Source organism: Hemiscyllium ocellatum, chromosome 39 (genome assembly GCF_020745735.1).
Source record: "Hemiscyllium ocellatum isolate sHemOce1 chromosome 39, sHemOce1.pat.X.cur, whole genome shotgun sequence".
NCBI lineage: Eukaryota > Metazoa > Chordata > Chondrichthyes > Orectolobiformes > Hemiscylliidae > Hemiscyllium > Hemiscyllium ocellatum.
In genome coordinates, this window is record NC_083439.1 from 12,305,226 (window position 1) to 12,377,314 (window position 72,089).

The following is a 72,089-nucleotide window of genomic DNA, read 5'->3' on the forward strand; positions in this document are numbered from 1 at the left end:
CCGGGTGCTCTGGTTTCCTCCCACTGTCCAAAAATGTGCAGGTTAGGTGAATTGGCTATGCTAAATTGCCCGTAGTGGTAGGTGAAGGGGTAAATGTAGGGGAATGGGTCTGGGTGGGTTACGCTTCGACGGGTCGGTGTGGACTTGTTGGGCCGAAGAGCCTGTTTCCACACTGTAAGTAATCTAAACTTAACCACTGTTAAAGAGACATCAAATCAAATGTTTTTGCCTCAAACACAGCCGAACGGAAACAAAAGAAAATTGAAAGCTAGTGATAATTTATATAATGTGCACTGATTAGTTGGATAGCCTTTGGGCAATAATGTTGAATTCATACAGTAACTTGGAAAACAACTTCCGATATAAGGAGAAAACTTAAACCATCAGTTCAATTAGATATGGAGGACATCTGCTGGCAAAATCAGGAACTACATATAGTTATTCCACTGCTGGTCTCATGCTTGAAAGCTACCCGGAAACTGGGTGCAACTGACTTGGTTGACTAGTACTAAACTACACAAATATGCTAATACACAGAATATGCAGTGGAGGGAGAATAAACCAACGTTTCAGGTTCAGACCGATGTCAGATGTTGAGCTTTTTTTCTCCTTAGACATCAATGGTTGACAAAACTTACTTCAGGCAGTTTAAACTGAATAGTTTTTCTACTCCTCCCTTCCCAGATGTTGTACATTATCAGTATGTGTTCCACATGATATGGAGTTCTCAAAAGAGTGAAACATTTGACTTGTTCTTTTTATACAACATGGTTTATTGCTGTTGCAATTAGCTTAGTTTGAATATTCTACCTTTCTGCGATCTTAATTTGATCTTCCAAGCGATGTTGTCTTACTTTGCTCTCAAATAATGATGATAACTTAGATTGAAGCAACCAAACTACATGTATCCACCTTGTAGAGCATGCCGTCTTGGGCATGTGTCTTCAATGGATATTAGTATAACACAAAAGTTTCAACAAAAGAGCAATCATAGTCAATTTTTTTAAAAAAGAGTCACTAGAACTGAAACATTAACCCTGATTTCTCTCCAAATACTGTCAGACTTGCTGTGATTTTCCAGCAATTTTTGTTTTTGTTGTATTCTTCTTGCTTGACGATTTGGATGAATCCAAGGAAGACAGAGGGCTGGAAAGCATAACCTGCCATTGTATTCTCTCATCAATTAGAGCAACCCAACTTTTCAATCAATTGAGAGTCATCCTCAAACATAACTTATCACAATGCCCTGAGATAGCATTCCCTAACATTGAGAAAACAAAGATTACCAGTTAGTTAACCAAATTCTCTTGGTGAACTGACACATCCTTGACCTCAGGCTTGAGGATGTTTAATGTAAAATGTGTACTTGCAACAAATCAATGCCAGGCAGAGAAATTGCTCATAATGTTCATAGAATGCTTACTTAAGGAACCAAGGATCTGGCAAAGCTTTAGAATATTACAGGGTAGCTAGGAAAGAACTCAAAAATGGACTGAGATCTAGGCACGGAGAGCCTTGGTGAGAAGGATTAAAGAATACCCAAAGACTTTCTACACGGAGATGAGGAATAACAGCATGATCAGAGAGGGGGTAGGGCCAATCAGGGATAGTTGATGGAACTTGTGCCTGGAGTCTGAAGAAGTAGGGGAGGCCCTAAGTGAGCTTTTTGCTTCTGTATTCACTTGAGAAGCACCTTGTTGCTAGTGAAAACACTATTGACCAGGATAATAGGCTTGAACAGATGGATATTATGAAAGTGGATGTGCTGGAAATTCTGAAAAGCATCAAGATAGCTCAGTCCCAAGGGCTGGACCAGATAAATCCAAAGTTACTACAGGAAGCGAGGAATGAGATTGCTGCACCTCTGGCAACAATCTTTGCATCCTCACTCTCCATGGGTGTAGTACTGGATGATATAGACAGGCAAATGTTGTTTCTCTGATCAATAAAAAGGAACAGGGAAATCCTTGGGAATTACAGAGCAGTCATCTTACATCTGTGGTAAGCAAGGTACTGGAAAGGATTCTGAGAGATAGGATTTAGGATTATTTGGAAAAAGTTTGTTTAAAGATAGTCACCATGGTTTTGTGAGGTGCAGGTCATGTCTTACAAACCTTGAGCTATTTGAGAATGTGACTAGACAAGTTGACAAAGGTCAAGCAGTGGTTTTGATGTATATGGATTTCAGTAAGACATTTCATAAGGCTCCTCACGGTAGGCTCATTCATAAAGTGAGGAGATATGGGATACAGGGAAATTTGGCTGGCCGAAAGAAGACAATGAGTGGTAGTGGAGGGAAAGTATTCCGCCTGGAGGTCAGTGACCAGTGTTAGATTAGATTACTTACAGTGTGGAAACAGGCCCTTCTGCCCAATAAGTCCACACTGACCCGCTGAAGCGCAACCCACCCAGACCCATTCCCCTACATTTACCCTTTCACCTAACACTATGGGCAATTTAGCATGGCCAATTCACCTAACCTGCACATTTTTGGACTGTGGGAGGAAACCGGAGCACCCGGAGGAAACCCACGCAGACACGGGGAGAACGTGCAAACTCCACAGTCACCTGAAGCAGGAATTGAACCCAGGTCTCTGGCACTGTGAGGCAACAGTGCTAACCACTGTGCCACCGTGCTGCCCATTATCCTGCAAAAATTTGTTCTTGGGACTCTGCTCTTTGCAGTTTTTATAAATGACTTGCATGAAGAAGTGAAAGTGTAGGTTAGTAAGTGTGCTGATGACACAAAGGTTGCTGGTGTTGTGGATAGTGTCAAAAGCCGTTGTAGGCTATAAGACATTGACAGGATGCAGAGCTGGGCTGAGAAGTGGCAGATGGAGTTCAACCTGGATAAATGCAAACTGATTCACTTTGGAAGGTCACATTTGAATGCTGAATACAGGGTTAAGGATAGGATTCTTTGCATTGTAAGAAACAGCAGAATCTTGGGGTCTAAATACACAAATCCCTCAAAGTTGCCACCCAAGTTGATAAGATTGTTAAGAGGGCATATGGTGTTCTGGCTTTCATTAACTGGGAGATTGAGTTTAAGAGCCATGAGGTTTTGCTGTACCTCTTATAAAATCCTGGTTAGACCACACTTGGAATATTGTGTCCAGTTCTGGTCGCTTCATTATAGGAAGGTTGTTGTACAGTAAATGCTTTGGTGAGTGTGCAGAGATTTACCAGAATGCTGCCTGGATTGGAGAGCATGTCTCATGGTGAGCTAGGGCTTTTCATACTGAAGAGGAGTTGGAAGAGAGGCGACTTAATAGAGGATTACAAGGTAATAAGAGGCATTGAGAGATAGCTAGAGATTTTTCCCCAGGGCAGAAATGGCTGTCACTAGAGGTCATAATTTTAAGGTGAATGAAGGAAGGTATAGGGGAGATGTCAGAGGTAGGTTGTTTATGCAGTTGTGGGTGCATGGAATTCACTGCCAGCAGTGGTAGTGGAGTCAGAAACATTTAAGCGACTGCTGGACAAGCACATGGATGACAATAAATTGAGGGGTGTGTAGGTTATGTTGATCTTAAATTAAGATAAATGCTCATCACAACATCGTAGGCTGAAGGACACTGTTTTATGTCCTAAATTACAGATCAGAAGTGGGACAATTGGCCCAATGACCCAATGTGTACCAAAATATCTAACTCACCCCTTACACATGTAGGTATTTCAAATAAGCTTCATATATTGAGGATATTTCCTTCTAAACTTAGAATACATGGATTTGTGAAAGACTGCATTCTTGACTTCAAATCATAAGCTGGTTAGTTCTTCAACTGACACCACAATAAAAGTGACTGATTGTTAAATTCTGGCAAAAAAACCCAGCTAGAATGTTTGCCTTCATATATCACATACATCAGTATCCCATTTTATGCCCTGGTTGAGAGTTTGAAAGAAACAACTCACTAAAATAGGGAAGGTTGAAGAATCTGATGGAGGTATCATAGTTTGGAAGGACTTTGATAAGGTAAACTAGTTTTTTATAATGGTTAGCAAGTTGGTAACTAGAGAACGCAATTGACAAAAATCAAAACAACAAATGGAGAAGGTGGGAGTTTACTTTTATTTTAGATGATAAGGTGGTTAGAATATGAAATACTCTACCAATATCTATGGAAGTTACAGAATTCATAAGCCCAAAATTGAAGCGAGTCAGTCCCAAAAAAGAAATAAGCGATTGGAACCATATGGATAGCTTTTTCAGAGATATGGTAGACTTTGAGGCATATTGCACTCTTGTGCATTGCTGCTTTTGTGATTAGGAATTATACAAATTAAAAAAGTTTCATAATTCTTTACAGAAGAAAATGCCCAAATTGGAGCTGAAACCAGAAAACTCTGAATTCATGTAACAGGTAGGTCACCACCAGAAAATCAGATCTGTTTGCTCCAACGCAAGTCAACACAATGTTATGAAGGTTTTTGATACAATGTGACTTGGGAATTTAGATTCTAAAGTAGAGGTTAGTGACCTTTCGGCTTATGGCGCTGCAACTCTGTTTTCTTTTGAAAAAGAGTCAGAAAGTCATTGAGAACAGTGAGTTAGACAGTTGTTCCAAGAAATCATGCAACCACAACTAAATGAATTAACAAGCAATTTGGTAAGCTCAATGCTGTTGCTGACTTGAAATTTTATGAACCACAGAAAAGGCAGTCAGGAGCTAGAAACAGATGAAGAAATGACCCACACCAGCACTTGTGATGGTGTGCAACTTGAAAGAAGTCACATCCTTGAGTTTTGTCCTTAGACTTCAAGGACAGAAGTCAGTGAGTTAGCCTATATGCTCATGGGCTGACCATGGTGACCACCAAACTGGAAAAATAAAACTGATGGTCTTTTTAATCCTGGTTTTCACTCTGAAATCTGAACTGTCTGGTAAGACAATCAGTTGGATTGGAAGAGTTTTATGTATTGTGTAACATGCACAAAGTGCACACTTTCTGAACATGGTGATAAATTCATCATTTATTTTAGTAAATAACTGTACAGAATGTTTCAATAGCCTTCAATTAAAAACACTTTACATCATTTTTACATCCACACCCCAAAATTTGTAAAACTTTATAAGTAATTTGCTATTTAATAAAAATTTGAAACATCACCCAGTGATCTGCATTCATCATCATGTGGCTAGTCCACATTCCTACCACATGGATCAAGATACCCTCTTTTTAGGTATTTAACACAAATCTAAAAGCCAGGAGCATCTCTGCAATTCCATTCTGTGAAATGCATTTAAAATTAAAAGTGACAACTGCCAAGAAGTGCAATACTTGAAAAGATCAAATTACTTTGAAGAGATTTAACAACACCTAACAGGTGTTCCTTCAACAAGAGTTAGCTTCAGAAAACATTCCATAACTCCAGTTTCTAAAAAAAAAATCAAGTAGTAACTGAACTTCTCAAACTATCTACCCGGTGAGGAACAGAAATAAATAGTTTAAAGATAAAGAACACCCACATTTCTCTGAAAGCATGTCTAGTACTGGATTAATAATCCTAAAAGTCTTAGCAAATGGATAGCCAAAGATAGCTGCTTTGAAACATTCTAATTCTATTTTTACACTGATGCTCTAAAATAAGCATTGGCAGTTTAAACACAAGGCAAGACAAACCTTGAAGGTGCTAAATTGACACCACTTAAATTATTGTAAATCGACCTAACTTCAATATTTAAAACTTGCAATGATACTGATCTCACAAGTTGGATCAAAATGGCCCTACAGCCCATTCAATTTTATCTTTCCAGAATATTAACCTTCTTATCAGCAACTGCACTGCTACTCTCTCCCTAATACTTAAAGGAACTTCACTGAACTGATTATTTCCAACACATAACATTAGCTCTATATCTAGAGTGAATCCCTCTTTTCACATGCTTGACACTCTTTGTGGAAAAGATCTAGTAACTGGCCCATAGCATGTAAGCATGGATGTACAGCCTTGTTTTCCATTATCTTGGTTGTCTCAGCCAGCTTGCACTGACACTTTGGGACATAAAACAAGGTTCAATCACAATGCACACCCATAATACAAATAAAAAAACAACAAAGTTTGACACATAAATACATGAAATTTTAACATTCAGTCAGCCTTAACATATGAACACAGAATGTAGTGTTGCATTCTCTCTCCACTTCAAGTGCCACTTCACATCCACGATAATCACATAAAGCAGTTTCCACTGTTTGAATATTTACTGCATTTCATATCATACATCTTCACAGAAAGGAACTATAACAAAGCAAGTTGAAGATAAAGCCAAGATTGAGATGCTCGCATTAACTGATTAGTTTTTTTCTGGAGTATGTTTTTGTGATGCAACGACGAACAGGCACTTTGGTGAAAGGAGAGTAATCCTGGTCAGTGTCACCAGTGATTGTCATTCTCTTGCTAGCCAGGTTATCAGTCTGCAAATCCTCAGGTGTAGCATCTGTCAAAAGATTCAGTACAATCTAAAACAGTACTTCAGTCACAAAACTCAAACTAAATGACTAAAAGGATTCTGGAAGCCTATTCAGGGAACCCAAATTCAGGTGGATCTGTGTCTTAAATTAAGCACAGAATCGACAAACAACCAGGCAGGCAAGATCATTCTAAATAAATCTCTAGTGGTAATGAAAAATCCACATGAGGCAGTCAGATAAGAACAGTAATGGTTGGGTCAGCAATGCTCTTCAGGGCAAAACATTTTGCAATATCAAGATCATCTAAGCTGCACAAAAAATGGCCACAATGCCAGTGACGAAGAAGGCCGAGAGCACAAAGAGAATTGTACTCCACAATGAGGCATCACCCAGAGTAGGAAATTTTAAACAGCTGAAAGACAGGGACAGAACTGGCTAATGAACTGAAGATAGGTAAATAGAAATGTAAAAACTGAAAGAACTGCAGATGCAGTAAATCAGAAACAAAAACAGAAGTTGCTGGAGGAAGGGTCACCGGACCCGAAACGTTAACTTTGATTTCTCTCCACAGATGCTACCAGACCTGCTGAGTTTTTCCAGCAACTTCTGTTTTTGTTGTTAATAGAATTGTAGTTGCTATAGGTGATTTATTTACCATACTTACTGTAAGAGTGTGGAGACAGGAATTATGGTAACCGTACACAATCATAACCTGACACAAGTTGATTTTTTCTGTTCATTCATGGAATATTGAGTGCCATTGGCAAAGCTTTCATTAACGAAGTTGAGTTTGAAAGCTGCTACCAAAGAAAACTTGGTGAGTTACAGCAAGTTATCATATTGATGGGATTGCATTCAGTCACAGCATGTTAGTGGTCGAAGGACTGAGCATTTAAGATGGTGGTTGAGGTGTTGGTCAAGTGGGCTGCTTTTTCAGTGATGATGTCAAAATCCTGATATGTCAACTGATTTGAGAACTAAATTAGTGCGATGAATACACTATCTTACTAGTGAATACAGTTCCCAATGCAAAACATGTCAGACTTTTATTTGAAGAGGGAATGCTCTATATTCCACAACTGCTATTAACCAATTGCCATCTGTTCAAATCAAACTGTCATTGTTTTAATATTTAAAAAGCCAAAATGACATTCCACCGAATACAGAAATGAATTATATTAGTGATAATGATGTGTTGTTCATATTGTGCATCTTTCCTTCATATTAAGGTCAGGAGTGGGGAAGTTTCCTGACAACTGCGCTAATATTCAGAAGCATTTGTGACTCAACAGAAAGTCCACATGAAGCATAGCCTGGACAACATGCAGGCTTAGGCTGATAAGTGACATGTAACAATCATGGGCAATGATCATCTCAACCAAGAGAGAATCTAGCTCTCACTTCTTATGCTCAATGATACACAATTGCTAAATTTCCCAATAACACATCCCCGAGGAGGTGACCAACATCCAGAAGCTAAACAGCACCTGTTAAAAACATTGATTTGCTCTTGTTGCCACCGTAAAGCTAGGACTTCTGCAAAAGTCAATTCTCCTTCCATCTCCCCAGTGCCAGACCACCATTTGCAAGGCACAAGTCAGGAATATGATGGAATACATTGAATTTGCCTGGATTGGTACATTGCCAACACTCAAAAAGTTGATACCATCCAGAACAAAAGCAGCCTGCTTGATTAGCACTCTGTCCATCACCATTGACATTCTCTCCGTTTATTAATAAAGCATAGCAAAGAGTAATATTTTTCCCTCTACAACATGCACTGCAGTAACTCACCAAGCCTCCATTAACACACTTTTTGAATCCACAATCTCTACCACATAGAAGGACAAAGGCAGCAGATGCATAAGGTCACCACCATATGTTTTTATCCCAAAGACTGCTGCAGTTTAAAGGCAGCTCATCACTATCTTCACCAGGGCAAAAACCAGTGATGCCAATGGAGAGCTAGAGATACACAGCATGGAAACAGACCTTTCAATCCAACTTGTCCATGCTGACCAGAAATCCAACATTTGGCCCATATCCCTCTAACCCTTCCTATTCATGTACCCTTCCAAATGCATGTTAAATGCTGCAATTGTACCAGCTTCCACCACTTCCTCTGGCAGCTCATTTCATATAAGCATCACCCTCTGCGTGAAGTAGCCCCTTAGGTCCCTTTTAAATCTGTTCCCTCCCACTTTAATCCTACGCCCTCCAGTTTTGGACTTCCCTAGCCTGGGGAAAAGACCTTGACTATTCACCCTTTCCATGCCCCTCATGATTTAACAGCACCTTCCCCTGCAACCGAAAGAAATACAAAACTTGCGCCCACACCTCCCCCCCCTTACTTCCCTCCAAGGCCCCAAGGGATCCTTCCATATCCGCCTCAAATTCACCTGCACCTCCACACACACCATTTACTGCATCCACTGCACCCAATGTGGCCTCCTCTATATGGGGGAGACAGGCCGCTTACTTGTGGAACGTTTCAGAGAACACTTCTGGGACACCCGGACCAACCAACCCAACCACCCCGTGGCTCAACACTTCAACTCCCCCTCCCACTCCACCAAGGACATGCAGGTCCTTGGACTACTCCATCGATAGACCATAGCAACACGACGGCTGGAGGAAGAGCGCCTCATCTTCCGTCTAGGAACCCTCCAACCACAAGGGATGAACTCAGACTTCTCCAGTTTCCTCATTTCCCCTTCCCCCACCTTGTCTCAGTCCCAACCCTCGAACTCAGCACCACCTTCCTAATCTGCAATCTTCTTCCTGACCTCTCCGCCCCCACCCCCACTCCAGCCTATCACCCTCACCTTAACCTCCTTCCACCTATCACATTTCCAACACCCCTCCCCCAAGTCCCTCCTCCCTACTTTTTATCTTAACCTGCTTAGCACATTTTCCTCATTCCTGAAGAAGGGCTCATGCCCGAAACATTGATTCTTCTGCTTCTTGGATGCTGCCTGACCTGCTGTGTTTTTCCAGCAACACATTTTCACCTCACAATTTTATAATCTTCTATAATGTCACACCTGGAAAATTAGTCCCAGTCTATAAAGCACCTCCCTATAGCCTCAAACCCTGGTAACATCCTTGTAAATCTTTCCTGAGCCCTTTCAAGTTTCACAACATTTTTGCACGGAGACCAGAATTGGACAGTGTTCAAAAAGTGGCCTAACCCAATGTCCTGTACAGCTGCAACACAAACCACTCAACCCCTACATTCAATGCACTGATCAATAAAGACGAGCATATCAAATGCCTTGACTACCCTGTCTACATGCAACTCCACCTTCAAGGAATTATGAAACTGCACTCTAATGTGTCTTTGTTTGGCAACACTCCCAGGAGCTTCACAACTAGCTCGAAAGTAGGAGACAGAGGGTGGTAGTGGAGGGTTGCTTTTTTGACTAGAGGCCTGTGACCGGGTGGTGTGCTGCAAGGATTGGTGATGGATCCACTGCTTTTTGACATTTATATAAATGATTTGTAAATGTAACAGGTATAGCGAGAGCGAGAGCGAGACAGACAGACAGACACCGCATTGGAACATTTAAGACATAACTTTTCATTGAAAAAGTATTACGATTTGTCATAACATTGAGCTGAGATTAAAGAAAGAACATGATAACAGTGTTGGACTACCAGCATAATTTGGCATACAGCCTATATCAAAAGGAACCCAAAACAAGAAAATAAGTTTAATTTATTCCAATAGTTTATATTTGCCATGTTGACAATGATAAATGGGAACTGAATTATACAATTTGGCTCCCATTTGATGTGCGAAAATTTGCACATACTCAAAACAAGGTAGATAAACTATCAGGAAGATCTAACCAATGAAATGTTGATGCACACAACTTAAATAAATGGCAAACAACTTAAAGCAAGTGACTTTCATCCCAGGCCTTTCCATTTGCTTATGCTAATGTAATTCATAAAACTATTAAAGAAATAACAATCGCATATTACACTTAAATATGATAGAAAGTCTGAACTTTACCTCTTGTACCAGATCTTTTCTTTGCAGGTGTTCTCCCAGGATACAACAAAGGTGACTGAGTGAGTGCCAGAAGGCTGCTAGCAGACAGGGTTGATTTAACTTTACAGCTTGGTGATGTTTCAGCTTTAGAACACAAATAAAAGCATTACAATCACAGGTAGAAAGCAGCTGCTGTACTAAGACAGCTCATGGGATACATTTTTACAATTCCATGCAAGCTTTTCTACCCCAAACCACAAAAAAAATCTAAATGTTATTTGGGCTTGTGACTGAACTAAAGTGGCATATCTCTGCCTATTGTTCAGAGGACATGCACTCGATCCACATGCTTCGAGTTAGTTAAGAAACACCTACAAGATGCATAGCAGCCACTCACCAACGTTGCTTCAACAGAACTTTCCAACCCATGATCATCATCATTTAGAATAACAAAGGCAGCGAATGCGTGGAAACATCACCCCTGCATGCCCCCTCAAATCATACACCACACTGACTTAAAACTATATTATCAATACTTCATTGTTGCTAGGTCAAATCCTGGAACTTCTTGTCTAACAGCACTCTGTGGTACCAAATAAACAGCAGCAATTCAAGAGACACCTCCTCACACTGTTACAGGCAATAAATACTAGCCTTGCCAATAAGTCACATCCATTAAATGAATAAAAAGACAGCTGCACCACTGTAATCTACATCACAGTGATCAGAACAGTTACCAAGGCACTGAGCTCTATTTGCTCATTTGCTGTTGGTCAAAGTTGATATGAACTACAATTAGATGAAGTTAAAAAAAATCACAAAACACCAGGTTACCGTACAGGAGCTGCACTCCGAAAGCTTGTACTTCCAAATATATCTGTTAGACTATAACCTGGTGCTGTGTAATTTTTAACTTTATCCAACCCAGTCTAACACCGGCACCTCCATATCATGATCACAATTAGTTAGACCTTATTCCACAAACTTAACTTGCAATTTGCCCGTTTCCTATTGCATGAAACCTCCACAGGAATTCATACCTCTGAATCATCTTGCACACAGTTTGCTTGGCAAACACACGCACATTTAGAGAAGATCACAAGTCAGGCAATCCCTGGGTCACAAGTCGATTTGTACACAAGTCAGAATACAATGCAGGACAACATTAACCAGCTGTTCTTAAGTATAGAAAATATTTGTGTATCAAGTCTTTAAAACTAAACCCCTGTATGGGATCATGTTCATAAATCACATTTGCAAATCAGAATCCTCCTCTCGTCAATGATTCCATGGAAAATCAGAAATAGAGAAATATTTAGAGACACAGTCCCAGATCTTCCTTATGACTTTAGTTTCTAATCAATTTCCAGCCACACCCTACCTCCAAGTTCTACAACAAAAGATCAATTTAAACAAATTCCAAAACAGCAAATGTTTTCTCTGCAGCTAGCTAGAATTGTCCTGAAGACTTTATTCAAGTGTAACCATACTCAGCTAAAAGAATTTAGTTACAAAATAAGCATCATGCGACTATATTATAACCAATTAAGTGTGACCATACTGATGTTTTAGGATAGGATTAGATATATTCTGTCAATATACTGATTTTCAGTAAAAGTGCAAACTTGCATGCAAATTCCTATCTTCCAGGAAAACAGACAAATCAACAGTTAGTTAAACAGAACAATCCAGCCACCATTTTTAATAGACACTATGTCAAAAGAATTGTTTTTCATGATTAAGCTGTGTCAGATTTCCATTAATTTCTCTCAAAAAAGAGCTAATAGCAATTGAAGTATGGTACAATGTTTATTAAACTGACAATTTTGGGAAAGTGAACTAAAGCAGGAGAATCACCTGGACTATCGAAAATCTTCTCATCTTCAACTGAACGCTGGCATGTGAAGGTGTTACAGAAACGAGAGAAAGAGTTAGGTGAAGACCTTTCCTTTTGCACTTCTTCCAACGCAAACTCTGTATATGAAGAGGTAGTTGTTCTGAAGTTTGCCTCCCGTGGTCTTTTTGCTTCCCTTCCCTCTTCTGATGTGGTAGAGATAAAATTATGCCCTCGTTTTCTAGACCGAAGGCCAAAATTTTCCTTTGGACTATTTGGAAACCTTTCGTCCCATTCAATGGTAGGGGAATTATCTTGTAACCTACATACTCCTTCCATATCAATCTCCTCCAAAGGCATGATTTTGTTACTGTCGTGCTCTGTGTAAAAGTTATCATCATTTTGTATAACTGTACTCTCTCCTTTCTGCTGCTTTGCACTAAGTGGGGTTGTGGCTGCCTTCTTCTTCCGTGGCCAGTTTTTGATAGCATCTGGTGTTTGAGAATGTCTCGTTTTGTGTTTGGGAGAAGGTGTCCAAGGGACCAATCCTAAATCCACTTGGGACGGAGAAGCAGCATTAGAGGAGCACTGGGTTGGTGTATATGACTGGCAAATAAAAGTCTGGACCCCACCTTTTCTGGGTGTAGCCTTTGCTGGAGTATTGTGGGAATAATGGAAACAAAATGATGGAGATATATGGCCTCCGTCCATTTTTCCTGAATGCTTAACACAGCGCTGTGCATTTCTCTCATCTAATGGGCTTTCACATCCATCCTTCTTTACACACATGGAGGAGGGACTGCCATTACTTTTGGTGACAGATTGCTCCAGCTGTGGACTAGTCACCGTACTAGAATTGGTCCGTTTGAATCGGAGTTTGGGAAGTCCAGAGTCTTGCATTTCCAGCTCAACCTCATAAGTTGGCATTGGTGGCCAATTCCGACCCTTTGGAGTTGAGATTTTTGTGGGAAAGTCAGGTATCTGTTGCCGTGCTGCTGCTAGTCTTTGTCTCCTGTCTGGAGTCCAGCGGAATTCATAAGATGTGGATTTTGTTTGAAGCAAGGGAATGTCAGTAGTAACGACAGAGTTAGAAACAATGGAATCAGACCCTTTTCTGAGCACAGCAAACTTCATTTTCAAGCCAGAGCTTTCACTTTGTAGGAGCCTAACCTGAGATATGTCTTTACTGTACTTCACTGGAGAGTTAGCTGCTCCAGCATCTGTTGCTCTATCCAAAGATGAATTCAGTCTCTCATTTATCAAATTGACACTGAAATCAGGTTCAGAACCTATGTTCTGAGAAGAGTGAAGGAAGGAATTTGAAGTATCTAATCCTACAACAGCATTAAGACAGTCCTTCCCAGAGTTATCACTCATTGCTGCAGACCAACTGTTAGATATGGTTTCATTGGATACAGAGCTTTCATTGGTGTCACAAATTTCAAATGTTATTTGTGGTATACTCTCACACAAGGTGGATTCTTGCAAGACATGACTCACCTCACCAAATGTCTTCACATTCTTTGTTGTATTCCTCTGTACATTGTAAGTTGTGTTTCTATCTTTCTCTGGGGTTTTTAATATTTGGTCTAATCTGGTCATAGAGGTGGCAAGCTTTCCTGGCATTTTCACTGATTCAACATCTGCTTCAATCATAGATTTTGGTTTGGGTGATGCACACAGGATTGACTTAGATTTGGAAAGTGTACTTGGATCTTGTTTGAAGATAAGGTCAGACTTTCTTCTTGAGGTTTTGAGATGTGTAGATGTCGAGCTAGATGCCTGTGGAGACAATGTTGCAGTTGGGCTTTTAGGTGGCGTTGAATTATATTTCGACATCTTTTGATCAACATGTGAGTGTGCAACATTAAGCCCAGTCTTTTTCCTTGGTGATTCGAGTTGTGGAGGCGTTCCAGGATATTTAGATAGATCAGTCGACTCAAACTTGATTGGTGTAACATTGAACATTGATCGTGTCCTCACTGGGCTTCTGGATGGTGATCCAGTATATTTTGATGGTGTCTTCAACTTCGATTTTAATGGTGTTTCATTGAACACTGATAGTGTCTGCACGGAGCTTGGAGGTTGTGTTACGGTACAATTTGGTGGTGTCTTCATCTTAGATTTTGATGGTGTGACATGAAATCCAACTCTTGTTCTTACTGGACTCTTAGACTGCATTGTTTTGAGTCTATCTGGTGTAAGTATGTTATGCATTGATCTCGTTATTACTGAGCTTTTCAGCGGTGTTTGAAAACTGGCTTCCCAGCTACTCCTCTGTGTAGATGTGCTCCCATTTGATTTCCAAGATCTGCCCTGATCTGGTGAGCATAAAGTATCAGCAATCCTCTTCAAAAGTTTTGACATGGATACTTTTGGTGGAGAAACCACAGAACATTTTACTGCAGTGTGAGGGATGAATGAATCTTCAGACTTTGATCTCCTCAACTTTCTTTTATGTGGTATACATGGAATTGATGATTCATCTTTTACCAAACTATTAACCGAATAAGATCGAGATCGCTTTCTTGATATCTTTTTTGGACTGTTTAATAGGGATAAATATTTCCTTGGTGTTTTTACTTGGGAAACCAATTCTAAAGTCTTTGAAGGTGCAAAATAAACATTTACAGTTGAACTATTTCTGCAAGGTGACATTAAACGTTCACTCCGTCTGGAAGACAATTTAACTGGTGAATGGTCCTTATAAGGTGATGAGTTCAAATGGCCACTCACCATGTCAGGGGATTTAAATGGGGACTGAACTTCCATTTTCCAAGTTGACTTATTTTTGTTAGGTGTTTCTTTGTTCAGACGCTCACTTCGCCTAGGTGACTGAAAGTGTGAATCGGTTATCAATTTCCATGGTGAAGGTTCCTTACTTGTGTAATTAGTGGTGCTAGATCTTGTTGTTGGGCTCTTGGAGATGCTTACACCCTTCTTGTGCGTCAAGTAGCGGGATATTAGCGGGGACTTTTGTATGACTCTGCTCTTGTCTGGGGAAATCAGATGTTTCTCGGGAGTAAGTTTTGGAGTCTGGCGGAAGTTAAAGCACAAAGTTAGTAAACTAGTATTTCAAAAGTCCAACAGTTCATTAATCCTAGATTTTCACAAAAACTCAATAAAAATAAAAATACTAGCTAACCAAATACTGATGAATTAAAATGTTTCTTAGTCAATATCCTTACTGCTCATAATGTGCAAACTAAGCTAGCAACTCAAAGGTTTATCGTCTAGTTTTTCTTTGCACTATCAACAGGTTAGGTATACTAATGGAATCTAACATTTACGACAATTTTCAATGCACTAGTTTTAGTAACATCTTGCGCTCAATGGGACACCTAATCCAAGCCCCTAGTATCTACATCAATTTTACATTAAAGGCACTAAGCTTCCAATTTATTTCATTCACAGAAAGGAGACAATGATCTTCTGAATCAAATTTTTAATTCAAACTTTCAAAAGTAAATAATCCGTTTCTACTACAAAATGGGTGGGGTGAAAGGACAAGTCTATTTTGTTCATTTATTTTCTTTCTTTCAATAATATATCTGATTTTGTCTTGTATTCCGCAAATATAATTTAAGTTCAATCATACCTGAACTGCAGATAAGCTCCCAGAGTCTGAACAACAGCCCTTTGATGACTGCTTCTCTTTTGGACTGAGATGCCCAAGCACAGCACCAAAAAGCAGCAGATTTGGAGACTGGATGTTTTGATCGTCTAAAGAAGGAGGGATTAAGTTACTATCGAGCAGACAGATTCACTTTTGGCAGATACAAAGTTTTAACACCAATTTTACAACATTATTGATTTGTATTTATCTAATGCTTTGACCCAATACATACATTAATTTACCTGCAAGTAATGTTTAGGCTATAGTTAAAAGACTATTTACCAACTTTTATCTCAGGAGTCTTAATTCTGAGGTCAAATCTGGTTATCACTAAAAATGTTATGCTCTTTGATTATTTAACCTTATTTTCCGACATCCACCTGAACTATTTGAGGCAGGAACATAAGCAGTAAGAGGAGTAAGCTGTTTACCCCTCGAGACTGCTCTACCTTTCAACTAGATCATGGATATTTTACCTCAATGCCATTTCCTGCATTATCCCTCAGGCTGAGATCCCGAGTTGGAGCAGATCTCGCCAAGCTCCATCCCAGGTTACTTACCAACCTTGTTGGGCTGGACATACTGCAGTTTTGCCCAACAACAGATTCCCTCTCTCCTGCCTTGCTGCTTCACCAATCACAGACTTTGCCTTGTGAGATAGGAAATTAGTGATTGCAGCTTGAGAGACAGAATCTGTGATCAGAAAAGCAGCTACTCAGATTCTCTTACGCAGAAGTGACTTGACGCAAACAGTCATCTATAATTGAAATTTTCCAAGTGACGTGAGTACTTCAGAGGCAAAAATCTTCCACCACCCAGTGTATACTGAGTGCTCCCACTTGATCACGTGACTCTTGCGAATAATATTTCACATTGTACAAGGTCAGAATAGAAGCAGGTTGAGATCCCAATTATTAAATAGCCCAGCATCTGCATTCTTGGTTGTGTTACAACATAGCGGTGAACCCCTCTGTTAGTTAAACTAAACACCCAGAAAAGCTCACCTCATCTCGTTATCTGTTAAAATATGCATGACAGAGAACTCCTAAATTCTACCATTTAAAGAAAATAATATAAATTTATTCTTTAAAAGTGAACAATAAACAGCAATTCACAACTCCAAGTCCCCCACCTCCTCTTAATTGCTTATTACCTGCCTCCAACTCTATAGCAATATGCGGTTCCAATAAAACACTTATTAAAATTACATCAACTTCATTTCAAAACCACACAGTAGCTGTCGCTTTCAGTATCTTTCTTCTTTCAGCTGAAGATCTCTCTGGGTAGCCTTCTTTCTTTTTGTGAAGATGTTTCATGTGAAAAAGCTATCCTTGATAGGGAGTGTTTCAATGTCTTGGGTCTCTCTCTCTCTCTCGATGACAGTTGCTCTGCCTGATTTTCAAAATGCCTGCCTTTTTTATATCCTCCAACATATTGTCTTATTTGGTTCAATGTTGACAAAAGAATAAATACAAACTTGGTTGGGTTTTAGTATCCTGGAGCATAATTTAAACTGGTTGGTTAAATTCAAATTGTTGTCAAAACAGTTACCAACTCAGGTATTTATTTCACGGCAAAATGCTACATTTTTTTTCAATTTTCCAGTACACTCTGACACTGCTCTTGTAAGCTCTCAGTGCAGAACAGCATTCACTCTCTCAAAAAGGTACAGTACACACACTTTCAATTTCAATACAGTTGATAGATGACAATTGGCTGGCAGATATGCACAACCATATCAAAGGAAAGAAGGGTAGCAAATGCAAAACATGCAAATCAAGAGTTTAATAATTTTTAATTCAAGAATGTTTTTGAAACCAAAACATGAGAAGGAGACTTCTCATTAGAGGCTTCTTTAAAAAAAAATCCTTAGCAAACGCAAAAACTTCTGAATTTTTGACCTGGGAATGAATAAGAATTTGTCCATTTTTCAATGTCACAGGAACATACATAGATGAGTGAAAAACAGTGTTTACCTGCTTTTTTTGTTTTTGCTGCTTGTATATATGACAAGGATTGTACTCGCTCCAAACTCCGAGACTTTGAGCATGAACCAGAGTAAAAGGAAGTAGAATGACTCTTGGCAAGAGATGCCTTCCTGATGCGTGGGCTCCTCCTTAGAATACAATCTGCACATTACAAAAAATACGATTAGGAAGGGAATAATTAATTTCATATTCAATGTTTTCCGACTAATATCACAATAAAAACAGACTTGAATTGTGATCACTCAGTTGATGCTCAAAATATATGGTCAAATACTTAAATTATGCCAGATTGTTGCTGCTAAACATTAAATAAAAGCTGTAAGCTGAACTCCATTAATGAGAAGAATAATCTTTCGTGTAAAGTAGCACATTCACACAATTTTTATATTCCTTTGTCACTACAGTAATTGCAAATTACAAGGTCAGTTGATTGATGTACAATAAATATTCTGGGGCCACATGGCTAGTATTATGGGTTATCTAAACTTGATCATCTACTTCAGAAACAACTGTCCAAACACAACTCACTTTTTAAACTCTGTAGCAAATCATTTGTTCTTAATTAAGAGCGATGCAATCAGTGAAATTACTCTGTTTCTCTTCACCAGATCTACAAATCTTCCTCCAAATATTTATCAAAACTCTTATTATTGAATTTGCTTCTATCACTCTTTCAGGCAATGCGTTCCAATAATTCTCATTGTACTTTTAGAAAAAAATAACATTGTCACATATCTCACTTCAGTGAAAGCTCATCAGCAGTAGTGAAATTTAACTTGATGGTAATTCAAGTGATAATTTGCTGAAGTTGAAGAATATGAACATAATGAAATACTTCATCCATCAACCAAAGACTTACCAGCAGATAAAGCTCTCTCTGGAGATTCCTTAACAATACTAACATCAGAACCAGCCTCTGAGCATCTGCAGAAACAGACATGAAATGTTATTTTCATATAGGTTGCCAATATATCCAAAGACGACCTACCCCTCATTGCAGTATATATTTGAATTATGTCAGTGATACATTACACCAAAAAAAATTCTATATATAGTTACATACCTCCCTCTAATCTGTTTGTCCAGGAGCCGGTGAGACACCTGTTTATGAAGAGGTGTCTCAGTCACCTTCCTGGTCAGTAATTTCCGATGTCCTAAAAGGTGAAAACATTTTTAAATTTGTTCACTTTACAAACTTAGATGGGGTCCTGTTTGACTAAATATGCTCAAGCAAAATAAATTATCAGTCTGCAAAAATTTGAAATTAAGCTGATCTCATCTCTAAGCATTTTTTAGGCTTTGACAATGAAGAAATGAGCAAACCTGGTGAATATTTAATCGCTTCTGCTACAAAGAGCAGATACAGACATCAAACTTGGATGGGAGAACAATTTGCCATTGCCTGTATGAGACATTTGGCAGAGATTTCTAAGAATTAAAGGCAACTTTGCGATTGTAGCCAAATAATAAGGATCATCAGGAAGGGTAAGGGGAAAATAATCAAAATGCAGTAGTCCCAAATCTCTAGCATTATATCAGTCAATTCACATCTAGAGTGTTAGAAAGTCACAATATGAATCAACACGAAAACACTGTTCTTTTGAAAAATGGAATGGAGTTTATAAAGTAACATATGTTTTGAAAGCAAGAACCTTGGCTATTTTTTTCTTTATTGTGCATGTGTCTCGCCCCTTCAACCACAGATTCAGAGTAGCTTTTTGGCATCTTCAGCTTTTTCTTTGGAGACAATTTTTCCTGATGGAATAGATTCCTTCGCACTTTTGTCACCTCTATGAAGATAAAAACAGAAGGTTCGGGGGTCACTTGAGAGAATGTCCAACCAGAAAAGTTAGACAAAGTAACTCCTGGTAATTTATTTTATACACTAGGACAAACATTATAGCATTTTTTTCCAGTATTCTTTCCAAGTATCAAATCCTTTTGGGATAAATTTCCATTGGCACAAAAATGCTCAAATACCTGATCACAAACAGAAAATAAACACCAGCAGAATATTCCACTACAGATCCATGACTCTCTAAATATTAATTTAGAGGCACTTGAAATATTGTTTCCTCATAATAATCATGGACAGAAATAATTGCTTCTATTTTCTAAAAACTTACCTAGCTCAGAAGCTGAGACTTTATCCTGCTTTGGGACAAACAACTTTCAAAGCAAGCATTCAATTTCCTTGAACTTGTCCACTTCCAATCAGTTACTGTAGTTTCTAAACTCAAATTTACTACCAGCCAATTACTACAAACTCCAAACTCATGGACCTTATGTGAAATTTGCTTACATGAAATGCTGTAATTTTAAAAGCCAGTTACAGCGTTTGGTCCCCATCAATTGTTCTACCCTGAAGTGCACAGAATTCTGCTGCTTCACTGTCACTCCAAATCCAACCGATACTGAAACAATTTTCTAAAACAAAAGCATCTATCCGAATTAATTCCAATATTTGTCAACAAAACGGTCAGAGACTGAACAGTGTGGTTCAGAATCAATGAAGAGGAATTATACCCAGTATATTAGCTAAGACTTATCCCTTAAGTAATATCATCTAAAGCAGATCAGCTGGTCATCAGATTGGTGAAGTAAATTGATTGTAGCATTCCTGGCATTATCTTACAATCATAGAAACCATACAGTGTGGAAACAGGTCATTTGGCCCAACTGGTCCACACAGGGCAGCATTCCACTCAGACCCATCTCCCTACCCCTGTAACTCTGCATTTCCCACAGCTAGGCCACCCAGTCTGCACATCCCTGAACATTACGGGTAATTTAGCTTGGCCAATCCACCTAAACTGCACATCTTTGGACTGAAGGAGGAAATCTGAGCACCTGGCAGAAACTCACGCGGGCAGAGGGAGAATATGCAAACTCCACACAGATAAGCCACTCTAAGGTGAAATCGAACCTGGGTCCCTGGCACTGTGAGAAAGCAGTGTTAACCACTGAGCCACCATGATACTGACTATACATCAAAAGTACATTAGTGACTGTAAAGCACATCAGGGTATCCAGAAAATGAGAATGATACCCTGTAACAGTTTTTGTTTCTCTTTAATGGCCTTGGTGCACTGTCAGCTATGCTCAGGAGCACTTGTTGACAATAAGGTAATATATCAAGATTTGTTGAATTACATCAGATTTCAGAATTTTTACTTGTAGTTTTGGGAATGCTCTCAAATCCTGAGAATAACTTTGGAAAACACAATCATCTGATATTGCATTGGTAGTCTGCATGTCTTAAGTTTATAATACACAGTACCAGTTACATTTAAGCAATTGAAAAGTAACATCTCTTAAGTTTTCAGTTGCTCCTTCAAGATATGTTTCTATATGCCCAACAATACATTTCTCACTGACTCAAAAATGCTGACTGTGATAAATGCAAATTGTAACGTTTTCCATATTGAACTATCGTTATAGAAACAAAACAAGGTGAATGCACCAGTTTACAGTCACCCTAAATTCTCTTCAGATGTAACAAAAGCCCACTTAATTGTAATTACCTAAAATCCCTATGATAGATAACTTACAAAACAAAAATGCATGAATTTAAATTTATATTGCCCCATATACAAAGACTTCTTCCTTTATAAAATCTGGAGTTCCTCTCTAAAAGAATTTACATTTACATAGAATCTGCAATATAAATAGAATAAACGTCACAAATGTCACTCTCAGAAATATTATTTTCTTTACAAAATGAAGTGCATAAAGCAAAAGATATTAGAACAAACCAAATTCTTGTTTAAAGATTGGGTTTCAAAGAGGGTTTTAACAGCTGACAATGCAAGAACAAATTCAGTGCCCTTCTGCAAATGTTGAAATTTAAAAAAAAATAACTGCCTCAGCAGGGAGATGAACCCTCAATTTAACATCGCCATAGAACAAGCCATCCTTTACTGAAGCAATACGCCATCAGTACTATAGTGAAACAACTGATGTCCTTGCCACTGAATTCAATGTCCACTTCTTCCACAATGCAGTTGCTGTGCAGATCACCTATGGGCTGCACTTCAGCATCTCATCAAGCTCAGAAAAAAAAAGCTCCTCTTCCCCTATGAATTCTCCTAGATATAGAGATCCTGATTTGGACATGCATTACTCTTAGGTCCAAATTCTAAAATTCCTACCTGGCATTATTCTAGCAGCATCAAAATATGGTGCAATGGTACAGTGGAGCAAATGACAGATGCCAAACAAAACTAGTCAGACATAATACAGTGAAGTGAGGCTGTGAAGGACTTTTAAAAGAGGATGCTAAACCAAGGGATCAGCATGCTACAGCTGGTAAAATGCCATGTTTAGACTATTGAAGCTACATAACAAAAAAGGAAATAAACAGCAATAGTTTTCAATAAATCCTGTTATATTTGCCTCAGACATTTCAAATTAGCGAACACTGCAACAACTCACAAATGGGTGCATCAACAAATGGCAGAGTTATGACTGAAGCAAGGTATTAGCTTCTCTGTAACCAATGAGTTCAATACTCAGTGAAGAAAACTAAATATATATTTAATCATAAATGCTACAGCACAACATAAATATTAGCAAATTGTACCTTGTACTTCCTTTTGTGAAGGTAATGAAGGTAACACTGGGTGTTCAAAAGCAATGGGGAAGCAAGGCTGTAAATTTTCCTGCTACAATAAACAGATTTTATTAGTATAATTTCCAGCTAGACTTATGTTGCAACTTTCCACACAAATTACAAGACATTCATCATATTTTACATTTGTAAAGTTATTTCAAGCGGTTCCTCTAAAATTTCTTTCAAGCCAGAAACTAATAATGAATATATCACCCAAATAAGGATTTAATTTTTTTGGTTTAAACAGTGTAATATAATACAAATGAAAAGTGGATTCTATGAAATTCTTTTTCTAGATAACTACAGCACAGGACAAGTACAATATATAGTTTCACAATGTATCTAATCAATGATGATATTAAACTTTGTAAAGACAGATGAACTAGTGAGATTATCAAATAAAATTTACCATCTTTGAGCTGATCGATTTTAGTTGGAAAAATTAGATAAGGCAATGAAAGCTAAAGAACACAATTCTACTCGGATGCAGGTAGAGTGCATATGCAGAATGTTTGAAGTGGCAGAAAAAGTTTTTTTTCAAAACAACTGTCTAAAAAGAGTTTCTTGGTTTATTAACAGAGACAGCACACAAAAGCAAAGCAGTTATGCCAAAAAAAAAAAATTGGTTAGGCCTCATCTACAATGTTTAAATCTTGAACATTGAGATAGTTACACTGTATTAAAGCACAAAAAATATTTCATTTTCTAAGTGCCCCAAGGTTTACATCAGTTAACTACAAGAAAGAAGGGAATTTTTGTTTTCAGTTAGTCTTGTTCTAGAAGTCAAGGCTGTTCTTTAAAGTAAACTTTTCCTTATGAGAATATTTATTACAATGATGTTTAACAGCAGAAGCACTAAGTTCTACACTGTGAGCTGTATCTATTCTTCCCCAAAACCACTACCACTCCCCCACCTCAGTTCTGATCACACAGTCCTCCCCCCCACCCCCCCCAAACAAACTTACCAGTTCCACAGATTTCTTTGGTATTTGAATTTGTCGCAGATTATGAGAAACCTCAGATACGCTCCGATGCCTCGTCAAGCGAAGGCTCCTAAAAGGCAATATTTGAACAGAACTGGTTCTTGAATGCTGACATTTACTGCACCAAACAAACATTCATTTTATAATTTTAACTCATTGGTTCAAACCATAGTCTGTGCTGGTGATCTAAATTGCAGAAAGTAAATGTGGTTTCTTTCAGAGAATGATGTTTTTTGATCGATAAATCTTAAAATTTGACACAGGACATTCAATCTGACAGCAGCACTGTTCAGTAAAAGGCACTGCTTTAATCAACTGATCTGTCAAATTTGACAAAAGCTGAGCATCAAGTAACAACCAAAATGTCACCCCTTCACCATACTGCAAGATGTGGCTGAAAGGGACAGAGGAATATTTAAATTCTAGGTGGAACAAAGTGGACATGTAGCTCACACTAACAAATACTTTATTTTATGATCTATGCTGCACAATATAAATTTAAAATGATTCATATAGCCTTATTGTCCTCAAAACATCCCAACAATACTCCACAAGCAATGAAATTTGGCATCCAATACTATATTGAAGTGTCAGCCTATATGATTTTCAATGTTATTGTGTGATTGCATTCACACCTCACTTGTATGACAGATCTGTTATTTTTATAACCATCAAATATCATGCTGGAAAACACACAGCTAGAGGCCTCCACATACCTTACCTCAATGCTGCCCACTAGGATTTTAGTCACGTAAAATTAGTACTGGTATGAAAGATTGTCATGATACACAGTTAAAATGAGTAAAAGTACAACACTGATCAGAATGATATTTAGAATTTGGGATTGTATATGCAGTAGAACACAAAAGCAAAATACTGCAGCTTTTGGAAATCTGGGGGGGAAAAAAAAAGTGCAAAGCCATGGATACACTGATGAAATCTTATTGAGCTGAAATGCTAACACTGTTTCTCACTCTGATGTCGCCTACCTTAGTCAGTTGTTATGGACTAGGCCAGACCATTTAAAAACAAACATTCTTAAGCAGGCAGCCCAGTGAAACAAATTGCAAAGTTATGGTCTAAGTGTACAGTGAAAATTACCTGGAGTGAGTTAGGTAGATTGACTATCAGGTTTTAAAACAGACAAAAATTTATTCACAAAATTACACAATGAACAGAATAAAGAACATCTACAGAACTAAGTCTACCCAAACTAGACTTAATTATGCTGTTCTGAATATACGTAACAGCCCCAAAAAGCAAACCCCTTAAACACAGTAAGAATGAAACAAACGCTTACAGGTTGAAGTGAGAAGGGCAGAAGGAGAAAAAGTTTAGCAGCCTTTCTTCACACAGTCCACAGTTGAACTCCCTAAACTAGTTGTGGACTAAACTGCTCAGCTAGAGAGCTGGCCACACCCCTTGACTTGTACAGGTTACTTCTAAAAACATAAAAGCTTGAGCCTAAAGACTAATCTGTTTACTTATAACAAAAGGCCTTTCTGCTCTATACCAAACCCAACCATTTCGTAGTTTGGCCTGTTTACGACCCCTCTGGAAAAAAAAAACAAGGACACAGTATCCTTGAGAAAAGGAACAGCTTTGAGAAAAAAGGACCAGCTTTGTGACACAGTATTTCCAATATGTTCTCTTGCTGTTCATTCACAGGCCTATAATGGTGTTCGCCATGGTTCAAGCAATTTGAGATTACAAATCATTTTGTACAGAAAGACAAACAGGAAAAGAAACAAGACTCTAATACCTTCTCTTTTGAGATGATCTTGTACGTAGTTCTTCCAACTGCTCTCCTTCACAACTTCCAAAATTTGCTTCAATGGCCACCAGCATGTCAGGTGACTCTGTGTTTTGGCTCATGGACTCATCACTCAAGAAGTCAGCAGGAAGCACTGCTGCCAGTTGTGCTGGGACATTCTGTCCTAATCCATAGTATAGCTCACCCAATATCTTTGGCACTGTAAGCAAATACCTGAAAAGCAATATAATTAAAATTACCTGAATCAAGTTAATATAACATTAAAAGAATAACTGAGAGAAAAGAAGATGCCAAATACCATTTGCTCCACCCAGTCATTAATTGTACACAATTTTCTGCCAAAATAAAATCCAACTAACAGATTTATGCTGGACTATAACTAAATATCTAACAAAATATATCTAAAAATACTCCACTCCCAACTTCCCCACTAAATTACAAATGTACACTCCGTATCCATTCAACATCATTCCTATTATTCCTCAAGGCAGGTTTAATATTTTGATATAGTGGACTAAAGTACTTTGTGAAAAATGTGGTTAGAGTTTGAACTCCAGCAGTTCCCCGTCCAAATCTAAAAGGTTGTGTGTACTTTCCGAATGGAAAAGTGAACTACTAAATGTAATATTAAAGTGCATGGTGGGAAAGCAAAGTGCAAACAGACTGCTCTTATGTTGCGAATCTACAACACAACTAATAACAACCTAAGAGGACATACCAAATAAAATAATAAATAATGCGCTACAAACATTGCAGACTTTGAAATATTATACAATACAAATGATTTTTCAACATTATTATTTCCTACATCAAAGTCTTTGAATTTAACATTTTTTTCCAAAGATAAGAAAAGTAAAATATATGAAGTGATGCAGCCACAATGATCATATCCTTTCGTAAACTGACTATAGAATATATGGGCCAAGATTTTATATTGATTTAATTCAATCAAATGTGTCATTGAGGTGATTTCCTGATCTCCATTGACCCACTGGATAAAGACACAATATAAGAAAAACACCAGGTCACAGAGATATAAAATTGATAAGTGATAAGTTCCATTCAATAAGATCTGATTGTAATCTTAAATTTACATCTAACCCCAATAAACTTGTACACGGTGCTTAACAAGAATTATCTAGAATTGTGGAATCTCTACAATGTGGAAAGTGACCATTTGACTCATTGAATCTGTACTAACCCTCCAAAGAGCATCCCACCCAGACCCCTATTTTACTATGGCTAATTCACCTAACTTGCACATCCTAAACACCATGGACAATTTAGAATGGCCAATCCACCTAACCTGCACACGTTTGGAATGTAGGAGGAAATCTGAACATCAGTGGAAGCCTATGCAGTCACGCAAAGAATGTGCAAACTCCATATAGACAGTCACCCAAGGCTGGAATCGAACCTGGGTCCCTGTCATTGTGAGGCAGCAATGCTAACAACGGAGCCACTGTTCTGCCAATACTCGTCTGAAACTTACACAAAAACTCCGCTTCCGCCACCCTTTCAGAAAGAGTTCCAAAGAATCACGACTCTGAGAAAACGTTTGAGCTTAGCCTATTTTAAATGTACATGTTTAGACTGGATGATTATTTTAAACTTACGTGTTTAAGATCTCTTCTTCCAGAAATTTGGCAAGAAAGGTGGTGTCTTTTGTTAGAGATATGATGCGCAGCAAATTTGTCATCTGTAATCAAAACAAAGTGATTACCTTTGGAAAAAGTATTTGACTTGCTAATGTATTATTAAAATACATTTAAACTCCTAGTACAAACCAGTGTCACACTCTGCAACAGGCACGTTACATTCATAATCTTAAACATGGATTGCGCTCTGACAGAAGCTTCTGGAACTGTCATTACTTATTTAAAAGAAAGGACACTGATGAACTATTAAGATGGCTTCTAAGATGACTGTTGCAAATTCAAAACAGCCCAAGTGGCTGGAAAATTCAGACATCGATCATAATGGGAAGCTACCTTCTCTTTGACTGGACATGCCTAAACATCACTTCTTTGGAATTCACACCTGACCAATCTTCAAAGTTTACCCATTAAAAACAAAGTCAATGGACTCTTAGACTCTTATGTCTCTAATTGTGCAATATAACCGAGGAAAGCTGACAATTCTAGTCATCCACAAATTAAATGTGAAAGTGCAACATTTGCCTTCAACAGAATATCAATGACCTTGGGCCATAGGAAATAAACTGGTTGCCTGATACTAAAATTCTTAACTCCCAAAACTCAGAAGAAACATGGCATAGTCTGAACAATAACACTGACAAAACAGCTGTACAAAAAGGCCACGCTACCTTTGCCTTTCAAGAACAGTGCTCAATATACTTTAAAGAGCCTTTAAGCCTGATTCCAACACTCCAATTTCACCTGGGAAAGAAACTGAACCTCCTGACACAGCAGTCACAAGTGTCTGTCTACATGAACTGAATAGCCTTCTCTATGAAGGGTGCTAAGCAATTAACTCAGATAGGCAAAAGTGAGGACTGAAAATGCTGGAAACTGGAGTTTAGATCAGAGTAGTTCTGCAAAAGCACAATAGGACAGGCAGCATCCAAGGAGCAGGAAATTAGACGTTTCAGGCAAAAGCCCTTCATCCGAATTAACCCAGATATTCCATCCCACCCATCTGAAGTACAAGTCAAGAATGGTAAAATGATTCCTTCTTTACCGGACTCTTAAAGATGTGAATTGCTAACTATCTTTTTGATTTAAGAACCATAGACATGCACTAAATTCTGCAATTGCATCACTCTAGAGTGTGGTTGATGTTGTGTCAGATCATTCAGGCTTAGTGTAAATAAACAATCCTGTGTTTAACCCACACAAGACTGCTGCTGTAATTTTTTTAAAATGACCATAGTTTTATCGAGATTTAGAGAAACACATCCAGTTTCTCAAAAAGTAAATCACACATATTAGTCAGTTGAGAAGAGAATTGGAGGCTTCAGTTTTTCTGTCCCCCTAAGACCATAACAAGTCATACATCAATGCAAAACAAATGGTCCAATGGCTGGCTTTTTCTAAAACACAGATCTGTCCAAGTCCATGACCAGCATCTCCAGTATCTGCTCCATTGGGAGTACATCAAAAATTTTGAAGGATACCAAAAGAGAGAGATATTCCAGCGGACAATTTTGACTAAATGCACTTCAAGTATTTATAACATCTGTGAAACATTGTAAAAGTGCATGCCTAATGCATCCCAGCATTTTTTTTAAATTACCCTGCCCTCTGAAGTTGAGTAGCATTTCATATGACATTAAACCCAAGCAGTACAGAACTAACTCATGTCTTATCTAGTAAAAATATTAAGATCATGGTCAGACCTTCAGGATTGTGAGCAACTGGGTGCAACTCAGAAGATGTATTGGGACCTTGTGATAGATTCAGTGCACAGGCTCTACAGAAGTTGCCTAAGTTGTTGAAACTTCCACAGGTTCAATTACCTTATATTTGTTACCTGCCAAGAAAAAAACCCAAGTCTGCAATAGAATTAGAATCAAATATTTTGCTGCAATATCCCTATATTGGACCCACAATCCAAAAGCCTCAATTCATACCACCAGACCAAACTCTTCCTCCTGTCCAGCCAATCCTCAAACCCACACTGATCCCACTCCCTTGTCAATTCTGACTCAACCTGAACACTTGCCCACTCACTTGGTACCATGTCTCCAAGTTCACTTACACAATACACTTTTTGCTCAGCAGCTGTCAAAGTAGCTGGAGAAACTTTGATTGTAGGGAAATGCAGTCAAACAAAAAAAAAAAGGATACGGTTTCAACGCCAATCCTGCCTGTTGTTGAAGGCATAGATTGCTAGCCTGAACAAGAATGCTTCTGCTGGGAAGGCTCCGAACCAGAATTTCACACTGAAAACCACTCCAAAAGGTAAACACGTATGTTATTGACTAATCAGGGTTGCAAATGGGAGGCTGAACTTTACAAGAAACTGGTTAGGTGTCAATTTTGACAAGTTTCCAAGGGTTTTTCATGTTATCTTTCCAAAATCACCACATTACCTAAGCATGTTTAGACAGCCAGTGGCAGAATAGTATTGTCACGGACTAGTAATCCAAAATATTCACACTAACACACGTTTGAATTCCACCATAGTAGATGGTGAAATCTAACCATTGTCGATTGCTGCATCCAACTGGTTCACTAATATCCTTGAGAGGAAATTCTGTCATCCTTACTTGGCCCAGCCTGCATGACTCCAGACCCACTGCAATGCCTTCTGAAATGGCTCTAACATGCCAATCAATTCAAACAGCAGTAAGGAACGAGCAATAAATGCTGGCCAAGCAGTGACACCCATATGAACAAATTAACAAATATAAAAAACCATGCCCCTCCAGTGCCCAGTTCTTTGAATTCTTCCACTTGCCACAGGTGGATGTATGCACCATTGCTGGGATCCCTGACACACCATCTGTAAAACACAACTACATACCCCATCAAGTGTTGCAGCCCAGAGCTCTCCTGCATAATTCATGTGAATTGCCTCCACTTATTGGATAAAGGGAAATTGGCACCCGCTTTGCCAATAGTGACTTGAAAAACCTAATGGATGGGATGGTGTAGAGGAAGGCCATTCTCTTCTCTCAGGACCAGAGACATGGCACCATCCCACCAATCACTGGAACACTGCTGCAGGTCCAAATAGCCTGATTTAAAGATGTGAACTGAAGGCTAAAATGTAGGAGTTTACTTTCAAAAAACAATAGTACTATAGGATTACCAATACATTTTTATGCCAAGCCCATTTCATGCACTCAATGATGTAATAAAGTTTGAGCATCAGTTACAGTATAGTCAGGATCACTCTAGCCAATGCAGAAGAATAATTAATCATATATGAATACCCTTACAAGCTTTATTTGGACATTCTAATAGGGAAACTGTTTGAGATCCGTTGTGCACTTAGAACAAAGACATGCAATTGTGCATTTGGTCTGGGATCTAACACCATACTCACTTCTTCCACAAGCTGTTCCAACTGTTCATTGTCACTCTGCAACGATGGAAACTGCTGGAACATCTCTAAGCGTAACAAGACCTGGAGCTGGCAACTGTAATAGGACCCATCATAAAGATTAACACAAAGATGTCCTCCAACAGATAAATCATAAATGCAGATAAGATTGATCTTTCCTGGCTATACCCCTACCCTACATCATTATTTTCTCCTCAGAGTAATTTAGTTTAATGTATAATTTTCTAGGTTGGTTATCTGGTGTGAGCACAGACCATTCTTAAGTCAGGTACGCAAAACTCAAGTCAGAAGCAAGTTAAATTTGCTTATAATTTACTTTTCCTGCAAATAGGGCCTTAAGCCAACTCAATCATTATACAGGTGGCCTCTGATTAAAGCACATTTCAATTGTGTTTTCTATTTAGCATCATTTATAAATTAGGTAGATTCCCCAGAGAACAATGCCTCTAAATTTCAAGTGCTTACTGTACAAGCCTGAAAACAAATTGTAACTTTGCATGTTCAGACTTTCTTTTAAGAGAAAAACAACCATTATTCTACTTTACTAATTCCCTTGCACTTCCCACTCCCAATCCTACCGCTCACTATTCCATCCCAAGCCCATCCCTCCCAACCTTCTTGTTCATATTCAGGGTAAGGAAGGCAAAGGGGTGGTGACATGGAGCATTAAGCCAGAGAGACAAGACAGGAAAGCAGTGAGTAAAAGGCATTAAGTAGGAGGCTCATGGAAAAGTGTAAGCAAGTTACAAGTTAGTAAGAAAGAGATGTTTGGGCCAATAGCTTCAAGGGAGTCATATGTTTTAATGGAAAAAACTCAGGAACAATCCAGAGTAATTACATATTTTCTTATGGGAAATAATTTTAGGAATGCGGTTTGAGTGCTACATGAGGGATGGGCATTCTTTAATACAGTAAATTTCCGTTTCCTGTAATACACACAGAGGGATAGCTTGAATTATACATTTCATCAATGGGGATAATTTTTCTTTGTGGATAGTTTCATGCAGGTTTGCTAGAACCATCACACTTGGGACAAGTATTGAATTAAATATACTGCATTTGAGTGTCAGTAAGTGGATAAATACAACATGATGTCATCAATTTAAATAGTGTTACTTACTCTCTGACTTTGAGTTCCTTATTCTCCTGGTTTCCATACTGCTGCCGAATGGATTTAGTGCTCTTCAGTAATTGCATTCGAATCAAATTTATACATGTAGTCTTTAAATAAAAGAGGCAAAACTGTTACATTCAAAAGGTACATAAACTAATCAGTATTGAAACTATACTGCATTCAGAATTTTGAAAAGGCACCCAGCAGTAAGACTATGCAGTTGTCCTTCCAAATTTGATTCTCCAGGAAGCTCTGGTGGCAATAACTGTGAGCTTTTCAAAATAGAATTTATAGCTCATATTGAGTTGCAGAGTACTGCATAGAATTTACAGCAGAGGAAGTAGCCATTTGGACAACAGCCTCGTGCTGGTGTTTATGCCGCCTGACACTCTTCACTTCACTCAATCAGCATTTCTTCAAGCTTATTTACCTTCCCCATGTATCTGTCTGCATTAGCCACCTGAATTCCTCATGGTAAAGTGATCAACATCCTCATCACTCCTCCAGAGACATTTCTTTCGAATTCTCTATAGTACTTAGTGACAATAGTATATAGTGTGCCCCTCAAAAAAAGGGGCACACTATAGCTTCTATAGCTTCTCTAGTAATTTCACAGTTGGTGCACCTTTTGGTCTTATCTTCTCTGAAAAAGAGGAACAGTTCCACCCTGTTCCATCTTCTTTGATAGAAATATTCTCTTAATTCTGATTAGTTCCAGCAAAAATCTATTTGTATTTTCCCAGTGGTTCTGTATCCTTTTTGGAGCTTGAACTCCAATGGTGGTCTAACCAAGATTCTAAACAGGTTTAACATAGCATTTTTGATACTTATTTCTATCCTGCTAGAAATAAAGTTCAGTCACTATTTCCACGTTTTGAAAATCTCATTATACAAATCATAGAGTTTGCAGGTTTGGATGCTGCTGTTAAAGACGACTTGGTGAGATACTTCTCACTGTCGCCACTGTGTCCCATTGGAGGAAACAGTGCATGCTTATGATGTTAGACAGAATATGACGCCATACCAATTAAGCAGGCTGATCTGTCCTAAATGACGAAGGAGGATTACACCAAAACGTCGACTTCTCTATCCTTTGATGCAATCTGGCTTCCTGTGTTCTTCCAGCCACCTGCCTGTCTACTTTGTACGAAATTACGTCAATCTTCAAGTGCTGCTGCAGCTCCAATCACTCAGGAAAGAAAGTATTCTATCAGACTTCTGACTGGTACCTTATATGCAGTCAACAGGCTTTAAATCTGGCAAGTTATTCTCCACCAGAATTTACAGTTTCTGCTGTTTTTGGTGCTACTCAATTACACGGCTAGTCTAGTTCATGGAGATAGATTTAGAGCTGGCAGTATGTCATTCACCAATTGAATATTGAGAGATGGTTAAATTCTGTCTTGTGCGTTAAAGTCTACATAATTCTTATAACATAATTGTATTAGCATATGAAACACAGGTGACAATATTGCAATAACGTGTAATAATATATAGCAACTGATTTCAAATTGCTAGGATTCATCTAAATTATAAATCATTTAAGATTTTTTTGTAAAAGCTTTGCTGATATGATTACATTACTTCAGAATTACCAGGCCATCAAATTAGAAGCTGATAATACCTCATGAACATTAGTGTTTGCAGATTTCAGGTACATTTTAATGACTAAGACTGTATTCTGTATGAAACTAAGCTGGGACAATCCATTTGCCACATGCTTCTGGTAATTTTCTTTCAAATTGGACATCATCTCCTCTTCGCTATTAAAATCTGTAACAGAGACATAATGAGAAATCAAAGTTTGATGTTGCAAATATGCAACAAGTAAATAATAGTCAGTAGTGGAAGATAACTTGCTTTTAACTGTTTTTTTTCTACTCAGATCTAATCATGCAATTTTCCATAATGGAATGTTGGATAGGACAAGATATAATTTTTAAAGATCTTATTTTACATTTTTAAACTACTAAACTAAAGGAATTGCGCTCAACATATCTGCATCTTTCTGTGATAGGTTTCACAGGCACTCAAGACTCTCAGTCCATTGTTCAATATTTTAGTCTTAACCCAATCCCTACTGAACACCAAAGCACAACACAAAACTGTTCCTCTTCCATTAATGCAATGGTGATCAACTGAACAATTTTACTGCTTTTGCAAACTATTTTCCTAATCAACTTATTCAGAGATGTTATTACATATCTCTGGAGCATGTGGAACCTGATCCCACGTCTTTTGGTTCAGGGGTATAGACGCTACCTCTGCGCCACAAGAGGGGCTTCTGCTTTCTCAAACCTCTCATGCAATAATGAATTGCATGTGACTGACTAATGTTTCAAATAGTCAATTAAAGCCTAAGCATCTATACTTACTCTTCTCAAAGTGTTCCAAACATCTCAAAACAGTATTTCATCTAAAATAAACAACACAGAAACCGATCCATCATTTTGGCAAAAGACAGTTAGTAAGACATACCTACAGTAATGTTCTTAATTCTTTTAGATTTTTGTTTGTTCCCCAAATGCATTTTGGGCTGATGCACAGGCTCATCCCCAATGGAAAGTTGCATCCCATCTGGTTGGTTTTTTTGTGCCTTAAGATTTAGTCGAGCGACATTCAACATCTGAAGTGAGCGACTCATTGACCTCATCCTCTGCCGAACAGGGGTTCGAGGACCACCTGAAATTAATTTAACAAAAATATTCAAGACAGGAAAGGAAGATCAGAAGTGATCTATTGAGCAAGCTAACCAAAGGAGAAAGTTACAACTGGCCAAGAAGTTTGATCAAAATGGCCTGAGCTCTCTCAAATGCTAATATGCTGAAGTTTTCCCAAAATGAGTTGTATCCTAGGCTGTTGAGGGAGCGAAGGGAGGAGGTTGTGGTCGTAATTTTCAAATACTCTCTGGCCAAGAATGAGTTGCCAAAACATTGCCATTATTAAAAGAAAAAGAGATTGTGTTTCACAGCTGAGATCAAGTCTGTTGTAGGGGTAATCAGGAGTGTTATCAAGGGCAATGCATTCAATTCCAGATCAATGTATTTAAGTAAGCTTATGATAAGGTCCCACATCACAGACTGGCCAAGAAAGTAAGAGCGCATGGAATCCAAGATAAAATGGTATATTAAGCCAATTTTGGATCCAGAGCTAAAGCAGAGGGTGATGGTACTGGGATGTTTCTGCAACTGGAAGTCTGTTTCCAGCAGAGTTCTACAAGCCTCAGTTCTGGGGTCTAGAAGTATGCAGTACACATGAATGATTTGGACATAACTGTACCAATAAGCTCAGAGATGACACAAATATGGTAGGGTTTTAAATAGTGGGGAGGATTGCTGTCAACTGCAGGAGAACCTCAATGGACTAGTCAGAGCGTAGTGATAAATGGAATTCAACCTGGAAAAGGGGGATGTATGCAGTTGGGGAGAAATAACATTAGTACTTTTCAGAGTCCCACCATTCATAGTGTGATGCCTGGTGTAATAAAGGTCAGAGGACGTTGGTGTGTCGAGTCAAAGATCCCTGAAGGTAGCATGGCAAGTAGATAAGGTGACATATGGTACTTTTGCCATTATTAGTAGGGGATATGGAATACAGAAAAAGGATACACTGGAATTGCACAAAACACTTGTTAGGCCACAACTGGAGTACTGTACACAGTTCTGGTGTGAGATTGCACCAGGGAAGGTGCAGAGGAGATTTACCAGGATGCTGCCTGTGCAGGGGTGTGTGAACTATAAGGAAAGATTGGATGGGCTAGAGTTGTTTCCCATGGAAGTGATGGTTGAGAGGGAACCATATGTGTGAGGTTATGTGGGGCATAGTGTGAATGCAAAGGCACTTGTCCCAATAAAAGTGGGGTGAATAACTTGGGCTTTGAAGTAAGGTTCAAGGTAAGGATCGAGAGAAGAGTCAAGTAGAAATGTTTTCATTCAGAGGATGGTGGGAGTCTGGTACATTCTGCCTGAAAGAGTAGTTGAGTCAGAAACTGCCTTAACACATAAGCGATGTTTAGATATTCACTTGTGTTGCCACAGCCTCCAGGGCTGTGGGTCAAAAGCTGGAAAATGGGATTATAGTGGAATCAGATCGTTGTTGACCAGTGATGACATGATGGCTCAAATATTCTTCTTCTGCAGTGTAAATGTCTATGAGTCTAATTTGAATAGGATTTATCTTGAGTCAGAATCTACCTTGCCTTACACATTTTAACAGCATGTTGATATTCAATGTTTGAGATCACAATATTGATCAATTAAATCAAAGGCAAGGAACAGTACCACAATTGAGACATCTCATTTGGAACAGAAAGGAAAACAACTGTAGAATGTGGAGAAAAGGGAGAAAAAGCATCAAGGCAATCTCCTTTAACATTTTTCTTTAAATTCCAAGCAAGTTATTCTATACTTACGCTGTCTTCTTTTTACCCCATGGTCTGCAACTTCAGCTTCATCTGCAGATTTCTTCTGGTAGAACTCAGCTAACTGATTAGTTAGGGAGGTTTCATAGTCCATGTTAGCTTTCTCATCAACTCCTTGCATTGACCTAATGCACAAACAGCAAGTTCAGAAGGCTTTAGGAAACTGTAACTTAATCATCCGTACAGTACACCTTTGTCACTACAATTTAATCAAGTTACCTGAATGATTCCCTTAGAGTACAGGTATGTTACAACAACACAAATGTAATCTTGTGGAGCTTTTTAAATTTCTATGCTAGCAAATGAGGCCAGAATTTCATTGTGTCAGTATTTCATAAACTGTTTTACACAAGTTATTCAACTTTATTGAAAAGTGTACACTTTTGTCACAACAATTTAATCAGGTTACCTGAATGATTTCATTAGAGTAGAGCTCGGTCCTGATAACTCAGATAACGGAAACCAGCCTTCAGCAAAAGAAATCCTTTGTTGCGAAGTCTCAGCCAGCTCCTGTTGTACCCAATCTGGAAGAGTAACTTCTTATGGAAGAAAAGACAAGTTCAATTCAAAATTTTAATGTATATCATTAGCCAGATTTGGCAACTTGAAATTTATCACATTGGGAAGAGTAGGGTTATGTTATTTTACTTTTTCCTTTTTTAAAAAAAAAGATTTCCTACAGTATGGAAACAGGCCATTCGGCCCAACAAGTCCACACCGACCCTCCAAACAGCAACCCACCAGACCCATTCCCCCTATCCTATATTTATCCCTGACTAACACTATAGGCAATTTATCATAGCTAGTTCACCTGACCTGCACATCTTTGGATTGTGGGAGGAAACCGGAGCACTTGGAGGAAACCCATGGAGAATGTGCAAACTCCACACAGACAGTCACCCTAGGTTGGAATCGAACCCAGGTTTCTGGCGCTGTAAGGCAGCAGTATTAACCACTGAGCCACAATGCCACCTACCCCCTCCCTCCCACCCCACAAGATTAGGAAATTAGAGAAATCAAACCTCACTGACATTTTGATCTCTTACAAATTTCAGAGGCAGAAAACATGGATTCAAGTGCATACTGAATTCATGGAATGGAATCCTCAGCTAATAGGCAGACAGCACGGAAAAACTCACAGCAAGGTTAAGTGTATTTGAGGATTGGGTAACAATTTTTTGGACTAGCTAAAATGGACGACAAGTTTATTCTTTCTAGATTCCTTGACTAAAGGTATGCTTCATCTAATCAGATTTGTGAGCTGTTTAAAGATCACTATTTATTATTTGTATGTTTAGTACTTGATTTGTATTAAAAAGATTTCTAGCTGTTTAAATTTACAAAGTTAGAAATGAAATGCTAGCAAATGGGGCCCAATTTATAATTTATGAGTTATAAATTATAAACCCATAATTTATTCAACTTCATTGAAAAAAAATGTTCCTTTGCTGGGCTACTGTGTGATTTATTCCCTTTCTCTAGTAGAGTTTGATTTTAAGGAAGAGAAATGGAATACAAACCTGTCAAATAATACTGCTTTAAACAGAGATCAAATCCCCAGACAAGATTGGCTTTATTTCAGGATATTTTTCAATCAACCTGTTCAAATATGTTAAAACACACCTCTGAAGCAGGTCGGATTTGAACAAAGGCACAAGAGCTTACTGTTAAGTTTAATTGCTATAGAAATTATTGCTGTCTTTGAGCATTTAAGATCATTTAAATAGCAACTGGCGTAATGCAGCAGCATACAGCTCTCGTTATTATTGAAAACCTCTCTGCAATAGGAAATAATAAACTCAACTTACATTGTTAATCCGTTATCATTACTGGCACATACTATCCACTCCTCATAACAAAATTTTTGTGTAAAAGCCATTTTGAGTTAACTAATAAATTTGAATGAGAAAATGTCAATAATGAGTTACATTAGGGTCTTGTGGTACAATTGTCGTGCCCTATCACTGGGACAGACGATTTCAGTTCAAGTCCCACCCATCCAAGGTGGGTCATAGTATGCTGGAACAAGTTGATATAAAAAGATTACAAGTTTACTAAGGTGCACATAGATAATCCAAAACATACACTGGATTGATTATTTTAGCATCAACAAGCCCCTTATAAGCACTGGGGAACCGCAAATCAAATTACATTTTGTTATTTAAAAATTAGACATTAGATTGGATTTGGAGGATTATCAACAATTCATGGAACAATATTTCAGCAGGATACAGCTCAAACATCAAATTGAACAATATTTTTAAAATTAAACAATTTATTTAGTATAAACAAAGATACAGCACTGCAAATATAAATATGAACATTTCATACTAGTTCTTTAGCATTTATAGATCACAGTGCACAAACCTAGCAAACAAGTTGCTCCATTAAAACACTTCACTGTACAGTAGACAACATATTTACTTACCTTACAGCTTACAGGCAATCACATTATAAAACATTACTAAATGCAGGAACAAATTTTGTAATAAATAACCACATAAAACCAAAAATGCACAGAAAAGCAGTCTCTCAGATAGTTTATTTCCAGCATTTTGTTTTGATTTCATTTTACATTTCCCTAATACTTAGCATTTTAGTCTTTAAGGATCTTCTGGTTGCCCTATTCAAATTCAATACATCAAATTTCATACCAGATGTTGAATCAATATCCATGTCCCATGATTTGACTATAACTCTATATTTGTGAACTGCCCAACATAACCAAATTTGGCCACACGGCTTCTTCATCCATTAAAAAAAGGTATATAACTAAATCTGTCAATTTTGAACACCATATAATAATAATACATATAGAAAACAAGACTTGAAAAAAGTTAATTTTCCAGCAGTTTACTTAATACCTTGGGATTAATTTTTTTTAAACAGTCTGGTCAATTTTGATGTGCAAGTACAGTATGAGCCAAAAGCCTGCACTTACTGAATTCCTGATAGCCACAGGACCAATGACAGCTCTGAAAAGTGTAATACCAGACCTCGTAACAAGATGACAAAGACTCAGCACCAATTACCAAGCTTGTTATTAAATTTCTAGTATTTTGACAATGGATAAAACAATCTTCAGTTTGTCTGATTCAGAGTTCTTTTGTACAGTACTTAAATACTTCCCATCCATCAAATATCAACATTCTCATTCAAAGAAACCAACATCACAAATATGTTTTATCCATAAAGTTTCACATCTCACTAAAGTTTGTTAAGTCCTGTCATCTAAAATTAACAAGACTACACCAAAGAACTAAGAACTTACTGGAAAGTATTCTTGATGCACTTAACAAGAGGAGGAATAAAACCATATACAAAATTAATGCTAATACTTCTCTTTCTTACCAGAACTGGGTAAATGTTCAGCAAAATCAGAGGACAGAGTCAATGCTCTGTCTACAGCATCCATGACCTCCAACGACATTGTCTGGTTGCTCTCAGTTACTTCAGCCTGCAAAAGCAGCTCTTCGAACTCTGGTTCATGTTCCTGAGAGATTAATGTAAGCACTGCAGTGCCACTAAATAGGGGAGACAGTAGTCCTGTACACGGGGGTAAACAATTATTTATCTCCACATCAACAACCTGGAAAAAATATGAAAGAGTACATAACATTTTTGATTGTATTGCAAACATTTTTTCTATTAGTTTTCCCAATATGCAAACTATATTTTGACTGACCACTAAGTAGAACAATGTGATTAACATCAAAAATGATGTTTGAATAGATACCATTAAAGATCAAATCTTTTAAATGAGTGACAATTAAAATCCCAAGGGAGAAAAGTATGACCATAACAGGAATTAATACAATGAAAATACCTACCAGATATATATCATTGTAGGTCATTTGCTCCAGAAGTCGTTGAAGAAAATAATTCTCTTTTGTTTCCTTTTGTTTAGCACGTTGTAGAATCCAAGCATGTCTTGACAACTGATTAGTCCTTTGCTGATCCCAATCTTTGACAGCTCCTTTTACGATGATGCTCATGGGCACAGTCACGTTTTTCTGACAAATAACTGGTTCCAAAGTGACAGAACAAGACACTACCTTCTCCCCTGTTCATGAGCAGAAACCATAACTTTTAAAATTTTGAGTTATAACACAAAGAACAGTATAGCACAGGCACAAGACCTTTGGCCCACCAAGACTGTTGCCGACACAATATGCTCCATCTAAAATTTAAAAAAAAACACCTTTGCCCTCCACATGGTTCATATCCCTAATCTCTGCCTATACATATGTCCTCCAAGATACCTCTTAAGCATTGCAATTATACTCACCTCTACCATCACTGGCAGCGCATTCCAGGCACTTACCACTGTGTGTAAAAAACCTACCTCTCTCATCTCATTTAAACTTACCAATTTTTACCTTAAACATATTTGCCCTAGTATTTGACATTTCTACCCTGGGTAAAAGACTCATTATCCATTCTACCCATACCTTTCAATACTGTAAACTTCCATCAGGTTCGCCCCTCATCCTTTGATGTTCAAATGAAAACAAATCAAGTTTATCCAATTTCCCCTCGGAGCTCATCCCCTCCAAACCATGCAACATCCTGATAAACCATTTCTGTAACCTCTCCAAAGCCTCCATATCCTTCAGTAATGACTAGAACTGTACATAAAATTCCAAATGTGGCTCAATTGAAGTTGTATACATATGCACGCAACTTGTCATTTTTTATACTTCTATGCCTGACCAACGAAGGTATACCATATGCCTTCTTGACTGACTTATTCATTTGTCCAATAAAACAATAAAATGAAACCTCAACTGAAAAAGTTTGCATTAGAAGTAGCACCTTTTAAAACTTTCAAAAATGTTCCAAAGATACCACATACAGTATAATAAAACACAATGTGGTATTGTGGGCAACATTTAACATTGTATGATGGGGGAAAAAAAATTGGTCAATTCTCAAGTTATAATTCAGTAAGTTAAAAGACAAAATGTCAGAAAGAGCTTTCAGGGCCAAGCTGAATATAAACAAATTCAATAAGTTTGATAAAACTTCAGTAATCTTTTTCACGGCTCTGAACTGCAGAATATTTCAAACTGCAGATCTTAGCCTAAACAAAAGCTCCATATAATAGAAACAGAGTTATGTAATGATGCAAATTATTAACTTTTCTTTAGACCAAGGTTGAGTGTTACAGGTGATGCACATTTCATGATAATCTGTAACTGCTCAGGATATTTTAAAGTATATAATATGTGTTTCTTTTCTTTTGTAAAGGAGCGAAACTTTGAAGGGAAACGGAACAATCTGGATTCCTCCTCTTTCCAAGTCTCAGCTGAACTGCTGCAGTATTTACAATGAAAGTTGATTATTGTCAGTTCAACTGATGTTTTTTGAGTATTGTTGATTTTGTTTTGCTCTCAGATCCCTGCTACAACAAAAACAGGCCCGTTGGCAAGCCTACGCCAATTCCTTATCCTTATTTAAAGCCACTATTTTTTTGTCTATGTGCAGTTTCTGTCCCTCTATTGGCCTCTTGTTCACGTGTCTATCAAGATTAGCTAACATGTGAGCTTCCACCACCTTCCTTGCATTGTATTCCAGGCAGCCACAACTCTGTGCAAAATGTTTTCCCTGCACTTCTCGAAACTTTCACCTTGAATCTATGTCCTTTTGTAGTTGACATTTTCACCCCGAGAAATGCCTCTGACTAACCACTTTATTTATGCCTCTCAATTTTGTAGCCCTCTATCAGGGGTCACTCCTCAGCTTCCATCTTTCCAGTGATTGTTCTGGTAGTGTGACGATCAGAACTGCATGTAATATCTCAAATGTAGCCTAACTAAAGTTTTGTATAGCTGTAATATAGCTGGTCAACTTTTATACTGAATGTCCCGACCAATGAAGGCAGGTGCGTCATATGCCTTCTCGACCACTTATCCACCGGTCTTGCCACTTTCAGGAATCTGTGGACCTGTATAACCAGACCCCTTTGTATGTTAATGCTCTTAAGGGTGTTGTCATTCACACCTAAATTTGAGCTTCCAAAATGCATCATCTCGGATGTGTCTAGATTAAACTCCATCTGCCATTTTACTGCTGTATCCTCTGACAATCCTCACTATCTACAACTATGGCCAATTTTGGTGTCACCTGCAAACTTACTAATCAGACAACCTACATTTTCCTGCAGATCAATTATATTACAAACAATGAAGGTCCCAGCTCTGATCCCTGTGGAACACCACTAGTTACTGATCCCCATTCCAAAAAGTACTTTTTTTACTGCTACTATATCTTCTATAACCATAAGACCGTAAGACACAGGAGCAGAACTTAGGTCATGCAGCCCATCAAATGTGCTGTGCCATTCAATTATGGCTGATACGTTTCTCAACCCCATTCAGCATTTTTCTCCCTGTAATCCTTGATCCCCTTTACAATCAAGAACCTATTTATCTTTGTCTTAAATATACTCAATGACCAGCTTCTGTGCCAGTGAATTCCATACATTCACCACTCTCTGGCTGAAGGAGTTTCTCCTCATCTCCATTCTAAAGGGTCTTACCTTTACTCTAAGGCTGTAATCTTGGGTCCTAGGCTCTCCTACTGATGAAAACATCTTCACAACATCCACTTGGTCCAGGCCATTTAGTATTCTGTAAGTTTCATTACTTCTGCAAAGACTTCTAGCAGATTTGTCAGGCATGACCTACCCTTGACAAAACTATGCTGACTCGGCCCTATTTTATCATACACTTCCAAGTATGCAGAAATCTGATCCTTCATGATGGATTCCAGGATCTTACCCATGATCAAGGTTAGGCTAACTGGTCTATAATTTTCCATCTTCTGCCTTACTCCCTTTTTAAATAAGCATGTTATCTTAATAATTTTCCAGTCCTCTGGGACTGTCCTTGATTCTAGTGATTCCTAAAAGATTACCACTAACACCTCCACTATCTCCTCAGCTAGCTCCCTTAGAACTCAGGGGTGTAGTCTATTTGGTCCAGGTGATTTAGCTACTTTCAGGCCATTCAGTTTTTCTAGCACCCTCTCTTTGATTATGGCCGTCATACTCAGCTCTGTCCCCTTACGCTCTTGAATTTTTGGGAAATTACTCGTATCTTCCACTGTGAAGACTGACACGAAATATTTATTCAGTTCCTCAGCCATTTCTTTGGTCCCCACCATCATCTCTCCTGCATCATTTTCCAGCTGCCCAATGTCCACTTTTTCCTCTCTTTTGCTCTTTATATATCTAAACAAACTTAGTCTTCCTTTATATCACTGGCTAGCTTACCCTCATATTTAACCTTCACCCTCCTTTTTATTTTTAGTTGCCCTCTGTTTGTCTTGGTAAGCTTCCCAATCCTCGTGTTTCCCACTGTTCTTCGCTACTTTATATGCTTCGTTTTTTAGCAATTATGCTATCTCTGACTTTCCTAGTCAGTTATGGTTGCCTCATCCACCCTGTACCATGCGTTTTCCTCCAGATGAATCTCTGCTGTGCCTCCTGAATTATTCCCAGAAACTCCTGCCATTGCTGTTCCACTGTTTTTTTCCAGCTCGGCTCCCCTCCCAACCAATTCTACCCAGCTCCTCCCTAATGCCCTGTAGTTGCCTTTATTCAGCTGAAATACTGTTACCTCTGATTCTATCTTCTCTCTCACAAATTACAGAGTAAATTTGATCATGTTATGATCACTGCTTCCTAAAGGTTCCTTCATGTTCAGCTCCCTTATCAAGTCTGCCTCATTGCATGACACTAATACAGTATTGCCTGTTCTCTTGTGGGCTCCATCACAAACTGCTCCAAGAAGCCATCTCAGATATTCCAAATTCCTTAGTGGTTCCTTAATGCAAACCACTAACTATCTGATTTTCCCAGTCCACCTGCATTTTGAAACCCCCCCATGTTAACAAAGCAAATTTGCAGTGACTTTAGCGGTTCCTCAATTCTACCCAGACAGATTCTACATCATCTGACTTTACTTGGTTTCTTACTACAGATTTAAGTTCATTCCTTACTAATAAGGCAACCCTACCCCCTCTGCACATCTACCAGGCCAGTTTTGCATCCATCTAGCCAGCTCACCATGGAGCCTACGAGACTCTACCTTCTTTAAAGGTTTTGTGAAGATCTGTAGCTCGGGAGCGGATTGGATTTGTTGTTGGCCTGTTCGCTGAGCTGATGAAGAACTCAACACCCACTATGTGCAGGACAAATGCAATTTATAAAATCTTATGCAGCGTCTGCACTGAGCACAATGTAGGACAAATAGGCAGACAACTAGCAACTCACATCCATGAACAAAAACTAGCAACCAAGTGATATGACCAACTATCCCTGGTATCCACGCACACAGACAACAAGAGCCACGGGTTTGGCTGGGACAATACAACACCACTAGGACAGGCCAAATAAAGAACGGCAAGTGAATTCCTGGAAGCTTAGTACTTATCCTCAGACTACCATCAACAAACACGTGGACCTGGACCCAATATACAAACTGCTGCAATGGATAAACAAAACAGGCACCAATCAGAAACAGCTCAAATAGCACCACAAATTCAAAGCAGAACAATACAACGGCACTTCACAGGAGGCAAAACAGCACTGATGGTGTCACTTAGAAATGGAATGAAATATCTGCCAACAACCTACAAGCTAGGTGAACAGACCAACAACGAATCCACTCTGTCTACTGTATGAGTCTGCCATGAGCTACCTTAACAAATGTCTTACTGAAGTCCACATGGAAGACATCCATTGTCTTTCCTTCATCAATCATTCTTGTCCCTCCTCAAAAAAAACTCAATTAAGTTAATGAGACATGACCTTCCCTGCATAAACCCATCCGGTCTAACATGAACAAGTCTATTCACTTTCTAACGTGAATAAATTCTATTTCTCTGTATTTTCTCCAAGCTTTCCCACCACTGACGTCAGACACACTGGCCTGTAATTACCTGGATTACCGGTTTCTTTTGTTAACCCCAAGGAACAACATTGATCATTCTCCACTCCTCTGGAACTTTGCCTGACACCAAAGAGGATGCAAAGATGTCTGTTAAGGCCCCAGTTATTTCCTCCTTTTCATCCCACAGTATCCTGGGATAGATCCTGTTTAGCCTTGGGACTGGTCTACCTTAACATACTTCAAAACACTCAACACTTCTTCCTCCATTATATTAACCTGCTTGAGAGTATTCAACACCTTTTTTCAACCTCAACATCCTTCACTTTGGTGAAAACTGATGCAAAGTACTCATCAAGGAGGCCAGGTAATGTTCCAGGGACCTGGGTTCGAATCCCACCACAGCAGTTGGTGAAATTTGAATTCAGTGAAAAGAAAGAGTCAAACGATCACCATGAAGCCACTGTTAATTATCAGAAAAAACCCTCCTAGTTCACTAAAGTCCTAGATGTGACTCTACTGGCTTAGATATGAGTCCAGACCCACAACAATGTGGTTGACTCTCAACTACCCTCTGGGCAATTAGGGATGGACAGTGAATGCTGACTTAGCTGAACACACTTAAATCCCTATAAATGAAGTAAGAACCTATTTCCTCTGACTCCACACATAAGCATAAAGAGGGGAGGTTGAGTGAGCCTACTGATTTTTGCCCCGAAACATCAATTCTTCTGCTCCTCAGATGCTGCCTGACCTGCTGTGCTTTTCCAGCACAACACTGTCATCTCTAAATCTCCAGCATCTGCAGTCCTCACTTTTGCCTGAGCTTACTCTTTCCCGAGCTATGCTCTTGCTCTTAATATATGTATTAAATACCTTGGGATTCTTCTTACCATTGCTGGCCAAAGACATTTCATCTCCCCATTTCGCCCTCCTCACTCCCCATTTGAGCACCTTCCTACTTTCTCTATATCCTTCAAGAAGAGCCTGTTTCCATACTGTAGGGAATCTAATCTAATCAAACTTTGTTTTTAGTTGCCCAGACCTTAGGTTTGCTTCCTTTCTCCTTGTCTAAACTGACAATTTTCTGTCATCCAAGATTCCCAAACCCTACCATCCCTGTCCTTCATTTTCACAAGAACATCTCCGTCCTGCACTCTAATCTACTGGTCCTTAAAAGACTCTTATATGTCAGAATGGGATTTACCCTCAAACAGCCACTCCCAAAGCACATTTGCCATTTATTGCCTAATTCAGTTATACTTGGTTTTCCACCAATTTAACACCTTCATCTGAAGTCCATTCTTGTCCTTATCCATAAAAGTGTCCAAAAACATAAAACAGGGTAGGGTCACTATTCACAAAATGCTTCCCCATTGAACTTTGATCACCTGACCAGGTTCATTTCTCATTTCCACGTCCAGTATGCCCCCCTCACTCGTTGGACAATCCACCTACTGCTTGAAAAAACAAATCCTGGACACACCTGACAAATTGCTCCACATTCAAGCTCCTGGCACTAAGGAAGTCTCAGTCAGTCGATCTTCACATCCACATTCAATAACCTATTTTGAAAGGCAGCATTTATGCATGGTTTCAGCAACTGTGTTGCACACAGCATGAGGCAACACCATGAAATCAGAGAGTCAGTTAATTCACTTGGATGGCGTTGAGGATGAAATTTTGCCCAAAACAGAAGGAGAACTATTTACACTTTTTAAAATAGTGAATAGGATCTTAATAAGAGCAAAGACCAGGCAGATGGTCTCATTTCGCACAAATAATAGAAATATGAATTATTAAGATTATGCACAATAAGTTTGCAAACGCCATTCACCAAATTTAATTATATATTGGGTAGTAAGTGAGGGAGAAAAAGTTAATATCCCACCCATTAAAGCAGCTATAAATCAAATACTAAACAGACAAAATTCAATATGTATACCAATGATTGTTCATACTTCAGGTTGCATTTATGAAACTTTGAAAATAATCTTCTGGAGAGTTGTAAAAGTCACAGGAAGTCAGAGTCATAGCCCTGAACAATTTTGACATGACAATGGATTGGCATTCCCTGGCTGTCAAATTAAAATGTCTTGCAGAGGAAGTTTGACTGAGGTTGCTCCCACACTCCAGATTAAAATCAGAAATTAGATTTGACAAAAGTGGAAGGTGCTTTGTGCTGTTAGTAACTGTTACCTTGGAACTTCAACAACCTAAAGCTAAAATGCCTCAATAGAATTCAAGACAGGGAACTAAAAAAAAAACATATCTTCATTAATATTCAGAACGTAGACTTTCAAAACTGACAATGGCAGGAAAAGGGATTAAAATTACCTTGTGTGATAGTCAGCAATCCTTGCTGAAGGGGAAACATCTTCCGATAGAAACTTTCAGCGTTAACAAAGTAATTCATACTGCAATCAAATGGAAAGACAGCTTCTATTGTTTTCCTCAGTTTCACAAATTCCTTTTTAACTACTCCATTCTTCTCAAAAGCAGTCTTCTTTTGACAAACTTGAGAAGTTTTGCCCAATAGTAATGCAGAGTCATTAACTGAAAGTTGCATTAAAGCTGCAAAGGGAATTAAACTTCCACCAACTAAGTGCATCACTTCAGAGACGACTTTATACCCAATATGATCAGAAGTTCCAACGAACTAGAAAGGAAATAGAAACACAAGGTTTTCGTAAAACTAAAACATACAAATCATAAAAGCAAAACATGTGCACAGCAAAGTCTCATACAAACAATGGGGTACTATGGAATGACTTAATAAACTGTTTTCATTACATTGTTGGAGGAATAAATATCCACCAGATCAACAACAGGAACCTCACCCACCTTTTTGATCTCCGCACTCGTCAATTAATACTACTTTAGAATAGTTGACATTCACCCAAAACAGACCATCAAAATTAAAAACAATCAAGCAACAAGGAAAAGACAGAGCTGCAAATAGGACAGTTGCACAGCTTTTGAGAACTAGATTGGCTCAGCCTGTGACTCCAAAGGTCTGCAGCCTAGAAACTTCCTTTAAAGCTATACAATGATTTGCATTCTAGAGGTGAATTAGAGACCAGTTGCTCTCACCCAGTTCTTAAAAGTCAATTATGAGTCAAGAAAAGCAACAAGAAATAATTAATGCTGTGACGGCAATTTGTATGCGTGACAAATGCAAAACAGAATGTGACAAAAATATTAGTCAATCTCTTATAATGCTGAGTGAAAATTCACCACATTACAACAATGTTCAGTGTGACCAGTAGCATAAATAAGCCTCATCGCCAGAACTTTCCAACAAGCAGCAAGACGTCGCTTGGCTGATGGTAAGAAGGACACTACGTGAGATGCTTCATGTACACGGAGATTCTCTACACCACCGCATGCCATTCTTGAAGCGGCTGTGGGGAGTAGAGGCACGGTGGCACAGTGGTTAGCACTGCTGCCTCACAGCGCCAGGGACCTGGGTTCAATTCCCACCTCAGGCGACTGACTGTGTGGAGTTTGCACGTTCTCCCCGTGTCTGCGTGGGTTTCCTCCGGGTGCTCCGGTTTCCTCCCACAGTCCAAAGATGTGCAGGTCAGGTGAATTGGCTATGCTAAAATTGCCCGTAGTGTTAGGTAAGGGGTATGGGTGGGTTGCGCTTCAGCGGGTCGGTGTGGACTTGTTGGGCCGAAGGGCCTGTTTCCACACTGTAAGTAATCTAATAGAGATTGTCACGTCTGCTGGAATGTATCTTTGCCAAATAATTCTGGAGACAGACGCAGTGGTTCTTGTCAAGATTTGCCCCAAGCATCTCCTTGATGCAGGACTTTATGCTCGGTTCTCCAGGACACACACAAAGACAAATATTGACTATACCTGGAGGACCATCAACTCTATGAAAGATGTTATTTGGTCTGCCCAAATCTTGTTAGTTGTCCAGTACAAGGAGTTAACCGCGACCAAGTGTTTGCCAAGGCGCAGTGGGGAAAGACCACCATCTAAGGTCATTTGGCCAAAGCACAATGAGGGTCTGTTCAGTTATCGGACTCTCCCGCTGCCTAAGAAATGCCTTGCGTTTGCTGGAACTGTCAGGAAAGTCAAACTTCAATGTTTGTATGTTTTCCATAAGCTAAGACCACAGAATCAAACTGCTTTAGTGATTATGAAATGTATATAAAGTTTTTTTTAATGAATAAAGTATATTTTGAAATAAGAAAAAAAATTCATTGTATGGAAGAGGCCTACTTAGAAATGATAAATGCTTATCGGTTTTCAGAACAAGCTAAAGAATTTTATATCCAATTAATTAGTTTTTGAAATGTAGTAACTGATAATTGGGCATATACAACAACTCAGGTGTACACATCAAGATCACAAACAATCAGGTTTTTGATAAACTGGTCAAGGAAAAACATTAGCATGGATACTTCTCTACACTTTCAATTGCCGAGGAGCAGGATTAGCAATTTAACATTCCTCCTGGATTGATACGCTTTATACAATTACATATATAACCCTTATGCATACTATGTAGTGGCTACAAAATTTACATTGGCTGTTGTTGAGCATTCATAAATACATTTGATACAACATAATCTGACCAATTCTTTTCCCATAAACTCGTAAACCTTAGAGGACATACTAAAGCGCAATTTATGTGGGAAAACATGCAGTTATTTGATATGTAGGAGAATGCATTTATGCACAAATGTCCCTGAAAGTCATTATAAATATGCAAATTGGGACATCAGAAATCTGTACAATTCCACAAAAGGTGCCACAGGAATATTCCTTTTAGTATTAACCAGTATTGGCAGATAATACTGGTTTTACCTTTTATCCACAAGTACAATATTCCCACAATACAGTACTGAAATGCCAACCAAAAATCATGTCAAGTCTTGGAGTTGGACTGGATCTGGGTGGCTTTGGAAAGGTTGCATACAATATTTGAAATCTTCTATGGCCAGTAGGCACTGCAGGAAAAGTACATTTTACAGATGTTAAAGAGCAATCACTTATTTAGATTCTTTCTGATTTTGCTTGACCGTTTGCTGTATAAATTGTTATCTTTTAAGTTTAATTCAACCCCGTTTATTTCTTCTAGACTGATGGACAGAGCTCTTTGAGACTTGTAAGAAATTACTGATGTGAGTGGAAGGTGGTGAGACGGAAGGCTGAAATGTGGAATGAGAGAAACGAAGTGAGGGGAGCAAGATAATGTCGGGGATGATAAAGTGTGTGTGTGTGTGTGTGTGTGTGTGTGTGTGGAGAGTGTGCCAAGTGAGAGGGGAAAGGAGGGGTCGAAGTGAGAGAAGGGGGTACAAAGTGAGGATGGGGTGGGTCTGCAGGGCGAAGTGAGGGGGATGAGGGAGATGGAGGGGATGAGGGAGGGGGGATGAGGGGGAATGAGGGAGAGGGGGGAGATGAGGGAGGGGGGAAATGAGGGGGAGGGGGAGATGAGGGGGAGGGGGAGGGGGGAGATGAGGGGGAGGGGGGAGATGTGGGGGAGGGGGGAGATGTGGGGGAGGGGGGAGATGAGGGGGAGGGGGGAGATGAGGGGGAGGGGGGAGATGAGGGGGAGGGGGAGACGAATCTCGGGAAAGAGTGAAGTTGGGGAGGGGGTTGGTAGTGGGTGGGGCGAGAAATTAAAAGCAGGGACAGGACTTTAAACCCGACCAACCACGAGATATTAAAGAGCGGATACCTGCTGGAGGCACTGGGTGTCCACCCAATGGAGGGCGATGGAATGGCTGGAGAGTAGGGCCCGCGCTGAAGCCGGGATGATTTTCTCGGCCAGTTGCTGGCAGTTGTGGCTAGCGGGGAGCTGCAGGAAACCGAGTAACTGATCCCGGGAGTGCGGGCAGGGAGCGAAGAGGAAGAGCGAACTCCGAGCTCGGGGCTGCGGGGCCTCAGCTCCTGATCCCCGGCGGGACTTGGCGGGGGAGGTGATGTCCGGCCGGTCCCACTGATAGTCCGACAAGGCCTCGATCAACGCGGTCTGAGTGGCGGAGGCAACGGCGGGTCCCCGCTCCCGCTCCGCCGCCGCCTCCCGGCTCAGGGCCTCCTCGAGCTCCTCAAGGTGCCGGAGCCGCAGCTCCCTGAAGCCGTGGCCCCGGGAGCCGCGGCGGCCTCTCGCCCTCGCCGCCGCCGGGTCGAAGAGTTTGAAAGCCCAGCGGACGTTGTGGAGGCCGGAGCCACAGGCCGAGTGCAACAGGACTCGCAGAGCGGCCCGGCGCACCGAGCCGGGCTCCGCCGCCGTGTCCACCAGGAAGGCGATGTTGTGAGAAACCATGGCCTACAGCCGGGCACTCGCTGCCCCGGGAGCCTGAGGGGAAAGGCCCTCACTCCGGGCTCCGCCACTGTCCCAGAACCGCCGGGATTCAGAGCTTCAACCGACAATTCTTGGCGCCCTTTCCATCCTCAACGCCCATTGGTCACAAACCCACCACCGTGTCTGCCCATTGGACAATTCCCCGACCGTGCCGCTGCTCCGATTGGTCCAACATCCATCAGGCTGGCTCCTTGGCGATTGGCCAATACACGTGGATCAGCCATCGCTGATTGGCCCTCTTGGAGTGCAGCTGCGCGTTGTGACGCTGTGATTGGACATTGCGCTGCGACCGTTAGCCAATCGCCATGGACAGAGCTAGCTCCAGTCTTCGATTGGACAGCCGGATTGTAAACAGCAAGGTCCAGCCAATGGGATCGTTAGGTTGCAAAGGCCTACTCTGCAGTTTGTCCTTTTAAATACATTGTAACAATGTCACTCTTGCCAGGGATAGAAGCTTATTTGTACATAAGAAGGTCTCGTTATCTCTTGAGGAATATTGATCAGACCTATTTCCACTGATTCTCTTTAAAATAATGCCCCAATTCAGTACTTTGTACTTCCACTGGACAGGGCCCATGGGGTCCTTGGGTTAACTCATTATCCAAAAGATGGCATCGACCTCAGGAAGTAGGAGTTAAACCCCCAACCTTCTGACTCGGGGGCAAGAGTACAATTACCACTATCACTTTGCCATGGGGCTAGCAGCAGAGATGTATCCCACAACCAACCCGTGCCTGTCTTGATCTTACGCTGCTATGTTGTTCGTTGCGAAAGCTTTTCATCACAGAGTCATATAATGGTGGTATTATACAGCACAGGAACAGACACGTTTATCTTGTGCCTGCTGACCAAATATCTTAAATCAATCTAGTCCTTTTTGCCAGCATTTGGCACATATCTTACCCATGTACCTGTCCAGATGCATTTTAAATGTTGTACCTGTACCAGCTTCCATCAAGTCCTCTGGCACTCAGTCCATAACGCATCATCCTTGGTATGGCGGAAAAATGCCCCTTAGATCTCTTTTAAATCTTTCCCATCTCACCTTAAACCCATACCCTCTAGTTTTGGACTGCCCTACCCTGGAATAAAGACCTTGGCTATTTATCCTACCTATGCCCCTCATGCTTTTATAAACCTGTATAAGGTCTCCAACAATCCAGGAAAAATAGCCCCAGCCTATTCAGCCACTCCCTATAGCCCAAACCCTCCAATCCTAGCAGCAACCTTGTATATATTTTCTGAACCTTTTCAAGTTTAACAACATCTTTCCTATAGCAGAGAGACCAGAACCAAATGCCGTATTCCAAACGTGGCTTAACCGATGTCCTGTACAGCCAAAGTATGACATCTCAACTCCTATACTGATTACACTGACCAATAAAGGTATGTGTACCAAACACCTTCTTCACTATCCTGTCTACCTGCGACTCTACTTTCAAGGAACCGTGACTCTGTACCCCAAGGTGCCTTTGTTTGAAAAGACTCCACAGGAGTCTACTATTAAATGTGTACATCCTGCTCTGATTTGTCTTACTGAAATGCAGAACCTCATATGCATCTGAATTAAACACCATCTGTCACTCCTCAGTCCATCGGCCTGTCTGATTAAGGTTACGTTGTACTCTGAGATAACTGCCTGAACTGTCCACGATACTACCAGCTTTGGTGTCATTTGCAAACTTATTAACCATGTCTCCTTTATTCTTATCCAAACCATTTATATAAATAACAAAAGGCAGTGGACCCAGCACCGATCCTGGCGGTGCATTGCTGGTCACAGGCCTCCAGTCCAAAAAGTGACCCTTTACCACTGTTAGGTTCATTTCCTTGAGATTCATACATACTTGATGCAACTGCAATATGCCAACTTCGGTGAACAACCAAAATTTATTAAGCAACTACAAACTTTTGGAGGAACCTTTAACACTAGTTGCCATGCTTGTGAAGCCATGTCCGGAGTTCTCTCTGAACAAAGGAACAGACCTTCCTTTATACAAGATTTTTACATCACAGTCAGTGATGCCCACAAGACAACGCCAAGCCACTCCCTCACAGACACATGCCTCTCAAGACACGATGCAGTGACCTGATCATCTCCAAAAACAATATAATGTAAATTGTCCCTTAATTGCAAGACCTGCTGTAAATTGTATTTGTTTTTTGTAACTGTAGTGTGTGGTCAGAATTTTAATTAGTGTTCTAATTGATTATGAATAGGGGATGATGATGCAAAAGGCTCTGCATGGCAAAGGATGACAATGTAAATTCACTCTGAATACCTAGAAAATGGCCATGCAAGTGGCTCTGAATGGTAAGAGATGAGAATGTAAATTCCTTATATTCTACCCATAAGACAAAGGCATATCGCCCTAAGATAGAGGCTTACTACCCTAACCTCAGGACATCCAATTTCCTGCAGGTCAACAGAGCAAATTAACCCTTTATATCTCAACCACCATCCTCTGTTTCCTACCTTCAAGCCAATGATATATCCAAATGGCTAGCTCTCCCTGGATTGCATGTGCTCTAGCCTTGCTAACCAGTTGACCATGTGGAAACTTGTCAATCACCTTGCTGAAGTCCATGTCGACAACGTCCACTGTTCAGCCTTCATCAGTATGCTTTATCACTTTAAAAAACTCAACCAAGTAGTGAGACACAATTGTTGACTATCCCCAACCAGTCTTTGCCTTTCCAGATACATGGCAATCCTGTACCTCAGAATCCCCTCCAATAACTTACTCACCACGGATGTCAGACTCACTGGTCTATCATTCCCTGGGTTTTCCTTATTGACTTTCTTAAATAATGGCACCACGTGAGCCAACCTCCAATCTTCTGGCACCTGACCTGTGGCTATCAATGATACAAATACCCCAGCAATCACTTCCCCAATTTCCAACAAAATTCTGGGATACACCTGATCATTTTCATCACAATTTCTTGCATTTAATATACTTCATAACCACCCACATAAGTAACCCTTTTATGCATCCAATTATTTCTGCAGTTTTAGCAATCTGGAGCGGGGTATTCTGCAATCTTTCAACTCTTATTGGGAAAACATTGTGTTTGCATTTGGTTCAAAATCAAAGGCATAATATTCTTCTCGTTCTAGATTCTTCTATACAGGCAAGAGTCATTTCCTATATAACCTTCAAATGTCTATCATCCTGTTGCATATTTCAATCACTAATACAATTGTAACATTTAAAAGGCATCTGGAGGGTATATAAATAGAAAGGGTTTGGAGGGATATGGGCCAGGTGCTGGCAGGTGGGACGAGATTGGGTAGGGATGTTTGGTTGGCATGGGTGTGTTGGACCGAAGGGTCTGTTTCCGTGATGTACATCACTATGACTCTATGTCACCCATTTGATTTAAGGGGAGAAGCTCCCAACTGACTGTGGTTACAGCCACAAAGAAAGATTGGGACTCTGATTGTTGGAAGCCAACTATCTCAGCCCCGGGACAATTCTGCAGGATTCCCCATTGCCACACCCCTACCATCAATATCTTGACAGCCCATCATTTACTAGAAACTGAACTGCTGCTAAATTACCATGCCTACTAGAGTAAGGCTGGATATGCTTAAGATAATGGCTCACCTCCTGACTTCTCAAAGCCTCTGTACCACTGTTAGGGTGCAACTCATTTTCCTGGATTGATGCAACTTCAACACTCAGGAATGTCACTCTCATCCAGGACACAAAGACTTGATCAGTGCTCCATCCTGTGGTTTAAGTATCCACTCTCTGCATTATTAGTATTGTGGTTACAGTTTTTTTTTTGTTGCTTTCTGCAGGACGTACAAAAGAAATTCATCAAGGCTTCTTTAATAGTGCCCTCTAGACCTCAAAGCTTCATCACTTAAAAGGCATCAGGTGTATAAGAACAGAATTGCCTTGATCTTCCCATTAAAGTAAATATCCTAACTTGCAAACAAAGAGCTTTACTTCATTGTCACCAGATAATATTCGTCGGACTTTCTACCTAACAATAATGTAGGAGTATGTTACCACATAAATTTCCGCAGCTCAAGAATGCTTTCCTTTATTGGTCAGAGCATTGAGTACAGGAGTTGGGAGGTCATGTTGCGGCTGTACAGGACATTGATTAGGCTGCTTTTGGAATATGATGTGCAATTCTGGTCTCATTCCTTTCGGAAGGATGTTGTGAAACTTGAAAGGATTCAGAAAAGATTTACAAGGATGTTGAAGGATTTGAGCTATAAGGAGAGGCTGAATAGACTAGGGCTGTTTTCCCTGGAGCATTGGAGGCTGAGGGGCGACCTTATAAATTAGATTAGATTACTTACAGTGTGGAAACAGACCCTTCGGCCCAACAAGTCCACACCAACCCGCCGAAGCGCAACCCACCCATACCCCTACATTTACCCCTTACCTAACACTACGGGCAATTTAGCATGGTCAATTCACCTGACCCGCACATCTTTGGACTGTGGGAGGAAACCGGAGCACCCGGAGGAAACCCACGCAGACACTGGGAGAACGTGCAAACTCCACACAGTCAGTCGCCTGAGTCGGGAAATGAACCCGGGTCTCAGGCGCTGTGAGGCAGCAGTGCTAACCACCGTGCCACCCATAGAGGTTTATAAAATCATGAGGGACATGGATAGAGTAAATAGACAAGGCCTTTTCCCTGGGATGGGGGAGCCCAGAACTAGAGGGCATAGATTTCGGGTGAGAGGGAAAAAATTTAAAAGGACCTAAGGGGCAACTATTTCAAGCAGAGGGTGGTGCGTGTATGGAATGAGCTACCACACGAAGTGGTGGAGGCTGGTACAATTACAACATTTAAAAGGCCTCTGTATAGGTAAATGAATATGAAGGGTTTGGAGGAATATGGGCCAAGTGCTGACAAATGGGACTAGATTAGGTTAGGATACTTGGTCAGCATGGATGAGTTGCACCAATGGATCTGTTTCTGTGCTGTACATCTCTATGCCTCTAAGTCCCATCACTATTTTCAAAGGGGTCTAGAGAGACAGGTAATAGACAATAGCCTTGCCCTGAAAATAATTAAAATATTAAAACTTTCGATGTCTAGACAATATTTCAAAATACTTTTTAAATAAGTGTTGAAGGAATATTTGACAAAATATTTAAATGTTTTATAAGCATACATCTTTGTCAATATTTAATTTTCACTTTTCTATGTAAATTTCTCAAGAAACTTTTTCCATTTTTGTCTTCCCTGAAAATTTAATACAAAACCACACAAATGAAATTGCACTTTGTTTCTGAGCTAATAATCATTCACACATACTTCCCAAGAGTGCTCAGGTATTAAATTCGAGCTCAGGCTGTCACAATTATTTAGTGAATCAGTCAGACGTAGGAAGCGCTTGTAAGTAACCTGCGCAGAGGTTATGCTTACTGGCTACTTCCACTCACAGTCCCATGGACTTGTTTTCCTGTGAATCAATGTTATGGCATCATTGCATTGTGAATGCTGCATTACATCTCTTCTGCATCCCAAAGAAAACAGATTGATTTTCTATAGCATTTTACTAAGCTGTGATTACTCTTTTGATTTTTTCTTTGACATCTGTTCATAGATGGTGAAACACGAAAGAACCTGAAGCTATAATGACTGAATTGAAGACCCAAAATGAAATCATGTGACATCTTCCCAGTGAGTTCAACAGTTCAGCCTCTATGGAAAAAGTAACATAAAATAGCACTCTTCCATTTGGTGAGCCACAATTCTGTTAACCCTTACTTTTCTGTACCTGACATGAAGGTATTTAAAGCATCCAATAATTTAATCTGAATGAAAGGATAGCAAATTGGTCTGATGCTACAGGGCATTTTTCTTATTAATGACTAATTGGATTAAAACCCCCACTTGACATGCACAGAGTGACAGCTCAGATGGAAATGAGGCAACCCCATATGTCAGTGCCCCCAAGGAGAGATCTTACCTGGACAGGATGGGAAATGCTCATTGGAATTAAAAACCCTCTGATAATAAGACACTTCAGTCCAAGTCCATTTGAGCCATGGTCACAAATAGGATTTGACAAGAACACTATCTATTTGGTCAACCTACACGAGTCTGGCTGTCTATTGTATGTCAAACAAATTTCTGTACGGAATCATGTGCATTTTCCTTCCATAATCAAAGAGACAGTGTGATTTTTTTCCCTTGAGTTAGTGAACAGAGCTGAAGTGGTTTAGGATTAAACAGAAGTAATGTATATTGTTAGTCTTTGTAAGCTTTCTTTAACTTGAACCAAAGCAAGCAAACTCATTCTATTTATACTGTTCTTAATCATTCTAAACTACACAATTTAATCTTCACAACTTGTGTGAACACCTGAGGCAGAAGTTTTAAATTATTGCTCCACTATATGCCTTTGCTTCCATGCTCAGTGTGTTGAAATCATCTGCAACACTAATTTATTCTCTCCACGAGACTTCAAGATTTTAGAGTCCCTCAGTCATCGCTCCTGTTGCAATCTGAGAGCTGAGCTTGGCGTCTTTTAATGAATATCTTCATCTTTCCTGGGTACTCTCACTTTGGTTCCTGCTGGGTATGAGTTTGCAGTGTCACCCAGAGAGGTCACAAGATGTATTTGATATGGAAAATGGAAAAGTATAATTAGCATGCAAAGGAATGTTTTCTCTGCATCCAACTTGGCTGTGTTGATGGGCTTGTGTAATCGGAGCTTCATTTGGGATCCAACCTGTCTGTACCTGACATAAGAACGTTTAATGGGCAGTACAGTGAGAGTTTTAGCCTGAATCATTCTAATGCTGCACCTTACCTCTCTGTGTTTCATGAGGCAGTGTAAATATTTATATACAGTGCCAAACTTGATCTGCAAGTGCTTGAGGCTAGCATTGGGTGGCTGAAATGGGAATTGTTCCAGTCTCCTGCTGATAATTTTTCATCTTACTGAGAAACAAATGTACAAAAAAAATGACTAAACAAATAAAACCAATTGTAGTTTAAGGATGGCATCTCTTTAATGTTGATGTAATTGTTTAAGGAAATGGCCTGCTGCTGATATGGTGGAAGTAATTAGTGATGAGGGGTCACCTCTCAAAGATAATGCATTTGCTTGAGTAGCAGATAACCATCAGGCACAATTAGCATTGGGCACAGATGATGTAAATAAGGGCATGTTGTTATTTTAATTGCTGCATTCAAAAAGACTATTACACAGACCTACTGTAATTATTTTGATTTCATTAATTTTTGACATGAACATTGTAAAACTGTAAACTTTGTGGCTGCATTAATTGAAAGCCATGAAAAATTTAAGCTGTCCACTAATGGCAATGCATTTTATATCAGTGAAAAATACAAAAGTTTCTATTAATATTTTAGTCTAATTTACATTGTGTGGCTTAGAGAGTCTGTATAAAAGGTCTGTTGGCCGCAGGGTACCATCTGTTCCCGGGCCTTCCGTTGATGTCTGGGTTGCTGTCCCATATTGGATAATGCAGGACAGAAATGAAACGGAGGAGCAGCTGGCATCTGATAAGCCACATTTCTGAGTGTGGAACCAAAACAAAGGAGAGCAGAACTCACGGTTTTTATATATACTGTGGGTAAGGTGGATTTATGCAATGTGAATGTTTGATTCAGAAAGTCTACGTATATTTAAAGTTTTTCTATTAATTTTTCTGCCCATCGAAGTGACAGATACCAGGTTAGTGCTAAACCGGAGGGGACCTTGCTCCTTGGTCCAGTTCACTAGACACTCAATTGAGCTTACAGGAACTCGTACTGGACCACTGTGAGTAGCAGACAAAGAAAACTCTCACCCTATTGGCCTGGGCTTAACTTGAACCCAAGTCCCAGAGGTGAATTGACTCATGCAGTGCATCAACTTTTCTTCAAAATATTTGTTGAAGTACGAATCAAAATAATTTCAAGTTTAAAAATACTTTTCTTCTCTCCTGCAGGTTTTTCTCACTCTCAATTTTAATTGATTTCCCTTACTTCTTTATATTCTTAATGAGGTCCATAAAACAAAAATACATAAACAGGCCCTTTGGCCCACTAAAGTTGCGCTGAAAAATGATGCCCTTCTATACTAGAAACCTTTTTGCCTTTACGCAGTCTGTATCCCTCTATTCCCTGTCTATTCATATATCTGTTAAGATGACTCTTAAACATTGCTATTGTATCTGCCTCCACCAGATCCTCTGGCAGCCTATTCCAGGTAATTCACACCATCTGAGTAAAAAAACCTGCCTCGCACATCTCCTTTAAACGTATCCACTTTTACCTTAAACCTATGTGCCCCAGTAATTGACATTTCTCCCCTGGGGGAAAAAACGCTGACTATCCATTCCTTCACACTTTGCATAACTTTGTAAACTTCTATCAGGACACACCTCATTCTTTGACATTCAGGCGAAAACAAACTTCGTTTGTCCAATCTCTCTTCATAGCTGATAGCCTTCAAACCAGGCAAAGTCCTAATAAATTGTTTCTGTGCACTTACTGAATAAGATGGCATCGGAGTAGGGCTCCTGAGTTCAAGCTCGTTCATTTTGACTGCTTTTTGCTTCATTTTTTCCTTTATTTCTTCATTTTTTTTTCTCTCTGGATCTTCATTTACCTTTTGTCCTGAGCGAGCTTGGATGGGATCGCCAGCAGCGAGAGACCACTATGGACCTCGAGCTGGCTCAGCATGGGGGAGAGTGGGCCCAGGGTGGACTGTGATTGAGCACTTACTTACTTCTCCAGCGTGAACATGAGATCTGGCTGCAGAATCAGCAGCTGCTACATCAGGAGAGGCGAGAAGGTGGTGTAAGCCCCACGATGAAAGATGGTGCCTGAGGATCAGTGACTTTGATATTGGTTTGGTCTGCTGTAGATGGCGGTGAAACGGTGGAGGACTGATGGCAGCACAGGTGTCATTGATGATGAACTTGTTCAGGACTGATGGAACTTTTTAAGCTCTAACTTTCTTTTTTGTCCTTATTCTTAAAATATTCAAAAGGGCGCCAAATCATGGAGACAAATGAAAGCTTTTCATTGTATTTTGTTATATTCTTAACATTAAATACAGTTGACAATAAATTCATTCATCCATCCAAAGCTTTCATATCCTTCTGGCAGAAGTAACCAGAACTGTACACAATATTCCAAATGTGGCCTATACAGCTACAATGTGACTTTCTAACATTAATGTTCCATGCCTGACTGCTAAAGGCAAGCATTCCATATGCCTTCTTGAACACCTTATCCACTTGTGTTGTCATTTTCAGGGAACTCTGGATCTGTACGCCTAGATCTTCTGTAGATGCGACTAAGGGTTCTGCCATTTACTGTATACTCCCCTCCTGCATTAGGCCTTTCAAAATGCATCACTTCGCATTTGTCTGGAAAACATTTGAAAGGATGACAAAGTGCTGCATGCTCTCTGACATGCTGAGTTTCTTCAGAACTTTGTTTTTAGATATTTTTAATCCATCTGTTCAGATGTGTTAAACCTCAAAGGAAGGTGGGACTTCTGGCTCAAAGATAGGGACACTGCCACGCTGCTGCAAGAACACTTGTCTCATCCCACGCAGCCTTTTTTGATTCTCCATTCAAGTGACTTTCAATCAACAAGTCCAAATAGTAACTGCCAACAGAGCAGTCAAGTGTCTGCAGGCATCATTACAGGACCTTGTCTGAAGGTACCATACATTGAGCTGCTTAATAAGGTAAAAGATAGAAAAACCACAGATGCTGGATTCCAAAGTAGAGAGGCCCTGAAGGAAGGTTACACCTGAAATGTCAAAAGAGTCTTGAAGAAGGTTACATCCAAAACGTTAACTTCTGTGAATTCTGAAGAAGGGTTCAACCCGAAACGTCTACTTTTGCACCTCCTGATGCTGCCTGGCTTGCTGTGTTCTTCCAGCCTCCTGCCTGTCTAATAAGGTAAACATCCATGGTGTTGGAGGTAATATATCAGCGCATATAGAGGATTGATTAACTAATTGAAAATAGAGGATTGGAATAAGAGGCATTTTTCAGGATGGCAATCTGTAACTAGTGAAGTACCACAGTGATTAGTGCTAGGGTTACAGTTATACACAATATATATTAATAGAGTCATAGAGATGTACAGCATGGAAACAGACCTTTAGGTCCAACTTGTCCATGCCAACCAGATATCCTAGCATTTGCTAGCACTTGGCCATATTCCTCTAAACCCTTCCTATTCATATACCCATCCAGATGCCTTTTAAATGCTGTAATTGTACCAGCCTCCACTGGACCATCTGATCAAGATCCCCTTATACTCTGACCACCACACCTCCAATTTTGGTGTCATCTGCAAACGTACTAACTATACCTCCTACGTTCACATCAAAATCATTTATATATATGATGAAAAACAGTGAACCCAGCACCGATCCATGTGGTACACCACAGGCCTCCAGTCTGAAAAGCAATCCTCCACCACCATCCTCTGTCTTCTACCTTCGAGCCGGTTCTGTATTCCATGAGATCTAAACTTGCTAACCGGTCTACCATGAGGAACCATGTCAATCACCTTAATGAAATCTATATAGATTACGTCCACCACTCTGCCCTCTTCGTTACTTCTTCAGAAAACTCACATCAAACTTGTGAGACATGATTTCCCACACACAAAGCCATGCTGTCTATCACTAATCAGTCCTTGCCTTTCCAAATGCATGTTAATCTTGTCTCTCAGGATTCCCTCTAACCAATGTCTATAGTTCCCTGGCTTTTCCTTACTATCTTTCTTAAATAATGGCATCATGCTAGCCAACCTCCAGTCTTCCGGCACCTCACCTACAATAATCGATAATACAAATATTTCAGCAAGTCGCCCAGCAATCACTCCCCTAGCTTCCCACAGAGTTCTAGAGTACACCTGATCAGGTCCTGGGGATTTATCCACTAATATGCATTTTAAGAAAGCCAGCTCCTCCTCAGTAATATGGACATTTTTCAAGATGTCACCATCTATTTCCCCACATTCTGTATCTTCCATCTCCTTCTCCACAGTAAACACAGATGCAATAACTTGGAAGAGGAAAGTGAATTTACTACAGACAGTCACTGGGTTGTGAACAGGTTCTGATATTTAATCTGCTCACAAGTCGATATGTATGCAAATCAGAACACAGTGTAGGACAATATAAAATAGCCATTTGAAAGTATAGGAAGCATTCATATGTCAAATCTTTAAAATTACACCCTATATGGTGTAACACCACGTAAATACTAATGTTCATAAATCCGGAAACCCCTGTACAGCCAACTTTGCGGATGACACAAAAATAGATGTGAAGGAATCCAGAAAGGGAAGGAAAGCGGTTAAGTGGATGGTCAAGACATGACAGAATATAATGTGGAAAAATGTGAGGTTATGCACTTTGGCAGGTAGAATAGAAGAGCTGCATATTATTCAAATAGAGAAAGACTGCCGAACAGAGAGACTTTGGAGTTCTCATCTCACACAAGAAGCTAGAAGTCAACTTCAGTGGATAATAGAGAAGGCAACTTGAAATTTGATCTTTGTTTCAAATGGAATGAAATTTTAAATGTTGGGAGATCTTGTAAAATTCTACAAGGCAGTAGTCACACCACCGCTGGAATACAGTGATTAGTTTTCACCCACTTATCTAAGGAATGCTATCTTGCTATTGAGAGCAGACCAGAGAAGATTCACTAGCCTGATACCAGATATGGAGGGACTGTGTTATCAGGAGAAGTTGAATAGATTGGGCCTGTACTCATTGGAGTTTAGAAGAATAGGAGTCAACATTATTGAAACATGCAAGATTCTTAGGGTTTTGACAGAGTAGATGTGGAAATGTTGTTTCCCAAAGTGGGAAAACCGAGGGCATAATCTCAGAATAAGAGATTGCAGATTTGAAAACAGGGATGAGGAGGAATTTCTTTTCTTTTGGGGACTGAACCTGTGGAATTCTTTACTGCAGGTGGCTTTTGAAGTTGGGTCATTAAATATATTCATGGCTGAGATTGACAGATAGATGGACAGATGGACAAACAAGCAATAAGTAAATCAAAAGTTATAGGGGAAAGGCAGGAAGGTCAAGGTGAGGATTATTAGATCAACCACAATGTCACTGAATGGTGGATCATCCTCGAAGGGCCAAATGGCCTCTTTCTGCTCCTATGTCTTATGGCCTTATTGTTTTCTCTAATCTGTCCATGTAACTGAAGTCCCTCATTCATGGAATAATTCTTATAATATTAGGGATCTTGTGATGCAATGACGGTGTCCCTATCTCTCGGAAATGAGGCAGGCTACCTCATGAATGTTCTTGCTACAGGTACAAGTGGCGAGCTGGTAGAAATAAGCTATTCCTTAAAATGATTTGATTCATTTAATTGTTCCAATCTCTTGATGGAGTGTGAATTGAGTCAGTAATATTGATTAACCACTAGGTGGAACCAAACAGTCACTGCTCCTGTGTTCGCTCCTTAACAAGTCCGGAGTAAGAAGTAGGTTCAGATCCTGGGTGAAAGTCAAAATCTCACCCTCTTCTTTAGTCAGTAAATTAAGTAGATCGGTTATTCCAAAAAAATTCTTATAACTTTAATTCTTAAAACTTTTAACTTAACTTATAACAGCCTGGCTACTGATGATTACACGTAGTTAAAAATCAAACAACACCAACAGGTTTGTATGTATTTGAAAGTACAAGCTTTCAGAGCACTGCTCCTTCATCAGGTAGCCAATGGGACAGGATATGTAGGACACAGAATTTATAAATAAAAGATCAAAGTGTCATACAACTGATGCGATACATTAAAGTAATGTGGATTGCTGTTAAGTCTTTAATCACTTAGAATGGGGAATGCAGTTTTCGAAACATGTCATCTAATTTCATGTTCCTCCTGCCACTCAGGCTGTTTCTGTGGGACTGATAAGATTCAGCTCGTTGTCTTTGTACTGAGGGTGAAAATTAAAGGTAATCATGAGTAAAAGTGCTGACCGCAGAATTCAAGAGAGAGAAAACAATATGGAGCACAGATCAGCAAGGCATGGAAGCACAGTGCTTGATACATTCCTCAGCTATTCTTCTTTATTATTTCCTATTGCTCGATTTTTGTAAAACCTAGATCCAGAATTTTCACAAGAATTGCAGTAAACTCCCAGTGGAAGAAGAATGCCTGTGAGTAATAATTAATGGCTCTTCATATCAATTTTCTACCCAACTCTCACTGGTATGAAAACTTCAGAACTTGTTTTGTAATATTCAAAATAACAATGTTCATAGAGGGATTTAGAACCTATAGTAACAAAGAAACAAGAACTTATTTCAGGCATCAGTGTAAGTGCTAAATCATGCACATGCGGATGAAATGGGAATTAAATTTGACTCTGTTGTAATCTAAAAGCATGCTCTAGTAGATTCTCAGGTTTTCATTTCTACTTCCTGCACCAAGCCCACCCTGTAGCCTCTGTGAGAGTTCCAAATATGGTCTGTGCTGGAGAACAAGAGGACTTGGAGCTAAGGTTAATTGGATGAGAATTAAAACAGACAACAAAATTAAAACTTCCCTGCACAGTGGTCTAGGATGTACAATCAGAGGTCATTCTTTCTGTTAGTGACGGAGCGATCATGTCAAACTTTAAGAAAACGTTAGGTGGCTGGTTGAGCTAAAAGGGAATGAAGGCAGTTCAGAGCGGGGGTTCAATTGTTTGGGCAGCGTGGTGGCACAGTGGTTAGTACTGCTGCCTCATAGTGCCATGGGCCTGGTTTCGATTCCATCCTTGGGTGATTGTCTATGTGGGCAGCATGGTGCTTAGCACTGTTGTTTCACAGTGCCAGAGACCCAGGTTTGATTCCAGCCTTGGTGACTGTCTATGTGGAGTTCTCCTAATGTCTGCACCAGTTTTCTCTGGGTACTGTGGTTTTCTCCCACAGTGCAAACGATGTGCAGGTTCGGTGTATTGGCCATGGGACATGCAGGATTACAGGGATAAGGTGGGTCTGGGTGTGATAGTCTTCGATGGGTCAAATGGCCTGTTTCTGCACTACAGGGATTCTACGATGATTCTAATTGTCCCCCTCAAGATTTGAAAATATTATGCAGGCTTTTTCTTTCAGTGCAGTCAAAATGGCTTTTAAATGTTGTAATTGTGCTCACGTCCATCACTTCCTTGGGAAGTTCATTCCATAAGTGAACGAACCTCTGTGTTAAACATTTGCCCCCATATCTTTTTTAATCTTAAATATGTGTCCCCTAGTTTTGAAATCCCCCATCTTCGAGAAAAGATGGGTGAGATCCTTAATTGCACTTTACATCGGTATTCACCAAAGAGAGGGATATGAGGGATGTTGAGGTTAGGAAAAGGTGTGAACATTCTTAGGCAGGCCAACATAATGAAGGAGGAAGTGTTGGGTGTTTTGAAATACATTAATGTAGTCATGTCCTCAGGGCCAGACAGGTTCTAAACGGAGATACTGTGGGAGGCAAGGGAGGAAATAGCTGAGGCCTCAACAGGTTTCTTTCCATCTCTTTGGCCTCAGGCAAGGCTCCAGGGGACTGGAGAATGGCCTTTGTTTAAGAAGGGAAACAGAGATAATCCAGGTAATCACAGGCTAGTGAACCTAACATCAGTGGAGAGGCTTTTGGAGAAAATACAGAGAGATGGGATTTATTCACGTTTGGAAGCAAATAGACTTGTTAGTGATAGGCAGCATAGGTTTGTGTGGGGAAGGTCATGTCTCACCAACGTGATTACATTTTTTGAGATGGTGACAAGAATGATTGTTGAGGGAAGGGCAGTAAATATTTTCTGCATTGACTTTCCTAAGGCATTTGATGTGGTTCCTCATGGCAGATTGGTTCAGAAGGTAGAGTCTCATGGGATCCAGGGTCAGTTCACGAGATGGATACAGAACTAGTTTGGTTATAGAAAATAGAGAGTAGCAATGGAAGGGTACTTTTTGGAATGGAGATCAGTAATTAGTGTTGTACTGCAGGGATTAGTGCTGGGGCATTTGTCATTTGTAATATATATAAATGACCTGGAGAAAAATTTAAGTGATCTGATCAGAAAGTTTGCAGATGACACCTAAATTGGTGGAGTTGCAGATAATGATGAGGACGGTCAAAGGATACAGCAAGTTATAGATTGCAAGTGTTTGCAGAGAAATGGCAGAGGAACTTTAATCTGGAGAAACGCGAGGTGATGCATTTTGGGAGATCAAATTTAGGTGCGAATTATACAAACGTTGACATACAGAGGGATCTGGGTATACAGATCCCTGAAAGTTGCAACACCTGTGAATAAGGTGTACGACATGCTTGTCTTCATCGGTCAAGGCCTCGAATATAAAAGTTGGCAAGTTATGTTACAGCTACAAAACTTTAGTTCGGCCACATTTGGAACATTGCATGTAGTCCTGATTGCCACACTACTAGAAGGGTGCGAATGTTTCAGAGAGAAGGTTTATCTGGATATTGCCTGATTTGGAGGGTTTTAGTTATGAGATGGGTTGGATAAACTCAGATTGTTTTCACTGGAAAGACGAAGGCTGAGGTTCAATCTGATAGAGGACTATAAAATTGAGAGGCATGGATAGAGTGGATAGTCAGAGGTTTTTTCTGAGGGTGGAAAAGCCAACTACAAGAAGGCACAGGTTCAAGGTGAAAGTTTAAGGGAGAAGTGCAGGGAAAGTATTTCACAGAGGGTGGTGGCTGCCTAGAATGCAGTGCCAGTGAGGTGGTGGAAGCAGCCTCGTTAGCAACGTTTAAGACGTATCTTGATAGACACAGGAACAAGAGGCCAACGTAGGGACAAAAACTGCTCAGGGGCAATAAGGGCCTGTTCCTGTGCTTTATTGTATTATGTATTTTATTGTAATTTTGGAACGTTTCTGCAAGTTTTAAATGGTGCTACTTCTAATGCAAACTTTTCCAGTTGAGGTTTCACTTTATTGTTTTCTTGGACAAGTTGTTAAATCGGTCAAAATATGGCATTCCTTCATCGATTAGGTATAGAAGTATAAAAGAAATGACAAGCCATGTACAGCTGTATACAATTTTTGTTGAGCCACATTTGGAATTTTATGTACAGTTCTGTTCGCTACATTACCAGAAGAATGAGGAGGCTTTGGAGAGGTTACAGAAACGGTTTATCCAGATGTTGCCTGTTTTGGAGGGTATGAACTCTGAGGAGAGATTGGATAAACTTGGTTTGTTTTCAGTTGAACATCAAAGGATGGGGGCAAACCTGATGGAAGTTTACAGTATGGAAAGACACGGGCAGAATGGATAGTCAGTGTCTTTTCCCCAGTGTAGAAATGTCAAATACTAGGGCAAATAGGTTTAAAGTTAAAAAATGGGTAAGTTTAAATGAGATGTGAGAGGCAGGTTTTTCACACAGGGTGGTAAGTGCCTGGAATGTGCTGCTGGATGAGGTAGTAGAGATGGATATAATTGTAATGTTTAAGAGGTATCTTGACAAATATATGAATCAAGGAGTAAGGATCACATGAAGGGCAAAGGTTTTTTTAGTTTAGATAGGGCATATTATGTCAGCACAGTTTTGGTGGGCTGAACAGCCTGTGCCTCTGCTATAATGTTCTTTCTATTGTAACTGTAAATTGTAAAAATTATGGTTTCTGGTCATGAACAAGGGAGCAGATGGTGTACTGAAAATGTGTTGCTGGAAAAGCGCAGCAGGTCAGGCAGCATCCAAGGAACAGGAAATTCGACGTTTCGGGCATAAGCCCTTCATCAGGCTGCGCTTTTCCAGCAACACATTTTCAGCTCTGATCTCCAGCATCTGCAGACCTCACTTTCTCCTAGTAGATGGTGTACTGTCCTGTCACTTGGAGCCAGTTTTGTCTGGTCAGAAAAATGTGACTGCGCCCTTAAACATCATCGTAAAAGGAGCTGTAAGAGATTTGGATCAGCAAAGGACTAATCAATTGTCAACACATGCATGGTATTCTGCAGGGATCATTGCTGGGACATTCATCATCTATAATTACAAATGATCTGGAGGAAAATGTTGGTGGTCTGATTAGTACGTATTTGGATGATGTCAAAATTGGCAGAGTTGCAGATAGTGAGAAATGTCAAGGAATAAAGTGGGATATAGCTAGATTGCAGATTTAGGCAGCTATTTAGCCAACTGGATCACAGGTCGAGCAAGCAATTAAGAAGGCAGTTGGCTGGATGGCTGCCTTATGATGCAAAGTGACTCCAACAATGTAGATTCAATTCCCGTGCTAGCTGAAGTTTCAAATAAGGCTCCAACCTCTCAACTTTACCCCTCACTAGGTGATTGTCAAGTAAAATTCACCACCAGTCATCTCTCTGTAATGATAGACCAGCCTCTGGGCCTATGGTGACTTTTACAGCACTAAGTACAGATGTTGGAGCCACTTTCTCAATGTGCTCTCAATTGGTTTTAACTCTGCAGACAACTCCCATACTGTCAGCCTCCTGCACTTTAAAATTCCGCTCTGTACGTCAGCTTACAAGGCGCCCAGGACTGATCTTGTCTTTAAAATTCCACCGCTTCAGCACATTGTGAAAAATGATATGCAAGGTGTGAATTGATAAGCGACTGATGCTGGTACCAGATATACGTTGGTAGGAACTGGTTAGAACCAGCCATCAGGTACCAATTCTGACCCTGTCCCTATTGTGAAAGTAACATCTATGTACAATTGAAATGTTCCAGATTCCAGCATTGTTCTATGACATTTGAGAATTTGCAAATGTTTCTCTGCATTTCCCTGATCTCCAGTAGGTAAAGGCTGAAATGTGATACTGAGCCCTTCACATCTGGAAGACACATATGACCACAGACATTCCCAGTCTGTACCGAGTTCATTGATTGCAGGGGTAAAGGAAGTGCAGCTATAACTGACCTCAGCCAGGGCAGTCTTGGGTGTCCACCCCTGGTCACTGCCATGTGGCTGCTCCTGCAAAGCTAAGAAGTGAATATTGGAAAATATGTTGGCCATAGGGCCCCATAAGCCTGTTCAGGCGTTCACTGAGATAATGGATGGTCGGTATCTTGACACCATACACATTCTTTGGCCACTCAAAAGTGTTTCAATGCATGGTTCCAAACATCTCTGTTAATTAAAACCAAACACCCAGGAAAGCTTGCCTCGCCTCGTAATCTGTTAAAATGTGAGTGACAGAGAACTCCTAAATTCCTCATTTAAAGAAAAATAACAATTTATTTTCTAAACTCTAATAGTGAATACTAAACAAGAATTACTTACAAAATCCAAACCCTTTCTTTCTTAACTACTTACTATCTGACCCCAACTCTATAAGAAGTGTCCCAATGCCAAAAATTATTAAATATTACATTAACTTAATCTCAAGACTACACAGTCTCTGTCTTTTCCGCTGTACTCACATGTCTGTCTGCTGGTCTCCCTGGGTCATCTTCTTTCTTTTTACTGCAAGTTCCTTTTGTATGAAAAGCTACCTTTGATACAGCACGTCTTCTAATTTCTTTAGAGCAAGATTTTAGATGGACAGTTAGCTCTCCGGCTCTATGGCAGTTGCTCATCTGATCGATAGCAGTTGCTCTCCAACCAATTTTCAAAATGCTCCCCAGTTTTATTCCCCCCCAACATTGTACCATCTCATTGGTCCAATGTTGTCAAAACAATAAATTCAAACTCGATTAGGTTTTAGTATCCTCGGCATAACTTAAACTAATTGGTTAAATTCGAATTGTTGTCAAAACAGCAATCAAAACTCATGTATCCATTTAACAACCATTTGTATCTATTTTGGAACACCTCGTGAGCCAGCCGTGCCATTCGGGCAACGGAGTCTGCACTTTACTTCAAAATTCAGAGAACACTTTATATTTTATTGTGAACATACACTCATCTGACTTCGTAACGAAAGTAAAATACTGAAATAAGAACAAAAAAAGCCTGGAGAAACTCGACATATCAAGCACCATCTGAGGGAAATAGAGTTAATATTTCAACTTGTGAACGGAGTCAATATTCTGATGATCAGTTTGAAAAATCTGCAATGCAGACCGAAATTTAGTTTTCCAAGTACCAAGTGTAGGGGTGGGCATCTTCAGTAGTGACTGACTTCCTGCCCCTAACAATGAGACAGCTTGCCAGATCAGGGTCCAATCAGATGGGCAAGAACTGATAGGTGAGTTTCTCAACAAATCATAGGCCTCAGTGCTGAAGTATCACTAGAAACCGCCAGCCAATCAGAGGCTAGCAGATTCTGGATGTTAGAAATCTTTGTTTGCAGTCTAGATTGGGGTCCAGTGGTGAGAAAGTAGGTCCAGGTGACATGGGGTGCTTGTCAAGTGAAAAGAGGGATGGAAGGCTGTTGGACATAAGAGTAGGGAAGTGGCCATCTCTTTTCCCTAAAGGAAGGAACTGTGGTTGAAATCAACTATCTGACCAGAGACTAATGACTGATCCTCAGTAAAGCTTTACAAGCGTTATCACCAAGTGATGAGGGATAAGTCAGCTTCCCTCTTTATAACCACTTTCAGTCAGCCACACCAAATATTTATTTGTGCCCAGTTCAGGTCCCAACTGCTCCAGAGGTGTGTAATAACATTTCTGAACAGGTCAATTAGAAAAATAGATTAAATTTTTAAAAAAGCAAATCCTTCAGGGTCCTCATCAGGTTGAGTGGTAGTGTCCCTACCCCTGGACCAAGAGGCCCTGGATCCCTGGTTCAAGTTCCACATGTGCCTAGGTATGTAATGACATCTCTGAACAGGTTGATTAGAAAAATAGATTAAATACGAAAAAAACTCTCAGGGCTCTATTATGGTGCAGTGATATTGTCATTTCCCTGGATTAGGAGGCCTGGGTTAAAGACCTACCTGTCCCAGAGTTGTGTCATAACATTTCTGAACAGGTTGATTAGAAAAAATAGGTTAAATAAAAATTATAAAGCAGAACCATATTTCTTCCTCCAATTCCATTTTAATTTAGTTGCTTCCTGCTCACTGTACCACTCCCTCATGTTTGATAGTTAGTATTGACTGTAATGGGCATCACATGCAAATATCCAACTAACTACATTTTTTTACTGGTGGTGTAAATAGATTAAAACAGACAAAAAGTCACACTGATTTGGTGGTGGGAAAACCATTTGGTTGTTTATAATAACATTTCTAGATACCTATATATTTTTTAAAAAGCAGAACCCTATCAAGCCTCACATGTAAACATCTAATTGGCTACATGGGTAATTTACTGGTAGTGGTTAATAGTTAAAATCAAAGAAAATTCACTGTAATTTGTTGATTGGGGAAAAAAGTCAGTGCTATTTAAGAGCACTTCAAGATATATAATAAAAATGAAGCAAACCCAAGGATGGTATTCAACAATAATCGATATTCCTTTCCAGGCAAAAGTGAGGACTGCAGATGCTGGAAACCAGAGTTTAGATTAGAGTGGTGCTGGAAAAGCACAGCAGGTGAGACAGCATCCGAGGAGTAGGAAAATCAACGTTTTGGACAAAAGCCCTTCAATAGGAATAGAGGCAGGAAGTCTCCAGGGTGGAGAGATAAATGAGGGGTGGGGGAGCTAGGGAGAAGGTAGCAAAGAGTACAATAGGAGAATGGGGGTGGGGATGGAGGTGATAGGTCAGAGGGGAGGGTGGAATGGATAGGTGGGAAGGGAGATAGGCAGGTAGGACAGGTCATGAGGACAATGCTGAGCTGGCAGGTTGGAACTGAGGTGAGCTGGGGGATGGGGAAATGAGGAAACTGGTGAAGTCCACATTGATGCTCTGGGGTTGAAGTGTTCCAAGGCGGAAGATGAGGCATTCTTCTTCCAGGCGTCGGGTGGTGAGGGAGCAGCGGTGGAGGAGGCCCAGGACCTGCATGTCCTTGGCAGAGTGGGAGGGGGAGTTGAAATGTTGGGCCATGGGGGTGGTGTGGTTGATTGGTGCGGGTGTCTCGGAGATGTTCCCTAAAGCGCTCTGCTAGGAGGCGTCCAGTCTCCCTAATATAGAGGAGACCGCATTGGGAGCAACGGATACAATAACTGACATTGGTGGAATTGCAGGTGAAACTTTGATGGATGTGGAAGGCTCCTTTGGGGCCTTGGATTGTGG

At 39.8% G+C, this 72,089-nt stretch overlaps 1 protein-coding gene across 3 annotated transcripts; it reads right to left on the reverse strand.

The window, feature by feature from the left end:
* Positions 1–4,960: 4,960 nt before the first annotated feature.
* Positions 4,961–51,101, reverse strand: ticrr (TopBP1-interacting, checkpoint, and replication regulator). Of its 3 annotated transcripts, none has more exons than XM_060852902.1 (22): positions 50,379–51,101; positions 47,021–47,342; positions 39,620–39,852; positions 39,141–39,378; positions 36,199–36,325; positions 35,781–35,914; positions 33,848–34,051; positions 32,994–33,142; positions 31,376–31,476; positions 30,238–30,331; positions 26,841–26,923; positions 25,213–25,437; positions 23,433–23,520; positions 22,438–22,519; positions 19,508–19,645; positions 18,919–19,009; positions 18,715–18,779; positions 17,844–17,996; positions 15,850–15,974; positions 12,275–15,287; positions 10,439–10,561; positions 4,961–6,446 (listed from the first exon to the last, which is right to left on the reverse strand). In XM_060852902.1, exons 1-22 carry the CDS (start codon positions 50,964–50,966, stop codon positions 6,295–6,297), a joined length of 6,528 nt encoding a protein of 2,175 aa, XP_060708885.1. In that variant the 5' UTR covers positions 50,967–51,101; the 3' UTR covers positions 4,961–6,294. The 3 variants fall into 3 exon arrangements, with proteins under 3 accessions (XP_060708885.1, XP_060708886.1, XP_060708884.1); XM_060852903.1 differs by having other exon boundaries at positions 15,134–15,287; positions 36,199–36,328; XM_060852901.1 differs by having other exon boundaries at positions 36,199–36,328.
* Between the last annotated feature and the right edge of the window lie 20,988 nt (positions 51,102–72,089).

Excerpts from the sequence above, each read along its gene's own strand:
- ticrr (XM_060852901.1), bottom strand. The coding sequence starts at position 50,966 with ATGGTTTCTCACAACATCGCCTTCCTGGTGGACACGGCGGCGGAGCCC. Across the intron at positions 22,520-23,432 it reads CAAAGAAATCTGTGGAACTG|CAGGAAAATTTACAGCCTTG; the intron begins GTAAGTTTGTTT and ends TGTTTATTGTAG. Across the intron at positions 18,780-18,918 it reads GACAAACAGATTAGAGGGAG|ATGCTCAGAGGCTGGTTCTG; the intron begins GTATGTAACTAT and ends CTGTTTCTGCAG.